Genomic DNA, 72,089 nt, shown 5'->3' with positions numbered 1-72,089 from the left:
CAGTGTTTCCTAGTTGTTATCTTCCTTTCACCCTGTGCTTCATGTTTTGATAAATATTCTGGTTGGTCCTGTAGAAGGAGGTGAATTTCTATCCGCCCTCCAATAGAAGAGAGGATGTCAATGTGGAATTGAGGCTTTCATTTTGATCATTTGTCTGATTTATGTTATGTGTTCTGACTGTTCTCTATTCAGAACCACATAGAGAAGACTAAGTTTGCGGTTGGTCACAGACAAACTGTACAGAGATAGACACATAAAGCCAGAAGAATGCAGTTGTTGGGATAGCATGTAATTAGTGAGGAAGTATGCGTAGTGCAGTGGTTCTCAACCTTCCTAATGCTGCGACCCTTTCAGACAGTTCTCATGTGTGCTCACTCACCAACCAAAAAATTATTTTCGTTACTACTTCATTACTGTAATTTTGCTACTGTTAGGAATTGGGTGACCCCTATGAAAGGGTCGTTGGGCCCCCAAAGGGGTCTCAACCAACAGGCTGCAAACCGCTGGTGTAGTGGGTGAAAGGATGAGACTGGTAGCTAGACCCCAATGGTAAACCTTAGGAGAACAAGACTCCTGTATCTAATCCCCATGTGAGGTCTCTCTTTCCCAGGACTGTCATCTTCATGCTTTCACATAATGGAATGCATGGTACCTTGCCGAACCAGAATCTATGGGATGTTTTAGGGCACTGTGGCAGTTGAGGTGGTGGCTGTGACTTCTCCTAGGAAGAATGGGCATTGCTGGATCCTTTTCAGAGGAAACTCTATAGACATATGATGATGGAATCGTTTAGAAAACTGGCCTCAGCAGCTGTGAATATTTTCATTAAAAAGGAAAATGTGTGTGTGTGTGTGTGTGTGTGTGTGTGTGGCATAGTCATTGATGCTACTGTAGTATGTTGGCTGAGTAATGGGGATACTTGTTACATAAACAAGTGTAGTAATTTCCTCTCAGCAGTGTGCATGTCATGCTTCCCCCATGAATATAAAGCTCTTAGTGTTATACTAACTTCTTACATCAAGTGTGACCATGAGTCTACTAAGTTCTTTACATGTTATAAATGTGAGTGTTGACGTTTGGTGCAGAGAATATGTGTGTGTTGTGCCTTGGAAGTGCTCTGTGTTTTTTACAAGCTTAGCAGGATACTTTTATTATAAGTAGATTTACACCCACCCAAAATCCACAGCCCTGGAGGAACAGGATTGGCTCGGTGTCAGGGAATTGTTGATCATCTTTTCAGACTTCCTAGTGATGTGCCTTTCTCCAAGAGCAGTTTGGCAGATACACCTTTTCGCCCTCAAAAGACACCAATGTGATGGGGACCTGCGTTAGGCTGGGTTGTCTAGAAAAATACAACTATAGACACTGACATGTGCATAAGAAAGTGCTTTATATCAAGAAGTAAACTTTTATCAAGAGAATCCAGCCCAGTTCAACTGAAGCCCATGGGTCCAATGCTAGCTGGAGCATCCATGGCTCAGTGTGTTCAAGTCCCCAAACTTCAGTTTTTGGGTGAACATCTATCCTTTCTGCTGTCCAGCTTAATATATGTGAGTGTATCATATACATATATGTGTGTCTATATATGTAAATCCATATATATTCACTAATATGTGCACAGAATATTCTTGTTTTCATTCATTAATTCATCAGTATATGAGGACCTTCAACACTACAGAAAACTACAGGACTCTAAATCCATGACTTTCATCACAAAGTGGCTGGTAACATTCCCTGTTTCAGGGTTCTGATCTGAATAATTTTGCAGTTCTTGTTCTGTAAGATAAATGCTGTAATTTTGATCATGCTGTATTTCTTAAATTAAAACATTGGGGACTTGTAAAACTCTTATCACAATCGACACATCCATCCATTGTGTCAAGCACATTTGTACATTTGTTGGCATAGTCATTCTCAAAACATTTTCTTTCTACTTGAGCCCTTGCTATCAGCTTCTCATTTTTATTCCCCTCTCTCCCTCATGAACCCTTGATAATTTGTAAATTATTATTATTTTTCATGTCTTACACTGACAGATGTCTTCCTTCACACACTTCTGTTTTCCATCGCTCTGGGAGGGGGTTATATGTAGATCATTGTGATCAGTTTCCTTTCTCCCACCATTTTCCCTTTACCCTCCTGATTAGCAATTAATGGTTAGTGAGTTTGTACCAAAAGTTATTACTGTGTGTTGAAATGTAGCCTATGGCGTTTTAATATTTATTAGTTATTTATGGCTTATCATTTATATTTCATGGATGTGATAACTAAATTATGATTAGAGGAATTTTTATTTCTTTTTGGAAGCCTCTTCTTTAAAAAAGGTTAATCTCATTGCTGTTGTTAGAACATACAGTCAGTTTTTAATATCATTGGTAAAAGTGGACATTTATGTTTGTCCTTTTTCTGAGGTGGGGTGATGTATTTTCTCTCTCCTCTAAGTGTGACATTTTGACTTTTTCTGTTTTAGGATGTATATTACCTTATGAACATACTGAACTATATCTGTTTTATGTTAGATTTGTAGAATTTTTTTCTTAGCATTAAAAGCCTTTGACTTTGTTTAGTATGTGTGATAGTCTGGGTACTTTAGAGAAACAAATCCACAGAAACTCATGAATAAAAGAGAGTTTTATATAAAGGTAAGTGCCCATCAAGAAAACATCCAAACCTAGTGCTGCCCAAGCCCACAAGTCCAATATTAACCCATGTGTCCAATACCAATCCACAAATTCCTCCACCACCTCACAAAACAGACACAGTGATGCCAACTGCAGGAGGAAAGCTGAATCATTGCATGCGTAAACATCTCAGTACTAGCAGGGGTCTCCACACGACTGCTCCAGCACCCAGGGCTGCATCGGGGTAATCCGTTTGGCTCCTCCTCAGGGATAACTTGTAGGAAGTGAGCCTTGCTAGCTGAAGCAGGGAACTGGCTAAGGCACCTGCACCCTGGTCCCACCATCAGAAAGCAAGAAACCCGAGAACTAGAAAGGTGAGGCTCACCAAGCCATTTATCCTTCTGCCCTTCAATTAACCCCACACGTGTTTATCGGCCAGGTTGGCCCAATTAACTAACTCAGTATGTTTTATGCTTCCATTTTGATTATTAATTCTTTTTTACATTAATTGGTATATTGCAGTGCTTATTTTCTTATGGTAAGTCAACTGTAGGACAGATTTCAATTAATCATCATATGTAATTATTTTAATGTGTTGCCTGACTCAATTAGCAATATTTTTGGTGAACATTTTCATGTTCTTGAAAATCCATTATCAATATTGCTCTACAGTTTTCTTGAAGTATCATTATCTCGCCTTGTTAACAGGTTATTACTGGTCTCAGAAAATGTGAGTAAGTGTACTCTCATAACCATTGTTATGTTTTACCCAATAACTTGAACTTGGACAAGAAACATAAAGTGTTTATTCATACTATGTGAATACTCTGGTGTCTAGTTGCTAGAGTCTTCAACTTTAATCTTACAGTTACCCTTTGGAATTTAAGTTTGATTCAGTTGTTTATAGCCCTTTTGAGCACCCTGAAACCCACTCAACTCTCAGATCACTTGCTCTGACTAGATCCTCTAGATCCTTGCAGCTGACTCCTCGGTGTAGAGTGATAAAAGATTTACACTAAACTTGACAAATAGTCACTCACACCTGAGACTATGGATGGGACATCTTAGAACCCAGGCCAATAAGCTCTTTCCTACAGTGTGTGTTGTTTGCCATCGTTCAACATTACCAAGAAAGCTTGGAATCCAGAATCTAGGCCAAGATGACACAATGGTTGCTCAGTCATCTCTTTCCTGGATCCATCTTGTTCTTTTAAGCTTCTGCCCTCACCTTTGCTCTTGGCATCACCTATCTACCTACCCCTTGACATTCCTTGACTGTAGGCTGCAGTCTTTCCCAAAGGCTTTAAAATTAGACATCTGTAAACACAAGTGCTTAAGAGAGTAGTAAATAAGGTTCCCCTGACTTGTTTTCTTATTTAGAAGATCTCTGTCTTGGTCAAGGTACCTCTAGGATGTCCTATTGGTGTCCCTCTGTCTCTTGTCCACCTCTAAAACAAGTTTCTCTACTTACCTCACTATTGTGCATAAATGGGCTACCCAATCATAGGGATTTCTTCACACACAATAGATATATTGTAAAGAGTACCCAGGATGTAAGGGGATTAGAGCAGGTTAAACTTGGATTACACTTGGCTGGAGTGGCATATATGAGCATGATTCAGCTTGATCACTTTAGCAAAATATGTCAAGGGTTATGGTCTGAGGTGCAGTAGAGGCTGGTAAAGAACGTTCTTCATAAAATAATTCCTTTCTTCAGTTAGATTGCTGGTGAAAAGAAGATATTTACCTTCAATGGAGCTTGAGAATTTTGAGGCCTTAAATACTTCCACTTTATTCTAAAAATAAATATTGTATATATAGGATGTGGATCCAAAGTTGATAATGATATTTGAGAAATTAGTAAAATTGCTCTGTAAAGATAGATTGGGCTCTTGATAAATGCAAACACCCTCAGACTGGAGCAGGACTTTGATCCCGAGAGTTGAGGGTGGTCACTATTTAGCACAAGAAGTGCAGGCTAACAACCTGACATGCCTTTCTTAGCATTGCCTCCTCTTCTGTTTCAGAACAAAGATTTGCCACAGAGAAATATGGACCAGTCTAAAGAGCTAGAAATCTGTTACTACTGTCTTGCACTTTGAAGCATCACAAGGAAGGATTTCAACATCTGACTGGCTTGTGAACCAAAACCATTCACCTGACACCAAACAGGTTGAGCAACTCTGGAGTTCCTAGGGGCGTCGCTAGGTGGAGGAAATTGAGGGGAAGCAGAAGGGATCCGAGCTTCCTGGGGTCTGAACCCAGGAAAAAGCCAGCGTACAAGGGCCCAGGCTGCCCCAATGATCAGCGTCCAAGTTCTTTGTGCATCTCGCTGAATGATGGAATGCACTGGTTACGTAACCGTTTAATAATTGTATTAGAACTTAAATTGTGAGCACTCTGATTTTCAAAAGGCTGGTGGCATAGTGGATACAGATTGGACAGCTAACTGCAAGGTCAGTGGTTCAGAATTACAAGTCACCCCTGGAGAGATAGACAGGGTTTCTAATCTTATAAAGAGTTATAGTCTTGGAAACGCACAAAGTGGTGTTCCACCTTCTTTTAAAGGTTGCTATAATCAGAATTCATTTGGTGGCAGTGAGCTGGGTTTTAGGTTTGCGTTGCTGATGACAGTGACAACTGTCCACTTGTTGCATCCCCACTTTGATTAAGCCTCCATTAAATTCTTGCTGATCATTAACCCAGAATGTAGATCATCTTCCCCTTGGGGAGAATGCCTTAGAAAATAGATTGCCTCCACTCCTCTCCATGCAGCCCCTTCCAAGGGCCTGCCTAGATGTATCCTTGATGGAGCTCACCTTACTGAGGACAGCACAGGGGCCATTGTCATGAGTCTGGCCTTGACTGCCTCAGTTTGAACGCCCTGGGCCAGTATTGTAATGTTTTCTTTCTAATAATGTGCAGGTCCAAATTATCCCATTCCTGCTGATACAGTCCCACCTGTATCTGTGATGTATTGATCTGCCACCAATCGTGATCTGTGTTCTGTGCCCTATTATCCAGGGTCCCGACTGAATCCTCAATTGCATTTTTACCTCCTGCTACTGGCCTCCCTTATCCATACGATATATGGGTCTTTTATTGTTTAATAAATCTCCTCCTTAATTTATATTTGACAAAAGGGTTACTTTTTTACTCTAACACACAATTTAGGATCAGAATGACTCAAGGAACAGTTCTTTGGGACAGCATCTTGACAGCCATCCCTGCAGGTGAGGTCAGGTTCTGCAACCCCCTGTCTTCTGTCCTAAATGTGCAAACGTTACAAAGGTCTCTTAGTTCTGCAGATAAATGCTCACTCTGCACCTTAGCCTCACACCAAACACACTCAGCTCTGTGTAGGGTGGCAAATCTAGTTCCCCAGATAAGTAATCATATGTACCTCACTTTTCCTACTAATCTTCTGCCCAAAGGCACTCAACTTTCTTGTCCTGTGGCCTGGGAATTGCACTGCTCTGTCTCAGTCTCTTGGTTCTGCTGCCACCATGTCTGTGTTGCTGCTTCTCCCCATCACTTTCTCTCTTGTGTCACAGCTCTCTGTCTTTGGGATCGAAGAGTTTCAATGCAAAAATCTGGGATCCATAGGCCCCTACTCCTGGGTCTTCTTTTTTGATGGTAGTGAGATTCCAATTTCTCTCTCTGAAATGACTCAATTAGTCCTAACACGATTTCCAATTTGACTAATCCTCAGGTTTGGTTTCAGACAGTTAATTTTCGTAACCAAAAGGCACAAAGTTACCAATTTATTGTTGGGCAAGCTGCCCAATCCTCTTAAACAAACAAATAAACAAAAAACCAAACTCACTGCCATCAAGTTAACACTGAGCCATAGCGAGCCTGTATGACAGGGTAGAATAGCCCCGGTGGGTTTCCAAGACTGTAACTCTGTAGCAGAGTAGAAAGCCATGTCACTCGTGGGAGAAGGAAGCTCCATCCTGCTTTCGAGGAGAAATTGGTGGTTTCAAACTGCTGACATTACAGTTACAGTCCAGCAGTCACCACTATGATGGGCTTCTTTCCTCGTTCACATTGTCGGGCGACAAACCCACACAAGTAATTTGGGAGAAGTTAAGGGGACATAGCTAGAAAGACTGTATACTTGTATAGGCCAACTCTCTAACTCAGTGATAATCAACCTTCCTAATGCTGCGAGCCTTTAATATAGTTCCTCATGTTGTGGTGAACCTCCAATCATAAAATTTCTTTCTTTGCTACTTTGTAACAGTAATTTTGCTACTATTATGGATCAGGCAACCCCTGTGAAAGGGTCATTCTACCCCCAGAGGGGTCTCGAACCATAGATTGAGAACCATGATCTAACTGCATTAGGTAATAGCAAATAATACTACATTAACAGCATTATCTGTATTGGGATGCAAAAGTGCACTATAGCTGCTAGTTTACCTTCTTCCAGATGCTATATTTCTTCATAGCCGGGCACCATCAGCTTTCTTCACCACATTTGGTTGTTCACCCTCTTTGTCTTCAATGGTTGTGTCCGGAACGTGAGCATCATAGAATGCCAGTTTAATAGAAGAAAGTATTCTTGCATTGAGGAAGTACTTGAGTGGAGGCTCAATGTACTTCTGCTACCTTAATACTAACAGTATAAATTTATGCATATAGATCTATTTTCCAATCCTAATGTATAAATATATTTGCATATGTACATGCCTTTATCCAGACCTCTATAAATTCTTTTTGCTTCCCAGCTCTTTTCTCTATTTCCTTTGACTTCCCTCCTGTCTCACTATTATGCTCAGTCCCTACCAGGGTTTCAGCAATTCCTCTTAGTTACATTACCCTTGATCATGGCCTTCCAAGCCCCACTGACCACCGAATTGGATCGCTTGTTGTTCCCTTGTCCCTGGGTTTATTAACATTACTACCTTTCCCCCAACCTCCTCCTCTGCCATGTTCCTACGGAACTGTTGGTCCCATTGTTTTGTCCTCCAATTGTTCATCCAGCATATCTTATTTAGACAGACCTGCAGAGATAATAACATGCACAAAACAAGACAAAGCACAACCAAGCAACAGTATACAACAAAACAACAACAAACCAATGACAAAAACACAACAAGAAAGAAAAGCTTCTAGTTGGTTCAAGGATTGTTTGGCCTTTAGCAGTGTTTTGCAGTGCAGTCTGTTGGGGCACCACGTCCTGGCCCCAAATTGCACTTTCAGCATTCCCTGGGGACCTTATTGCTCCATCCCCTTGCTGTTGTGTTGCACCCCCTTAATGTTTTGCCTCGATGTGGCGGGATCTGATCAGGTGCAATTCCCACACTGTGTCTCCGATGTTGTCCCCTGTAGGGCTATGGGTTAGTGAGGGACGTCATGTCTCATAATGGGGCCAGCCATGTGAACCCCTCTGTCCACTGGCTGCTCTAATTGGGAACATCGACCTCCTGGCCTGGTGGGCCATGATGTGCTCCACTCTCTCCTCCTTCCCCTTCATTTGCTCCCATGTGGTCCAATCAGATATGTCCCTCTTCCAGAGTTGTAGATTCAGTGCCGTCATTTGAAATAAATGCTTCTGAGGGGAGGGGCAGGTGTCCAATTATTAGTTGGTGTTGGGACTGACCCCACAGGCCTCTCCACTGGTTCCCTACTCCATGCTGACATGTTGCATTCACATCTTGGAGCACCGGGTTGAAGTCTGGTCCCTCTTTCCCTATGGAGACACAAACAATACCCTCCCCTGGGTGGTTTAGTGCCCAGTGCCCCACTACCCTTTTCTTTTTTATTATTTTATCCTTTCCCCACCTCCTTTTTACTTGTCTCCCATGTGTATCTCTGTATTTGGTCTGGTCCCTGCCATATTACCTTGTCCTCACCCCAGGAATGTTTGTATACCGTAGCTTTTCCCTTTGTCCCTTTTATCCGTTGTTTTATTTAAAGCTTACCTCAGCAGCCTTTGAAGTCTTTCTATCTTTAAGTCAATGCTATCTTGAGGTCTGTTTTCTCTTTTTTGCCCTCTGGGTGAGGTTGTTCTATGTGGTTGTCTCTTATGTATGCTTGGTGAGTGTTGCTCTTCTGCCCATACTGGGTCGGCAAGGATCTTTTGTAGGGCTGGGTTTGTTCTAACGTATTCTTTGAGTTTTTTCCTTGTCTGGGAAGACTCTTACTTCTCCATCTCTCTTGATCGATAATTTGGCTGGGTAGTATATTCTTGGGTTTGCATTGTTTTCCTTCAACTTTTGGAATATCTTTCGACTCTCTCCTTTTCTTCATAGTTTCTGCTGATAGGTCTGAGCATATTTTTATTTGGGAACCTTTATATGAGATTGCTTCTTTTTCCCTAGCTGCTCTCATGATTTTCTCCTTTTCCTCAAAGTTGGATAATTTACCTATTTTGTGCCTTGGTGACTTCTTTTTGGGATTTAGTCTAGCTGGTGTTCTTTCAGCCTCCAGAATGGTTGCCTGGTTTTCACTCATTATGCAGGGGAAGCTTTCCTCCAAGAATTCTCTCACTATTGTTTCAGATGACTTCTTTGTTGTGTCTTCCTCTGGTAAGGCAATGATTCTAATATTAGTCCGCATCATACCATCTAGACATAGCTCTTAAGTTTTCTTCAGCTTCTCTGATGATCTTATTAGATTTTTGTTCGTGTTTGTTAAAGTCTGCTTGGCTGTCCTCCAAGTCACTGATGGGGATCTCTGATACCTCCAGTCGCTTCGCAAGGTCCATCAGGCTGTTATTGGTTTTGTTATCTACTCCCTAAGCTCCTGTATTTCCCTTTGGTTTATGGCTTTTACCTCTTCTATCATTTTATCTATTTTCTGTATTGTTTCCCTCATATCCTGTATGACTCCAAGAAGCATTCTGAAATTCCTTTCTGTGGCAGCTCCATGATTGCTTCTTCTATGCATGTCATTATGTTTAGGACATCTTCTGCCATTGCCATTTGTTTCTCCCATTTTTTTGTTGAGGTCGTTGGGGATGATGGCTGTTTGCGTTGTGTTGTTTTAGAGGAGCCAGGTACCATTTTCCAGGGAGTCAGAGGGCACTGGCTCTCCGTGAGAGACTTGTAGGTGTGCGTCTTCAAACTGCCTGTAGCTTATTTCACTATGGAATTAGCCTACCACTTTATCCTCCTGTGCCTTCCGTATCAGGGGAGTGACCCAGACAGCTGGTGGGTTGCCTGCTTTGGTGTTAAGAAGGTTGGGCAGAAGTTACTGCAGCAGCTTGGAGCACTGAGGATTTTTGGCCGAGCTACCTTAGGACCCCAGGCACACAGGCAGGAAATCCCAATTAAGAAGTAGAGCAGAGTATCCCCTGGTGGCGGTGTACAGGGCCTTCCCCCACCCTGTGCTAGCTACTCAGGGTGGAACTCACATAGCTGGGGTGTTGCAGGTGTAAATGCCCTAGGGTAAGGTGAGTGGTCTGGAGGTTAGCAGTAGTGTATGAGAGATCAAGAAAGGGACAAAGAGGAGAAAAAAAAACAGTTAAAAGGCAAGCCCTCTGGGCCTGTGGGGAGTGGGGAGGGGAGATATAGTGAAGAGATGGAAACAAAGCAACCATGTATCTGAGTTGCAGTCCCAGCCAGTGGAGCTACATGGGTTTAGTCCCTGCTCAGAGCAGGCAGCATCAATCCATGGCTGTGTTGAGAAAAGGCCCCTGGGCAGACCTCCAAGTCTGCCAGAGAGGAGCCACTAGGGTCCAGGCCCTGCCCCAAGGTGGGTGGTAGCAAACTGTGGCTGTTTTGAGACCAATCCGCCCTACAGGATCCAAATGGTTCCAGGCTCCAGCAGAGACAGTGGCAGGGTCAAAGTCAAGCCCCAATCGGCCTACACAGAGGTAAGTCAAAAGCCCCCAGCCCCTCAAAACCCTGTGAGTCTGTGCCTACTTGTTATGATGCTCCTCCTGTGCTCCAGCAGTGTTGAATTTCCCTCTAAGCAACTCTCCTGGGCTGAATTCTGCAGAGTCCCTCCGGTCAATCTTTAGTTTATAATGGCTCTTTATATAGCCCATTTAACACATTTCCAAATGCTTTAATTAACATAAAGTTAATTAAAGCTTTAATTAACATAAAGTTTCATTGACTTGTCATTCTCCTTGAGAGTCACACAGTTAGAAATGGATATTTTTGTATGCTGTGAGGTAGGGATACATTTTTGTTTCTTTTTTTGACGTTTTTATTTGATTACCCAATCTCTATTTGTTGTAAAGTCATCTTTTATTCACATGTCTGAAAAATTATGAGTTTTATATTTTGTTGCTCATGGTAGAAGCATGCTTCCCATCACTCAATAAGGGCACCGTTAACAGTACTGAGAACTTTGTGTGTTAAGAAGAGGGAAAGAACAGTAACAGCATCTGGACCTACAGGTTATGTGTTACTCACACTGTATTCTCCCATTAGCCTGAAGATGGTGCATCACCAGCAGCTTAGAGGAAGGTGGAATAAGTGCCTGGTTTTATTACTTTTGGAATGTCCTCATTAGAGATTGAAATTTGTAGCATCATTAGAAGTGATCCAGATAAGACAAACAGAACATCCCAGTTGCCATCAGTGTCCTAAGGACCAAAGAAAATGACCAAGGCTCAGGTGATTCTGATGTGTTTTATCCTTTTCTGTTTTTCTTATTGGAATTGAAGAAGCCTGTATAATACTGATTCAGTTCATTGTCAAAGTGGAGATTTGAAATAGTAGAAGTTAGAGATAAACTTTGACTCTGACTTCAACATTTTGCTGGAGAAGATGAGGATATGTTGATCATAGGATTAACACTGAACTATTGACATTCAACATAATACGTAACTGAGGATGCTTTGGATGACATCTTCCAACTCATAATTCATTCTTCTATGGCCAGCTTCTGAGAATCATTGAAATTATATGCTATGCACAGTTTTTAAGGAGAAATAAAATCACTTCTTTAGGAGAGTTTACTATTCCATCTGATTTTTGTCTGATTAAGTTTCTTTAATGCTTCTTTCTGAAGGTGATGTGTTACGTACTCTCCCAAACAGCAACATTCTCCTTAATGCATCTTAAATGGGCCTTGTAGCAATAGTGGTTTAAAAATAGTTGACAGCATCTCACCTCCTCTAACTATGGATGCAGGAGAGAGCATTAACCATCAATGATGCAGAGCTTAAGCATACCTGTATGAGGCAGTGCTTAAACATACCTGTACCCTCCAGTTTTCCAGTTATGACACCAGTATCTTTGCCACAGCCCGCTCCTACTCAGCTCATTAATTTTATGCAGTAGCCATGGACTAATTATAGTCCAGAGTCACAGGTACAAGTTTTATTCGGTAACAGTGTAATTTGGTATCAGAATCAATAGGCTACACATTGGCATTCATATTAAAGGACCATGTAGGCACATTTGTTCTTCTTCAGGGAAGGCCTGTTTTCCCTGTCCCCTTTCATACATTTTTCCTTCTAAACATAGGCTCATTTCTTAGTTCTATCTTTATAGGCTCCTCTCAACTCCTTTGGGATATCCTCTTCTTCAGAGTGCCTGCCTGTCCCACTATCTTGGCTGAAAACCCCTTTCTGGACCTGTCACCATTGGCTCTGTCACTGTGTCCTTTCTGACATGGTCATAATCTCCATTGGTGCAGCAAAGGACCCATGAATAGTACAGTGCATTGTGCAGGAGCAGCAGGAGACCAGTCCCTATGAGGTAGAGGTTCAAGATGGTTTCTCTCAACTCCCACAGGGAGAACTTTGGTCGGTATTAGAAACAAGGTTTAGTGGAATTTTTCAGGGGTATGGTTAAAATTGGCTGGCCGAGTTGATTCAACTGGCAGGCCTCACATCCATAGTAGGTTCTGGGCATTCAGGGATGACCAAAAAGTATGAGTGATGGTCCCCTTTCCCAAGTTGGTGATGCGGGCTTCAGACCAAGGGTAGGCTTTTACTTTTCCCGTGGCCCCCACTATTTTTGTCCGTTCCTTTGAAAGGGGGCCTTGGGGTCGGAGAAAAACTGAGTGAGTAGCCCCGGTGTCTACGAGAAAATTTACTGGTTGGTCCCCCAGTTTTAAGGTTACTTGGGCGTCCTTTCTTGGCCGGGGGCTTCTCTGGGCAGTCTTTTTTCCAATGCCCATCTTTTTACAATAGGCACATTGGTCCTTCCCAAGCGGCTTATGGGGGCCTCGTGCTGGCGGATGTTTGGAATTTTGTGGAGGCCTGTCACTGGCAAGCAATACCCGGGCCATCTTCTGGGCAAGCGTGCGGGTGGCTTCCACAGGGTCCTCTCTGTTGTCAAAAACCTTCTGAGCTATGGCAAATAATTAAGACAAAGCCTTTTCTTTGAACCCTTCTAATTTCTGGAGTTTCTTTCTAATATCTGGGGCAGACTGGGCTACAAATTGAACTGCTAGGGCGGCCTGGCTTGCCGGGGCAGTGGGGTCAATGGGGGTATAAGTCCGATAGGCTTTACACAGCCTTTCTAGAAACGCTGTTGGGCTCTCTGTAGGTCCTTGCCTGGTCTCAACTATCTTTGAAAGATTGATGGGCTTTTTGCCCGCCCCCTTGACCCCCTTTTGTAGGATACGACGGTAGTGATTGAGAGCCCGTTCCCCGGCAGAGGTGTTGGAATCCCATTCGGGACGGGTGGAGTCATGCGGCCTCAATGAGGGCTGGGTCAGTGACGGGTTCTCCGTCCTCGTCTAAAACATTTTTCTTAGATTCCATTTTAATTCTTTCTTACTCTTCAGCAGTGAACAGGGTGTTTAAGAGCTGCTGGCAATCATCCCAGGTGGGCTGATGGGTGTAAAAAACAGACTCTAGGAGAACACTCATGGCTTGGAGGGTCCTCACTGAAGGGTGGGGGGTTGATTTTTCCAATTATAAAGGTCAGAAGTGGTAAAAGGGACGTAGACTCTTAAATTTTGCCCGCGGCTGTCAACTTCCCCAACCTCGCGTAGTGGAAGTTGGGCAGCTGGAGGGTTGTCGCCAAAAGGGGATCATGACAGGGTATAGGGAGGCCTAAGGGGATCGGGTTGGGTGGAGTCGGGGGAAACGGCTCTGGTGGTGGTGGCTGGTGTAGGGGTTCCCGGTGTAGCCGGTCTTGGATCGGCATATGGGGGAGGTCTGTCTCAGCGGGCAACAGGGGGATTCTTTGGGGGTGAGGGCAAGACTGGTTTGGAGGCCCGCCCTCGTCCCGGCAGTTTTCCGGCCAGAAGGACTGGCCTTCGCAGGTGGGAGTCTAAGCGGTTTGCTGGGTCCGGTGGGCACCCACAAGGTTTTAAATACTTAGGGTTATCATAAATGATATCGATCCAAGTATCAATATAGGGAATTTGATCTGGGTAACCCGGAGTGCCATAGCAAATCCGCTGGACTGATGAAGCTTGGAGGGGATTAAAAGAGCCCTCCGGGGACCAGTCCACTCCAAAAGTGGGCCACTCAGATTCACAGAATTTTCTCAAATTAAAAACATTTACAGAAACACTATATCTGTCCCCTCGACACCTGAAATCAGAAAAAATTTTTAACAAACATTTAAGCCGGGTGGGCGAGCCGTCCACTAAACATTCGCGGGTATTGTCGGAACCCTTAGAATTTCCCTGGCCCATAATTAAGCTTAAAGAGAAGAATAATACAGACAATCCTAATAACAAAAATGACAAGCTTCCAGTCAGACAAACATACAAACTTCCTATCAGCATTCGTGGCCGGCCACATTCACTCTCACTTCAAAATTTGGGATTTCCCATAAACCAGGACCTCCACAGTCATCACTGTTGTGGTCATACTCTGGGGCCGCAAGGGCATCCCGTCACCCATAAGTCTCACTGTGGAGAGCTCCTAACCAGGAATCAGGAATGAAAACAGGCCTTACTTACCGGTGAGCTGCCTGTTACTGTTACAGGGCACAGTGTCACAAATAGTACAGTTCATTTTGACGGAGCAGCAGTAGACCAGTCCCTGTGAGGTAGAGGTTCAAGATGGTCCATGATTTGCTCTGCAGCATGTCAAAAACTAAGGGTGAGCTGCCTGTTACTGTTACAGGGCACAGTGTCACAAATAGTACAGTTCATTTTGAAGGAGCAGCAGTAGACCAGTCCCTGTGAGGTAAAGGTTCAAGATGGTCCATGATTTGCTCTGCAGCATCTCAAAAAACTAAATAGTCACAAAGTAAATAAATCCCTCTTCAAGATGTGGAAGAAGGTGTGTCCCAAATCTATATACAGATCAGATATCAGTCTGGAGGGTTCTCCTCATTAATGTGTTTGCAAAGGCTGATGAACCATATCATCAGGTCAGACAACAGTCCACTGCCTCACAAAGTGAAATTGTTGAATCTGGTCAGCTAATAGGTTGCAGGGAGTGAGGAATCCAAATGGGAAGGTGAGACAGCAAGCTGCTGGCTCATGGAGTGGAGGAAGATCTCAAGTCAGGTCACACAGGCAGTTTGTAGTTACCATTCAAGAAAATGACTCATAAATTTTTGGAAGCTGGCAAATCCCTATTCCATGAGCTCATTCTGAACTCTGGCTCAGTAGCCAGGCACAGAAATGATTCATCTAGTATGGTAGCTCCTTTAAGACTGCTCCTTAATGGAGAACTATTGTTGGGGGAGCACATTATTTGGCCTGGGGAATGTGTATATGAAAACATTAATTTCTAGAACAAAGGAGATCTTTCTGAAAATAGGGCTAGTTTTCCATCCCCATGGTTGCCAATGTCAAAATAAGGTCAAATACACTTTCTACCAAGTTCTCAGTTTACTGCACATTAAGAAATGTACAGTTTTCATTACTGTTATGCTTTCTTTAGTGTAAGATTTTTTTTTTAATCTTCAAATGAAAAATACATCATTAAATACACTCCCCTTACTACAGGAATCACTGACATTCAATGATGTGGCTGTAAAGTTCACCCGGGAGGAATGGCAGCTCCTGAACCCTGCTCAGAAGACCCTATACCAGGATGTGATGTTGGAGAACTATCGCAACCTGGTTTCCATTGGTGAGGAGAATTCTCAAGTCATTGACCTTGTCACTGGCTTTTCCTATCTTATGTGTTAAAATCTTTGCAGTGTCTGTGGTGTTCCCAAGGAGGTAGATTCTCATTGTATTCTCTGGGCCTGAGTTAATGGATAAGGTCTTCTATCCTTGAGAGAACACCCTTTATTTTGTTCCTTTGAATATGAGTTTCCTAGAAACACAACATTCTTCAGGCTTTACAACCTTTAGGCTAATTTTGGTGTGTCTAATATTCTGTAATTTCTTGTAAACCTGTTATCTGGTTGACACTGAGAAACTTTCATTTCCAACAATGAGAACTTTGGTCAGTATTAGAAACAAGCTGTAGTGGAATTTTTCAGAGGTATGGTTAAAATACCTTAAGGGGAATTGACTGGCAGAGTTGATTCAACTGGCAGAAGGCCTCACATCCATGGTAGGTATTGGAAAATGCATAAAAGTGTGTGCTTCTTTGAACGTGAGAGGTCACTTTTCTATAAGTTGAGAGAAGAACTTCTGTAGCTCTTATGAGATTAGATTTCCATTTATTTGATTTATACTATTGTATGTTTGCTTCTATAATTTTCTTTCTTTAAGAGTCTCAAATCCATCTTGCACTTTACTATGAAAGTCCATCTTGCAAACTTCTCTCCAGAGAACTCTGAATTTGTAACTGTCCTCTGAATACAGCACATTCCTCCCCTACTGAGTAAGAACGGATTGCCCTTTGTAGTATGCAGCACCATCTTGGCTCTTGAGCTCCCACTGTAAATGGGTTTCCTTTGTGCTTCCTTAGCTTCCCCTAAAGGTTTTGATGTCCATTTTCTCATTTGTTCTCTTATCCCTTTAAAGTTTTCTTCATTCTGGTGAAATAAGTTCTTTCTGTTTTCTAATAGAGATGGTCAAACTGTCTTCTCTGTTAGAATTCTTTAATGGACGTATTTCTTTATATTTTACTCCTTTTGGTGAACCACATTTATTACTTCTGTTATTTTCAGGTATCTAAAATCATCTTTCTAACAAGAAAAGTCTTATCAGCTTAGGATATATTTTACCATTGTACCTCCAATTTTTTTCTACTTGTAAGATTTTTAAAAATTTGTCTGTTTCTCTAATAATTTTGTAAGTGCAAAGGGCATTTTTAATATCCTGCATTCATGGTTTTTTTTTATTAAATGCATGTCTGCTATATATTCCTTACTATACAGTATGCCTCCCTTAGGCCCACCCCTTCTTAACAGGTCCGATGCCTGAAAAATGACCTTTGCTGCTTTTAAAGAGAAGTTTGGCTGTATGCTCCAACAGATATTTTTTGTTGTTATTCATATAATGCACAGTATATTCAATATTGTCCTCTCATTTTCTGTCTATTCAACATTGCTCTCTCTTGTTTTCTGTCTTTTGAGTAGTCTTTGTTTCTATATGTGTGATGCTGTCCTTGGTGACATCCCTCAACTCACCTTGTTTCAGTCATTAGTCTTCAGACATCAGTCTTGCCTTCTTTTGACAAATGAGCTTCTCCATCATTTCATTCAATAGATGTGGTTGATTTGATTTTTGTTTGTTCCATTCAGAAAGATCCATGTGTTCAGTTTCCATTTCTGTTGTTTAATGAGGAATTTGCTATGAATTCATCATTGGTCTCAAAATTTTATCAGTAAACTTATGTGTCGTTTCTGTCAGTAAGGCCACATTTTCCAATTACTAATACCGTTCCCAAATTTTACAATCATCAGTGTACATGATTGTATGGTTGATCAATGTCAGCCTGCAAAAGTTATGTGACATTTTCTATATATACATATACATTTATATAGGTATATATATTTAATTTTATTGGGAGCCCTTAAAGACATCACAAAATTCTGCAGTTCTGTCACATCCAGCAGTGCTGTACACTTACTACCACAGTTTCAAAACATTTTCTTTTTGAATTCTTTGATATTAGCTCCGCTTTATCCCCACTTTCCCCCACCCTCAATTTATTTATTGTGGAAAACAGAACCTGGATCAAAGTGTAAGCAGCCTTATCCCTATATCCTGACCACAGGGCTTGGACACCCAGTACTAATGTTAGAAAAAAACCTCCACAGCCCCAAGTGTAAAGCTAGAGCTGGTAATGCACAATCTCCAGATAGAGCTTTCACTATAACTGCCCTCCAGTAAGACGCTAGTATACAGCCCCTACCGGCGCCTTTCTTCTTGCTACTCAGCTAAAAGATGCCTAGTTTTAAAAGCAATCAGGTTCCCTTTGTCGCTATCACTCAAGGAATCAACTGTCCGTTTGTCTCTTAAATGCCCTCTGGATAGGTTCTAAGGGATGGTTGTGTAATTGAAGGGCAGATATAGAAAGGCTTTGTATTATTTCACCAATTTATATAGTCTCAGGGCATGCAGCTACCTCCTACACACACACACACACACACACACACACACACACACACACACACAGACACCTACCTATATAACAAGGTAGGCAGTATCTTTACCCTGCAGGTCCCTGAACTAATTTGAGTGAGCAGCTTAAGACCAGTGCTGAGGCTGAGGGCAGGTGAAGGGGAGAAACTGGCCTCTGAGCAGGGAGAACAATAACAACATTTCTGTTCTTGTAGTTAAAGCTGGTGGCAGACAATAATGATGCTTGTATGAGGCATCATTAAGGTAGCACGATAATGAGAGGATATTGTGAGGATGATTTTTAATTAGGAGAATGTGACTGGGACTCTTCTCTAACTTACAAATGTGAATGCCTCCCTCCAACCAGATACCGGGCCTTGCAATCTTCTTTAATTCTGAGAATAAAGAATCGGTCTGCATCCACTCCCTTCTTGGTCTTCAGTTTCCCACAGCCTGATACTTATCAAGAAGTGTTCTAAAAGAGTTCAACAGACGCCCACATTTCCACTTGTTCGTTCTGTTGTGCCTGTGCCTTTTGGAGGCTTGCACACCTGGGTACTATATGAAATCACTGTTAAATGACCTCGCTATCTTATTCCATCATCAGAGATGAAGCCACTCTACCCTGTTTTGCTGTCTGCTTTATCTTCCTTAATTGCACACGCTATTCCTACGAGCCATTTTGACTGTGGGGCTGTATCCCATGCTTTATGTTTGCTTAAACAGTTGGTGCACAAATGTAATAACACTTGTAGTAACTGGTCTTACTTGCAGGCATATGAGTATTAAGCATCCACTGACAGAATGGTACTTCAGGGAAGATCTTGCAGTGTACTTTTTGATGATGAATATGATGCCAGTCTTCTTTAATTTGTCAGCCTCAACCTTATAAACCCCTTGATTATCTGATTAAAAATAGCCAACTCCAGTCTATTTAGTTGAATAACTCATACATTATCAATTTTTAAACACTGCATTTTGTTTTGACAACTTGAATTTTTTTTCTTGATACAATTTCATATATTCCAACTTCCAATTTTTAGAGGATGTTTGTAGCTATTTTTTTTTCTCATTTTCAGTCAAGGCATGTCAACCACTGAGGGTCCCCAGAGCTCCCCTCCATCCACATCATTACCGTTGACTGTAATTTGAGGATTTAGTACTTCTTCGGTGTTATCCCATTGTCATGAAATCTGAAGGGTTCATGTTCCAGAAGTAGATACATCACCAAGTCTTCCTCCCAGCCCCTATTTCTGGAGATTCCACTAATCCCTGTGCACCATGGGTGATCCTGATTGTATTTGAAATACTGGGTGGCAGTGCTTCTGGCATCACAGAAACATGCAAGCCACCACAAGATAACACTGAAAGATGAGTGGTGTGAGCTAGAATACAGGCTTCACAAACATAAAGAATATTTCTGTACCATAATCCCTTTCATTTATACCTGTGAAAATTGTTTTCTCCCAAGTTGAACATTCTGCATTTTTCACATTCTCAACTTTATGTAGTACTCAGTTGTCTTTCAGTAAAGATTGATGGAGTGAATATATCTGACCTCTACCAACTGGAATTATCAAGCCTTAGCACCCCTGCAGTCTATTGGTCTCTGTGTCTTCCTTGTATTACATTTGTTGAACATTTTCAAGTACCTCTTTAAGCAAATACCAAATCCGTGTTAATTCATCACTTTCATATCCAACCTGATTTCTACAATAACTTTTTATCATTTGGATTGTTACAACATTGTATTTCTTCCAGGCGGCAATAAACATTAATCATAGCGTTTTATTTATATTCATATAACGGATGTCACTCAAGATGAACTTTGTTTCAATGAATATTTTTAAGATGTCCATTGTAAAGATGTTGAAAAGAGTCAATGTTCTTTCCTTTTATAGAAATCCAGAAAGATGATGATCATTTGCTTGAGCACTTGCAATGTGAAAGACGCATGGACAGAACGGAATGGTGCTATAAATGTAATACATTGGAAAGTATTGTTTCTCAGCACAAAAACAATTTTCTTCCAAAGGAAAAGTATGAGATGTTTGGCTTACATGAAAAAATCGTAAGATCAGATTTAATCATTCTGGAATCAAATCAGAACAGAAGGAACAAAATACAGAAGTCAGTTGTGCTCAGTGAAGATGAGATAACTTTTCTCCACATTGAACAAGAGCAATTTTGTACTGAAATGAAATTCCCTGAGTGTGAACCACCCAGGCTCATGAAGTCACAATGCATTCAGCATCAGGAGTCTGATGAAATTGAGAGACCACACACAGGAGATAAAAGTGGGACAGCCTTCACTGAGGACTCTGTGCTCTATGAGCAGCAGATTATTGATGTACTAGATAAGACCTATGAATGCAGTCAGTGTGGGCAAAAATTCAAGAAAGTGTTCAAACTCAATGCACATTATCAAAGAAGTCATGAAGGACAAAAGCTAGGAAAATCCTTGCAACGTGGAAAAAGTTTTCACCGTGTATCATACCTCAAGGGACATCAGGAACCTCATGTGTTAGGAATGTCCTGTGTATGCAGTCAATGTGGGAAAGGCTTCACCAGGAAGAGTAAGTTTACTGTTCATCAGCAAACTCATACTGGAGAGAAACCCCACGTATGTGGTGAATGTGGAAAAGCTTTTATCAGGAAGAGTAAGCTTACTGTTCATCAGCAAACTCATACTGGAGAGAAACCCCATGTATGTGGTGAATGTGGAAAAACTTTTAGCCGGAAGAAAAAGCTTACTGTTCATCAGCGAACTCATACTGGAGAGAAATCCCACGTATGTGGTCAATGTGGAAAAGCCTTTCTCAGGAAGGATGGTCTCACTGTTCATCAGTGAACTCATACTGGAGAGAAACCCCATGTATGTAGTGAATGTGGCAAAGCCTTTATCAAGAAGACTGCTCTCACTGTTCATCTGCGAACTCATACTGGCGATAAACCCCATATATGTAGTGAATATGGCAAAAGCTTCATTCATAAAGGAAATCTCAAAACTCATCTACAAATCCACAGGAGAAAAACCCTATGTATGTGGTGAGTGTGTTAAAGCTTTCAGCCAGATGTGATGCCTTACAGCACACCCGAGATTTCACAAAGGAAAAAAGCCCTTTGCATGAATTAAATGTGGAAAATTCTTATATGTGGAAGTCTGAGTTCATTAAATATGAGAAAATTCCCCACAAGAAAAACTTTCATTGGAGTTAGTGTAACAAAGGTTTCAAAACAGAGGAAGAGGTGTTAGAGTTTGGCCTGGGCAGAGCATAGGAACAGAGAGTTGTGACTTATGGGGACCCATGTTCGGCACTGCTGACATGACCCACGTTTGTGGGGAGAGGATCTTCCAAACTTCTACAGGGTACATGGGTACCTCATTGCTCTTCCAGCTTTCAGTGGCAAGAGAGTTGAACCTGGTGTTTCCGGATCACAGCTATACCAAGCAGTAGAATGCCCACCCTGATTCCACTTGAGCCTTCCCCACCTGCATGCTCTTTGATTTATCGGAACAATTAATCCAGAAGATGAATGGACCACAACAAACCTCAGCCTCCACAACCCTGAAACCAAAGAACTAGATGGTGTTCAGCTTCCACTACTAATTACTCTGAAAGGAATCACAAAAGAGGGTCCCTGAGTCGAGTGGGAGAAGAAAGTGGAAAAAACCAAAATCATAAAATAGATCAGGTTTACTGGTCTGAAGGAGACTTGGAATCCGCCGATTATGGCCTTTAGTGGCCATTCACTCTTGGACCTGTACTCCTCTGCTTCAGCCAAGCAATATACAGGCTTGGAGGGGAAGAATAACATGCACTCCCTGGAAGATCACTGTACAAAATCAAAGGAACAGCAGTTGCTTATGGATCAAAACTGTGGAACAAGAAGGAACAGGAAAGAAAGATGAATAATATAAAAACTAAGGGAGGGTGAAAGTGGGAAGAAGGCCGATATATCTCGGGGAACACAGTCAATGTATGAATTGTTGAATTGAAAACCAATTTACTCTGTAATGTTTCAAATAATAAAAAATGAAGAGTTCATGCCTCATCAATGATTTTATGTAGGACAGTTACCATGTAGCTGTAATATAACAAACTTTAACAAACTTTAACAAACTTTAACCTGTGTTCCTAAATTTTCTTGACATAAACACACAAAATTGACAAGCCTTAAATTCAGTCAAGATGGGAAACTCCACAGGAAGTTATGTGGCATCACATACCAGTGATCTCATGCAGAAGGAAAGTTCTGGCAATATAGTGACTTTGCATATACCCTCTTTCGTTTCTCTCAGCATGTCAGTAAACTACATTAGGATTTTAACCAATGTAGTTCAATTTGGCTGGCCTGTAGCTTGAAAGGAGTCATGTGACAATAGAGGATTTGTACAGCAGAGAAACCATATGAATAGAGAATGTGGCAGTTCATAGGCCTTCAGTGACTGGCAGTGCCTCCAGTATCCAATTACATTTTCTTTTATGTTCCCCAAATTCCATTGGATAAACTGATGCACTAATTGGACAGAAAAGGACTGAACAAAATGTCTGTACTTACATTGTATGACTGTAATGTAAATCCTGCAGGAAATCATGAATACAGAAACTGGGAAAGCCCGATAGACTCATCCTGTGTGCATATGTACATTGATATCAAGACCAATGTCTGATTTACATTTGATCTCTCTTTTGACCCATGTTAACTACGTTAACTGGAGAAATACTGTGACCATAGAGCTGGAATGTGAATGGCCTTGCTCTCATGCAGAATTCTTTGGAAGGTGGATTATTTCCGATGCAGTTAAGTTAAAATATATCCCTTTATCCTTTGAGATTCATTTTGACCCATTTTAAATCTATTGTATTTTTTTAATATTCCTCTTTTGGATTGAGGTTTATCTCTGTTTAAACTTTGTTGTTGCTTTTTAAAATATATTTATCTGTCTATGAATTCCAGGATGCCTAATCGTGATATTACTGGATCATATGATTTTTCAAATTCTGTTTGTTTTTAAGTAGTGCCACGCTGATTTCTTCAGTGGCTGTATGTGTTTATAAGGACACCAGCAGTATGTATGAATCCCAATCCCTCCAGATTCTCTCCAGCATTTGTTGTTTTGATTCTTTGGTTTGGGATGGCATTATAGGGGTTAAGTGCTAGCTCATTGTGGTTTGAATTTGCATCTTCCTGAAGGCTGGTGATCATGAGCATTTAAAAAATATATTTGTTAACCATTTGTACTTCATTTTTGGTGAACTGTCTGGTCATACGTTCCCATTTTTTGATTGGGTCTTGTTATTTTCTTATTGAGATGTTATAGAGTTCTTTATATTTTTGTATTTGACCCTTTGTCTGATATGTCATTGGTAAAAATCATTTCCTAATCCATGGGCTCTCATTTCTCTCTTTTCATGCAGTCCTCTGATGTGCATAAGTGGTGTAATTTCATTGTGCCCAAATTTGGAGTCTTTATTCTAGCCGGTGGCTTTTGGGGTGATTCAATTCTCTCCAAAATGACTCAAGACCCAATGATATTCAGGCGGGTTTATGAGAACAAAAACCAAAGCTGGTTTGGCTATCAGGAGGGATTGAGAATTTTACATTTCTTTTGGTGGGTGTATTGCACAGGGTTCTCTAGAGAGACAAACCAGATTGCTAGTAATTATATATAAATATATTATAAAGATAGGTATACAATTCAAGAAATAAACTGTTAAATAATATACAGATAGATAATACAAGAAATTAACAGTTAAGTTATAAAGTAGTGAGACACTAGCAGTCCTTCAAGTTTTTTGAGAGCTGCCAGTTACTAGTCCCCTTCTGTAGATAGAACTGGGCATATCCCCAGGCAGCAAACTGCAGGGCAGATCCCCAACTGTCATCAACTGTCAGTCCCCAGCTCCAGAGATGAACATTCCAATCATGTGGGCTTAAAGGGACCTCAACTTACAGCGACACAGTCCACATGCTAGGCATCCCACAGGTAGTGTACCCCTTTAAACTGAGGCACAGACCAAGCAAGCCATTTATCCCTCTGCCCTTCAGTTAATCCTACTTGTGTTTATCGGCCAGGCTGGCACAATAAACTATAGCAATCCACCCCTTGCCAGCCTGGCACCTGTACGCAATTCTTTACCAATACATACTTATATAATTTCCAGATATTAATGAAATCACACTTATACTTATCATCAATCATCTATCATACATATAGATGAAAACACACTGAGTCAAATTATATCTGATATAACATACTTGAACAAAGGAAGTATATGCAATAATCACATACAAAGAAAATACATTGACAATTACAAGCCTTGCTTTTGCAATTGATAACGTCATAATTGATAGGTAGAACTGCCTTCTACTGCTACCCATTCTGTATTACCTTTGCCCTCAGCAAGCACCTCAGCTGGCTGTGGTTTTTGGCCTGGCGGGGTGACCCAGACCTTCATTCCTGAGGGGTCTGGGTCATTATAAGTCCTGTTAAGATTGGGTTGCTGCAACTTACCATTTACTTTAATAACAGGGCACGGTAACACTAAGAGTCGGCCTATGGGATCTCCTGGATTCCAGACAATCTTTTTTACCTCTATTATGTAGTACCAGTCCAATCACACCACTTAGTACGGTGACACTCTTCCTGACCTGTTGATCCAAAGGCATGAGAAGTCCAAAGTGCTCAGGGGGCATTCTCAGCTGCCAGTTCAGTGGAATCCGTGCTGTGTTTCCAGGTGGAGAGTTCCTTTCTTCGGGACCAGGACCTCCAGACCTGAGGAACACAGGGTTGCTGGAACAGGAAGCAAAAATGCTGCAAGGGGATCACTAGGAGTAATAGTGAGTGGTGCCACTCCAGCTTCCACCCCTTGGTTCCTGGATCCATGAATTCTGGCTATTGGAGAGACACCACCATATATTGGCCGCTGGTTTAGAGCATATACAGCTTCCTGGAGAACATTGCCCCAGCCCCGCAAGTTATTGCCACTTAGTTGGAGCCATAATTGTGTCTTTAGGAGTCCATTCCATCGTTCTCTCAAGCCGGCAGCTTCAGGATGATGAGGAACATGATACGACCAGTGGATTCCATGGGAATGGGCCCATTGACACACTGCATTTGCTGTAAAGTGAGTTACTTGATCTGAAGCAATGCTATGTGGGATGCCATGCCGGTGGATGAAGCATTCTGTAAGTCCACGAATATTAGTTTTGGCAGAAGCATCACATGCAGGGAAGGCAAATCCATATCCAGAGTAGGTGTCTATTCCAGTAAGAACAAAACGCTGTCCCCTCCTTGATGGAAGTGGTCCTATGTAGTCAACCTGCCACCAAGTTGCTGGTTTATCTCCCCGAGGAATTGTCCCATATCTTTGACTTAATGTTGGTTTCTGTTGCTGGCAAATGGGACACGTGGCAGTGGCCAAGTCAGCCTTGGTGAGTGGAAGTCTATGTTGCTGCACAAAAGCATAACCTCCATCCTTGCCACCATGTCCACTTTGTTCAAGTGCCCATTGGGCGAAAATAGGCGTGGCAGAAGAAAGAGGAGGGCCAGTCTCCACAGCGCATGTCATCTTATCCACTTGATTATTAAAGTCCTCCACTTCAGAAGTAATCCTTTGGTGAGAGTTCACGTGAGATACAATCAACTTTACTTTCTTGGCACATTCAGAGAGGTCTATCCACATACCTCTTCCCCACACCTCCTTGTCACCAATTTTCCAATCATGGTCCTTCCAATTCCCTGACCATCCAGCCAAGCCATTAGCCACAGCCCATGAATCGGTATATAATCTCACAGCTGGCCATTTTTCCTTATATGCAAACTGAACGCCCAGGTGCACTGCTCGAAGTTCTGCCCATTGGGAAGATTTCCCTTCACCACTGTCCTTTAGCAAGATCCCAGAAAGGGGCTGCAGTGCTGCTGCTGTCCACTTACGAGTGGCACCTGCATATCGTGCAGAGTCATCCGTAAACCAAGCATGATTTTTTTGGTCTTCACTTAAAGTATGTTAAGGAACTCCCCAGGAGGCCATAGGTGCAGACTGGGAGAAAGGAGGCAATGTGACAGGAGTGGAGACTGTTGGCATTTGGGCCACTTCTTCATGCAGCTTACTTGTTCCTTCAGGTTCTGCTTTGGCCCGATCTTGTATATACCACTTCCATTTAACAATGGAGTGTTGCTACACACGTCCAACTTTATGATTACGTGGGTCAGACAATACCCAGTTCATGATAGGTAATTCAGGCCTCATGGTAACTTGGTGGCCCATGGTGAGGCGTTCAGTCTCCACCAAGGCCCAGTAACAGGCCAACAGCTGTTTTTCAAAGGGGGAGTAGTTGTTTGCAGAGGATGGCAAGACTTTACTCCAAAATCCCAATGGTCTACGCTGCGATTCACCAATACAAGTCTGCCAAAGACTCCACACTGCATCTTTATCTACAACTGACACCTCTAGCACCATTGGGTCAGCTGTATCATATGGTCCCAGTGGCAAAGCAGTTTGCATGGCAGCCTGAATTTGTTGAAGAGCCTTTTCTTGTTCTTGGCCCCACTCAAAAATGGAGGCTTTTCGTGCCACTTGATAAACAGGTCGAAGTAGAACACCCAAGTGAGGAATATGTTGCCTCCAAAATCCGAAGAGGCCCACTAGGCGTTGTGCCTCTTTTTAAGTCGTTGGGGGAGCTAAATGTAATAGCTTATCCTTCACTTTAGTAGGAATATCTCAACATGCCCCACACCACTGGACTCCTAGAAATTTTACTAATGTGGAGGGTACCTGAATCTTTGTTGGGTTAATTTCCCAACCCCTTGTACGCAGATATTGTACTAATGAATCTAGAGTCTTTGATACATCCTCCTTAGTGGGTCCAGTCAGCATAATGTCATCAATATAATGGACCAGTGTGATATTTTGTGGAATAGACAGGTGATCAAGGTCCCTTTGGACTAAATTATGGCACAGGGCAGAAGAGTTGATGTACCCTTGGGAGAGAGTTGTGAAAGTATATTGTTGCCCCTACCAGGTGAAGGCAAACTGCTTCTGGTGGTCCTTTGAGACTGGTATGGAGAAGAAGGCATTATCCAGATCAATAGCTGCATACCATGTACCAGGAAAAGTATTAATTTGCTCAAGCTATGTAATCACATCTGGGACAGCAGCTGCATTTGGAGTCACCACCTAGTTAAGTTTACGATAATCCACTGTCATTCTCCAGGATCCATCTGTCTTCTTTGTAGGCCAAATTGGTGAATTTAATGGGGATGTAGTAGGAATCACCACCCCTGCATCTTTCAAGTCTTTGATGGTGGCACTAATCTCTGCAATCCCTCCAGGAATGCGGTACTGCTTTTGGTTTACTATTTTCCGAGGTAATGGCAATTCTATTGGTGTCCACTTGGCCTTTCCTACCATGATAGCCCTTATTCCACATTTTAGGGATCTGATATGGGGGTTCTGCCAGTTACTAAGTATGTCTATTCCAATAATGCATTCTGGAACTGGGGAAATAACCACAGGATGGGTCCGGGGGCCCACTGGACCCACAGTGAGGCGTACTTGAGCTAAAACTCCATTGATAACTTGACCTCCATAAGCCCCCACTCTGATTGGTGGGCCTTTGAAACATTTTGGGTCTCCTGGAATTAGTGTCAGTTCTGAGACGGTGTCTAGTAATCCCCGAAAAGTTTGATTATTTCCTTTCCCCCAATGAACAGTCACTCTTGTGAAAGGCTGCAGGTCCCTTTGTGGAAGGCTAGAAGAAAGACTAACAGTATAAACCTTCAGTGATGTAGCAGGATTCTCCTTACAAGGGACCTGGCCTCCCCTTCATTCAAGGGGTTGTGGGTCTGTAAACTGGCTCAGGTCTGGGAATTGATTGAGTGATCGTGACTGTCTATCCTGCTGTTCACCTGATCTACCATTCTTTTGCCTGTACAGATCACGTAAATATTTAGTATACTTCCCATCTATTTCATTCCTAGGGACACCGTGGCTAAGTAGCCAACGCCATAATTCCACACAAGACAGGTTGCTTTGATTATTATTGAAAACTTGTTGTCTATTATAACCACGCCCACCCTGTCTCTGTTGATTCAGTGCTGACACCTGCGCTCTACCATCACGGGGACCAATCAGCCCCATTGTGGGCAAATGTCAGAGTTCGCTTAGGGCAGTGCCCACTGTTAATCCTGGTGCACATAGAATAGCAATTAAAGGAGTCTTAAGAGATGCTGGGGCCCACTTCACAAACTTGTTCCTTATGGTTGTGGTAAAGGGTATGTCTTCAGGACACTACCTTTTTGGATCTATGGGAATATCTTGATAGATCCATTCCAACATACCAATTTCTCTAAGCTTTTGGATGCCTTCCTCTACAGTGTACCAAGGTAGGTCAGGTACTTCAAGTTGGTCTAATCTAGGCCATCTGGCAGTCCATGCTTAATTGAACCAACCAAATAAAGACGTAGATCCTTTTTTAGCCTGTCTCGCAGAGACATTGAAAGAAGAGTCTGTGCTTAGGGGTCCCATATCCAGAAACTCAGACCGGTCTAATATTACATTTCATGCACCAGTATCCCACACCCTTAGTAACCATTCCCAGGGGTATTCCCCAGGCTTTTGCTCGTACGTATTTGAGAACTCGAGCAGGTCTTTATGTGTGTAGCGCACTTCTTCTTGGATAATCCTCTCAACCTCACCTTTAGGAGGTTTCTGAGACTTAATTTTAGTGACAGGTCTAGCAGAAATTATGGGTGGTGAGGGTGTTTCCTGGGTGCTCTCAGCAATGTCTTGCGAGGCATCTTCCTCAGGTAATGCTACTGATGCAGCCCCACCTGGCATATCAACTTGAATAGTTTGGGTAATCTGCTCAGGTGTTTCTAAGGGCTCAATATCCTCTTCTTCTGCATCATCAGCTCATATGTTCCCATCCCATGTTTCAGGGTCCCAACTTTTCCCAATTAATGCTCTTACTTTGGTTTCAGACACTACTCCACATCTGCAATTCAGCTGCCGTTGTAATTCAGCCACTCGTATAATGAGACTCTGGACCTGGTTCTCAGCAATGTCAGCTCTTTTACTAGAGGAGAGAAGGCTCTCCTTTGTAGCACAGACGGAAGTTTTCAAGTCTGTTAGTCTGCACATGGGGTGTGCTTTTGAGGCTTTGATATCATCCCTCTCCTTAATAACACTTTCCATTGTATGAAGGACCAGCCAACCAGCTTCCCTATACTTGTCATTATCACAAAACTCCTGGAAAATATCAAATATACGATTGCCTAGAGCATCTCCTTTATCCAGCACGTCATCTACTTTAGGTGCTACTTTAGGTATTATCTTTGCTATTTCACACCATGGATTAGTACGGGTAGTAGACGTATCCCCGTCAAGACTAAATAGGTTGGAAAGCCAATTTAAGAAATTCATATTTATTGTTTATTTCTCTAGAAGCACTCCTGGTACCAAAATGTATTGAACAGGGTTCTCTAGAGAGACAAACCAGATTGCTAGTAATTATATATAAATATATTTATAAAGATAGGTATACAAGTCAAGAAATAAACTGTTAAATAATATACAGATAGATAATACAAGAAATTAACAGTTAAGTTATAAAATAGTGAGACACTACCAGTCCTTCAAGTTTTTTGAGAGCTGCCAGTTACTAGTCCCCTTCTGTAGATAGAACTGGGCATATACCCAGGCAGCAAACTGCAGGGCAGATCCCCAACTGTCATCAACTGTCAGTCCCCAGCTCCAGAGATGAACATTCCAATCATGTGGGCTTAAAGGGACCTCAACTTACAGCGACACAGTCCACATGCTAGGCATCCCACAGGTAGTGTACCCCTTTAAACTGAGGCACAGACCAAGCAAGCCATTTATCCCTCTGCCCTTCAGTTAATCCTACTGTGTTTATCAGCCAGGCTGGCACAATAAACTATAGCAGTGGGTAAGCAGGGGAGTGTTGGGGGTTCCACGTTCCTTTCAGCAAGCAGTTTACAGAAGCTAAGATAAGCATTAATCTTTTTAACTTTTTGAGGCAGGGTGGAATGGGGTATGGGACACAGGGCACATACTGAGAACTGGATGATATTGACATTTGGGTAATGATACACTGCAATGTGGGAAACGTAGGTTTAGAGGAGAAAGAGGTTACATACTTTAGTGAGGAAAGAGGCCTGGACAGCATTTTCAAAATTCTTTAACAGGGGCACAAGAGTCAAGAGAAGTTCTTAAAGCACTGCACTGCGAACCAAATGGCTGGTGATTCAAACTCACCCAGATGCCTTGGAAGTCAGGCTTAGTGAATGAGTTCTCACAGGTCTCAGCCTTTAAAATAGAAATGCAGTTTCTACTCTTTGCACAACGTGACACAGTGAATCAGAATCACCCCCATGGAATCTAAAACAGTACTTGGTTGGTTTTGGTTTGTTTAATAGCTATAAGCATATAGAAACCCTGGATGCACAGTGGTAGGACATTGACCGCCTGAAAGCCAGCTTCCAGGAAGAATGATAAAAGGGTCTGCTTCCCAAAAATTTACAATCCAGACCCTAAAATGCCCCTGTGAGTTCAAATTGACTCGGTGACTGTGCTTATGGCCTAATTGTGTGAGTTGAGTCAAAGGACAGCAAACAAATTGTCAACGTCATTCCCTCTGTCCCGGGATGCTGGCATTTTCCGGATGTGGGTTTTCACTGTTTCTTACATAGTCATAGGTGGAAGTGTCCTCAGACTGCAGTCTGATAATCTGAAGATGTCCTGTGCTGACTGAAATAACCATGGAGAAGACCTTTCCTTCTGTAAAGTCCTCAAGGAGATGCATTGATACAGTGAGTGCAATGCTAGCCTCAAACACAGCAGGTCTTGTTTTGATGATGCTGCGTCATTGCTAGGGGTCCTGTAGTCAGTTCTGATTCCCTGTGAACCCGCATACAATAGTCACAAACACTGCTTGGACTTAGATCAGTCATCCTCAAGGTGCACTAAACATCCCAATATTCTGAAATGTGGGAATGATGGTAGAAAATATGATTCAAAGGAAAATACAATCCAATTGGCTGCAGTTGTTTTCTGTTAATTGGCAAACAAGAATAAAACTTAGTAGTTTAAAATTCTAAATGCTTTGTTATTGTTTTGTTTTTCTGACTGTATGACTAAGAGATGGCATGGAGGAGAAGATCCCCTTCCAGATCTTATCTAGTGCGTGATTGAAAAGCTCAACAGATGAATGGAGCCTTTCTTCCAAGATGGCTTTGCCTTAAGTCTGCCATGCTGTCCTGGCTGTAAGATAGGAATACATACAGGGTTGAGGGCCAGGGCCTTGACCTACAACTTGGATCTCTCTTTTGGACCGAGATTCTGCCCAACATGGTCCCTGAGTGTCTCCTGAAAGTCATGAGATAAAGAAAGTGAAAGCTATATAAAAAATGATTGATTTTCATTTAAATTAAAATGACATAAAATTATTTAGGTTAATATGGTCTACAACAGTGGTTCTCAACTTGTGGGTCACAACCCATTTGGGGGTTGGACGACCCTTTCACAAGGTTCTCCCGATTCATAACAGTAGCAAACTAACAGTTATGATGTAGGAAGAAAAACATGAACTGTGCTAAAAGTTTGCGGCATTAGGCAGGTTGAGAACCACTGCTCTAAGCGATCTATAATTATAATGCAATTCTGAACAAGATTCCAGCATCCATCTTTAAGGACATGGAAATTACTCATCAAGTTTTAAAAAAAACAGGCAAATAGACCCAGGATAAACAAGGTCCGAACAAGCATTAAAGGACCCACGGGCCTTTGAGTCTGCTGTGATCCACTGCATCTCCCTGCCACTGACCCGATGGGACACCCAGCACCATCAGGGGGAGGAAGAGAAAGGAGGCAGACATTTCTGTATCAAAGGCTCCCTAACTCAGATGGCTCTGGATTTCCGATTGCAGCACGGTGATGGTCTCATTAAGTAAGAAACCACAACAGGCATTTGCCAAGGAGTGTTCCTGGCTGTTATAAGAGGTGGGGGACTATCAACAGTGTGCTAATGCACAGGCACCACAGCTCCACAACAAAGTGTCTCTAGAGCTGGTTGTTGAAACAAGTTGGATGACAGAGATGGGAGTGATGTGACCCACAAGTATGCCTTGAATTAGTAAGCTCCTTAGATTCCAATATGTGCAATTAGGAAATTATGAGTTCCAGTGCAGGGTTATGGTTTGATTTGAACATATGCATCCACTAATTCATGCACTAATTTATTCTTCGTGGGATCTGAGAGTTATGAACACACCAAACATTCTTCTGCACTGAGGGAAAACCAATAAGGCAAGCAACCGAGTTAAGAAATGAACAAGCTTTTCCTCCAAAAACAAACCCACTGTGATGGCATCTCTTCTGTGTCATGGGAACCCTAGAAGACTGATGAGAACTGCTCATTAGGCTTTCTCTAACTGTAATTATTTACAGGAATAAAAGTCATCTTACTCAGGGAACTATTGACTGGTTTGAATCCCTTACCTTATGGTGAGCAACCAAATCTAATCCCACAGCACCACCATAGCTCTTTATATCTCTGCACCAACAAGCCCATATCACAGGGTTTTCTAAATGTTACTTTTAGAAGTCAAGTCATAATTTTTAATATTATTATTAATATGAATAAGGAAGGCCATAAAAATGATGACCTTTGACTTATGTTGTAAAAGAATGATGAAAGTACCGTGGGACAACCTTTCAATAAAAGAAATATGTTTGAGTGAAATACAGCCAGAGTTCCTTAGAATCAAGGACAGTGAGACTGTTTCATGCAACGTTATCATGATCCCAGTCCCTTGAGAAAGACATCCTCCATGATAAAGTAGGGGATCAATGAAGAAGCTACATCATGAGATGGATTGACACGGTGGCTGTAACAATGGGCTCAGGAGGCATTATTTTGTTCTGTTGCACATTGAATCACTTAGAATTGGAATGGACTTTGGCATTAACATAAAAACCAAATCAAAGCACACAAGATTCTTCTCAGGTTGAATCACAATGCCGGGGGAACGGGGAGATGTTTTATGTGGGAAATACACCTAACAAAGGGAAATTTGTAAAAGAATACACTGTCTTGATCATTGCCCATATGTTGAAGCTCACTGTGTCTTGGCTAATTGGTGGTGGAAAATGTCTTGTCAACATTTATAGAACTTTGTTTGGGTTCAGGATGGTGGTTCTTTGCTCCAAGGTTGTTTGGGTTCAGGATGGTGGTTAGACACTCCATGAAAGAGAAGAACTGGCTGAAAAGGATTTTCTTTTCCATAATACTCATGGGAGAAAGTAATCATTGTCTTCAACAAACTGAATCAATTTTAACAAATTGAATGGCCACCCTTTTGGCTAAAAGGTGAGCATTTAATCATTGTGCCACATAATTTTGTGGTCCAGGTTCATCTAAGTATAACTTACATACATCGACCTTTATTTTTGCAGATGGATGTGTATCTTCATGTTGCCCCATGTTTAGACATGATATAGATTTCTTCAATGTCAGCACTATTGCTATTTTCTGCTCCTGAGTGTTTATTGTGTGGTGCTGCCTTACGCATTTTATGATTTCAGAAGCACCTCAGACACTCTCTGTCATGCCAGAAACAGCTGCCGCAGTTGTGAAAACTAAGAGTGACTCCAATTACAAACCCTGTAAGAAATATCAAAGAAGAATTGATGCATGTGGGTTATGGTGTTAGGGAATACCATTAAATAAATCATGGGTGGTCTGAAGGACAAGCAGGTCTGTTTTCATATAAACACATCTTGAATTTTTTAAAAATCTTTTTATTGGAGGCTCGTACAACTCTTAATACAATCCATACATACATACATTGTCTGAAGCACATTTGTACATTTGTTGCCATCCTCAAAAGATTTGCTTTCTACTTGAGCCCTTATTATCAGCTCCTGATTTTTCCCCTCCATCACCGCTCCCCTTGCCATCATGAACCCTTGATAATTTATTACATTATTATTTTGTCATATCTTACACTGTCCGATGTCTCCCCACCCATTTTTCTGTTGTCCAACATCTTGAATATTTCTTGTAGCGTTCGAGTAAGACTTCATTGCACTTATTTGGTCATGTCATCTTGAGGAACTAGTCCCCGGAGAATGGTCTTGTGCTTGGTAAAGTAAAATGTCAATGAAAATGAGAGACTTTCAATGAGAAGGCTGCAATGATCAGTCCAAACAGGGGAATGATTGTTAGGATAGGGCACACCTGGGTAGCATTTCATCTGTTCTACATAGGATCTCTGAGTTGAAGCCAACTCAAGCGTACCTAATAATATCAACACATGCAATATTATCCAGGTCACTGTAAGTTAAAATTATTACATAAATACACATGGGTGAGCATGTATGAATACATCTGATTGTTTAGAGAAAACTTGGGGCTCATAAGAGATTTTTCCTGCATTAAGGTTTCTTTAAGGATCCCTCTTGAGTAAAGTAGTTATGCTTTGGGCAGAGATCTGCACGTAAACAGTTTAAAATAACCAGATGTTTCATGGAAGAGAGGGTTTTTTACTCCTGTAAACAGGTATAGTCTCAGAAACTCACAATGGCATCACTGTGAGTTGGCATAGACTCTGTGGTAGTGTTTTGGGATGTCTCTGGCTTTGACAACAAATAATTCTAGTTAGTACAGTCAATTGCAGACATATCAAGACACATAAGTGTGAACTCTGTTATATACATGGTCAAAGATAGACAAAGCCCATCCCAATGAAAAGGCACTTTCAGATACATGAAGATTCCCCAGAGTATATACATGACAATCCCAAGAGATGTGCTGAAATCATGGGGGGGAAAACGTAGCTTCTGAGAGGAAAGCGTCCCTGACTCCTCTCTCATGCATGTCCTGGAACCATGGCCTGTTGCAGGGAGGTTTGTGTCTGGGCTCACACTGACTTACCATCACTGTGTCTCTAGCACACTACACGGCTGTGTTCTCAGGATTCACAGAGCTCAGTTTTAAATAACTTGGCTCTTGGAAAAGCCCTTTGTTGATGCTGACTCGTGACTGGGGAGATGGATTGTAGTATGTTTTCCCAGCATGTTATTACCTCAACTCACCCCACGCCCTTTCCTGGAGCCTGGCAATCCAGTGCACATAACAGGTAAACAGTATCCAGAGACAGCACAGGTGAGAGACAAGGTCTGTGAGGGCTTCACCCGTCCAGGGCCTGACTCTTGTAGCTGCACCTGAGCCAGGACACCTGGGGATGAAGAGAAACAGAGAGTCATGTGCTCAGATGCTGCGTCCCCAGACTTCATGTATGAATCCCTGAAGCACTCACCTCCCAGAGTTTCCACCAGAAAAAAACCCACACATGCTTCATGTTCATGTGGATAAGATTTAGGACACCCCAAAATGCTCTCCAGAGTAATGAGGATTTTGAATTTAAGTATACGCGTGCTGTGGCTTCATGTGGCTGCCATCGAGGTATTTGCATGTTGGAGGTGCATTTGTACATCAAGGTGAACAGGATAAAGCAAGGCCCCTGGGTCTGCTCCTCCCACTGAAAGAATGCTGCTGGCAGCACCTTTAGGGTAACTCAGATTTCTTCTGCAGTCTTCACTTTATCTGCTGCAGAGTTCTCTGAATTCACACAAGAGTACAGTCTGTTCTGGGAGCTATATGCAGCCACAGAGCGAGGGCATTTTTATTCCCAGTGATAAGTAGAGACAGATATCAACAGAGAGAGGGAAACAGAGAGACAGAAAGGAGGATAAATGACTATGTAAAGATAGTTAATGAAAATAACCACCACACACCAGGGCCATGTCCCTTCTGATTCATGACACCGACGGGTAACCATGTCTTTACTTAAATTTAATGCCATATGTCTTCATAGAATTTTAACTCATGTGATGGTATTTTCAACTGCTTCATATGCTTGTGAAAGTTGAGCATTGAATAAAGAAGAGTAAAGACTCATTGCATGTGAACTGAGGTGCTATTGAGGAAGACTGGAATTACCATGGACTCTCAAAGGAACCAACCATGTGGACGCAGAGTAAAGGTTAACTGATGAACCACCAGCAGCAGAAGCTCCTCAGGAGAAAGACTGGACTTTCTATTCCTGTAAACCGTTAGTCTTGGAAACCCACAGGGCGGTCACTATGAGTCAGCACTGACTTAATGCTAGTTGTTTTGGTTTGGCCAAAAGAACAAACAAATCTTTCTTGTAGTAGTTTATCCAGAATATTCCTTAGAAACAAGGATGATGGTACTTCATCTCACATTTTTTGAACATGGTATCAAGAGAGCCCAGTACTTGGAAAAGGGTATCATACTTGGCGAAGTACAGGGCAGTCAAATAGAGTAAGGCCCATGAGGAGATGGAATGACAATAGCTTCAATAATGGGCTCAGAGTTATGAACCATAATGAAGATGACTCAATATTGTATGTTGGTTTGTTCTTTTGCGTATAGGGTTGTTATGAGTTGGAAATGAATGAACCGACCTAACCAAAAAAAATAAAATAAAAAGCACACACTTAAGAGTGAAAGGGGTGGAGGTTAGCCTGTCAATCAGGTAGGAGCTTGGTGACCTCTTTGTAGGCGATAAGGAGACAAATAGATCACTGGTGGTGGGACCTACCCCTCCCCCCCTGGTTAGACATCGCTTTTGACAAGCCACATGGAGAAAGGCTGATGGAGCCAGAGCCCTGGGAGTTGTAGGAGCCATGTGGAGACCCCTGTCAGTGCTGAGGTGCTTCTACTGCCAATGGATTCACAAGATGTTTTACCCATTGGCCTGTGATCTTCCTGCACCCTTCATTACTTGCCTGTGTGAGTGTAAAAAGGAATTTATGGACTAGTATTGTACATCTGGCCTAGTATTGGGCTTATGGACTTGATCTGGACTGGGCTCGGATGTTTCTTAATATTCAATTGCTCTTGTATATAAAGCTTTTTTTCTTATACACATATGAGTGTCTACGAATTTGTTTCTCTAGTCTACCCAGACTAACAAATATGCTGAAACCAATATCTATTGATACTTATATCCTGGAAAACTTATGGTTACACAAATTCATACAAAGTTCTCACACAGGATATTCATACAAGGATTGTATATGAATGAGACAAATAAGAATTGGAGATTGAGAATATTGAAGCACATGATGACCTCCCTTTCATGGTTCTGCATTTTACTAGTTAAACTAACTGAATACAAGCTCAGTGTATATACTACCAGGATCATCACCTACTTGTGTTCTCCTAAAGGCAGGCTGGCAGTTATTCACAAGGCGTTTGAAGGGGCTGAGCTTGGAAATCATCCCAGATTTGTGGTCTCTGGATTAACAGACTAAATAAAATGTGGTCTTCGGTGATGTCTTCAAAAGTACCACAAAGCTGTATGTAAAGATGGATATAAAAAACAATGAGCATGCTAAGTGATATGTTACTGAATGAAGAGATAGAAAGGGAAGTTAGTGGTGTACCTCTTAAAATAAGTAATAATAATATCTTCAAAGAGACCTGTTGCAGAAGCAGGACATCCAGAATTTTCATTGGAAATTAAGAGACGGGTTTTAAAAAAAATCATTTTATAAGGGGCTTGTACAATTCTTATCACAAACCTATCATGGATAATGGAACAATAGTAGTACCGTGAGCTAACTGGTGGGTCAGTACTTTGAAAGTATCAGTCATTTCACTGGAGGAAGACAAAGTTTATATGTCCATACATAGTTACAGTGCAAGAAACCTCCGGGGCAGTTTTACCCACAACTTTAAAACTACTCTGTGTTGGAATCCTTTCTATGGCAATGAGTTTGTACCTTTTGTTTTTGGTCTCTTGTAAGAAGTACAGGACAAATGCTATTAAAAAGCAAAGATGATGACGTATCATCCTCAATACATGGGACATGTTATGAATGGGATCCTCTGAAGAAAGAGAAACAATTGTTTATTTGTTTTTTAAAGTTCAAGAAAAATAAACCATCTTCAGTGGCTTGTTTTTTAATAATAGCACAATAATTATGTTAATTATGTAAGGCAAGGTAAAGATACTGCAAGCCTAGGAAGGATTTCATTTGTTGTATAAAGGGACATTACCAGTGAGGAATGTTTCTGCAGGGCTTTTTATCAACATAAATAAATATAAAGAATAGGAATTCCAATTTATTGACCAACTGGACACATTTCAATCAGACTCATTCTTTTGATGAAGCCATGAGAGGATACGTCCAACAGTGTAAGAGTCAAATCTGCCATCTTTAAAAATCTAAAGAAAATATGTCACTGCCTGACGGAATAAAGAAAACTGTAGTAAAGAAGCAATGGTGACTCTGGATGAGCTAAGAATTCATGTACTCTGGTAGACCTTTATATCTGGACTCTATTCAGGAAGTTTACTGCACATTTCAAAAACCAAGGCCCAGTCTGGTATGCTGATACCTTATATAACAAGCCTCAAGGTACATAAGGAAGACCATCACAGTTGTCCAGTGCTTGGAACCACATATGCATTTGATAGCAATAGACTGCTTCAGAAAGCTCCATCCCTTGTCCCTCGCCCATCACACTTTTACCTTATAATCTAACCTCAGGTTTCCAGTGATTCCTATCTGACCTTACTCTGTATAATGCAAATGCCCTAGGTTTCTGTCGTACTCACCATTTTGTAGTACAGCTTCAGGAATAAAAATCAATGCACTCTCTAAATAACCAGCAGAGACACGAGGAAATTTGGAGTTAGGTTAATGGATTTGGTTCACAACCATTCAGAAGTTCAAATCCTTGTGATGCTTAAGTGTGCAAGACAGCAGTCCCAGGTTTCTGGCTCCCTAGACTGGACTGTATTTTGGTATGTGTTGCCAATCTGCAACCTGAAACAGAAGAGGAGTGATCATTTAGGTATGTCAGGGTGTTGGCCTGCACTTCTTGCCGTAAGGAGTGACCACCCCGCGCCCTGAGCTGAAGATTAGGTATTTGTTTTAAAGACAGAGCTCAAGCTAGATTAATAAAGTCCATTCTTCTCTTTGTCAGGTTCTCTTCTTCATGTAATAGAAGCAGGTATTTCCTAGTCTCAGAGGATGAATGGATTCCAGGTGTTCCTGAAAGGCAATTATGACTCTGGATTACTGTAGAGCCTTGGGAGTTCAATGCTTCAGTTGAGTGTTGGCCTAGGTTTTGAATGGTTGACTTCGAAGAGGAACCCATGCACCATAATTCGTTATCAAAATAGGTGAATTTTCAGGAAGAATGTATGTTTTCAAGCCAAGTCAATAAACTCAATGCTACAATATTCTTATGCTAGTTTTATTGCTATAAAAACATTTACAATGTACTTTAAAAATTTACAGAATTATGAGGTGTGATCAATGCTTTCGGTGCTGATACTATCTGTGTAACTTTCTAGCAACAATGTCTTCCCCTTCACATTTAATTTTTAGTAATCCTTTTCCCTGATTATCGGACTATAACAACCACATCTCACCCATAGTTTTGAACTTCTAGGGAGAGATAGAAAGCTAGTATCTTGGCATGCACTTGTGAAACCTGCTCCACCTGGAGCCTGGAGGGGTAGGAACACAAAATGAATGTGATGGGAAGAGGCTAAGCTGTGATAAAGTAGGGAGACATTAGCCTGAAGTGGCTAGTCGGATATACTAGTTTGATGTCATTGGCATTGCCCTTTTCAACCCCTAGTGAGTTTCTTAGTCAGGGAGTTGTGAAGTGGCAGTTACTTGACAGGGGTGTGTATTTGTGCCCCTATAAAACTAGTAATGCAAGTCAGCCTACTAGAAAAATACACAATTTATTTTTGACTCTGGCATGCACACTCATCATAAATATCTGGACTATAAGGCTCACCAATCCCCTAAGTCTTAAATCCAGGTTTCAATCGCAGAGCTCTGAAGCAGGCTGGTTAAAGAACAAGGTTGGACCTACTTGATCAACATTTTTAAAAAATAATTTTATTAGGGGCTCATAAAACTCTTATCACAATCTGTACATACATCCATTGTGTAAAGCACATTTGTACATTCATTGCCCTCATCATTCTCAAAAAATTTGCTCTCCACCCAAGCCCCTGGCATCAGGTCCTCATTTTTCCCCTTTCTCCCCACTCCCCCCTCCCTCATGAACTCTTGATAATTTATAAATTATTATTTTGTCATATCTTCCTCTGTCCCACGTCTCCCTTCATCCACTTTTCTGTTGTCTGTCCCCGAGGGAAGAGATCACATGTAGATCCTTGAAATTGGTTCACCCTTTCCAACCCACCCTCCCTGTGCCCTCCCAGTATTGCCAATCATACCACTGGTCCTGAGATGATCATCCGCACTGTATTCCCGGTGTTTCCAGTTCCCACCTGTACCAGTGTACATCCTCTGGTCTTGTCCCATCCCGCAAGACATCAACAACGTGGGTACCTGAAAGAGGGACTGGGAATGAAGATGGGATAGGGCACGGAGAGATGGAGGCAAGACAGGAATCTGATCAAGCCTCATTTATTGAGCTGAGAGCAGAGGTTTAAATAGCCAGTGAAGGGCTGGCACCATTACGTCACATGTAAAATAAGGTACAGCTGAGGTAGCTAATAGTCGTGCATCTCTAAATAAGGAAGAAATGGCGGGCAACCGATCAAACAGTAAGTATGCTAATGAAGCATACCTTACGCCTGGGGGGAGATGCCACCAGTCATGTATTGACCAATGAACATAGCAGCTGCTACTGAAAGAGCACCAATCCTAGCAAGGGTCAAGGCAGCCACACTCTGGCGGGAAAGGAACAAAGGGCAGTAAAATCTCAGGGCAGTTTGTATGGCAGGAAACTGAGAGTAAATTCATAAAGGTCGTATATGGCTTAAATCCAGGGTGGGGATATGCAGTTCCCTACATGGTCTAGGTAGACTTGCAAGCCCTTTTGTAGGCCACTGGACATCCCCTTACAGAAGGGTCTTGGGGAGGAGATGAGCCAGGCAGGGTGCGATGTAGCAACGATGAAAAATACAACTTTCCTCTAGTTCCTAAATGCTTCCATCCCCCTGCCCCCACTGTCATGATCTGAATCCTACCTTGATCAACATGATTAATCTAAGTTTGAGTAATTTTAACTCCTTCCAGAAAAGGTTAGTTTATGAACCCTGCCCCACAAAAATAACACCCCAAATGGTGATAGTAACAATCAAGAGATCAACAGCTACATTGCATTGGATGTATCAGTAGAACAACACCTTTTTTTTTTTTTTTTGAACAACACCTCTTTACAGCGCTGGAAAGATGTTACCTTGAGGAAGAAAGCTAATGATGCCTGACTGTCAAAAGATATAGCATCTGGGGACGTAAAGGCTTGAAGATAAACAAGTAGCCATCTAGCTGAAAAGCATCAAAGCTCACATAGAAAAAGTATACCAGCCCGTCTGACCATGAGGTGTAAAAGGGACCAGTTATCAGACATCAAAGAACTAAAAATCCTATCAGTGGGTTCACACCTTTCTGATATGATCAATGAAGAGAAACATGTGCATAAGCAAATGTGAAGAAAGCTGATCTTGCCCGGCTATCGAAAGATATAGCATCTGTGGTCTTAAAGGCTCAAAGATAGACAAGAGGCCACCTAGTTCAGAAGCAACAAAGCCCACATGGAAGAAACACATCAGCCTGTGTGACCACAAGCTCTCGAAGGATCAGGTATCATGCATCAAGGAACAAAAAAATCATATCATTGTAAATGTGGATGAGTGCAGAGGGGACTCTCAAAGCTCATCAGTAGCCAACCGGACACCCCCTTACTGAAGGGTTGTGGGGAGGAGATGAGCCAGTCAGGATGCAGGGTAGCAACGATGAAACATATAACTTTCCTCTAGTTCTTAAATGCTTCCCTCCACCCCCTATCATGATTTACCTTACAAATCTGTCTAGGCCAATTCTACCTAACAAATCTGGCTAGACACAAAGATGTGCATTGGTACAGATAGCAACTGGAAACACAGGAAATCCAGGACAGATGACTCATTCAGGACCAGTGGTGAGAGTGGCAATGCCTGGAGGGTAGAGGGAATGTGAGGTAGAAAGTGGCAAATGATTACAAGAATCTACGAATAGCCTCCTCCCTGGGGGATGAACAGCAAAGAAGAGAGCAGTGGGAGACACAGGACAGTCTAACATATGACAAAATAATAATTTATGAATTATGAAGGGTTCATGAGGTAGAGGGGAGTAGGGAGGGAGGGGAGAAATGAGCAGCCAATATTAAGGGCTCAAGTAGAAAGCAAGTGTTTTGAGAATGATGATGGCAACAAATGTACATATGTGCCTGACACAATGGATGTATGTATGGATTGTGATAAGAATTATTGTAGGAGCCCCCAATAAAATCATTTTTTTAAAAAGGTATTACCTTGAGGGTTGGGTTCACCTGACCAAAACATGCTATGGCCAATGGCTTCCTCTGCATGTGAAAGATGGGCACTGAATTAGGCAGGCAGAAGAATAATCAATGTGGTTGAGTTGTAGTTCTGGCCAAGAATACCCCAAGTACCAGGGAAAGCCATAGTGCAAGCAAGTGTGTCTTGGCAGAAGTAATATCAGAGAAGTAATATCAGAGGACTGCTTAGCGGTAAAGATGGTGAAAGTTCATATAATATACTTTGGACAAGTTATCAAGAGAACAGTCCCTGGAGTAGGACATTAAGTTGGGGAAAGTAGAGGGGCAGTGAAAAATAGGAATCCCTCTATTGAATGGACTAACAACGTGACTGCAACAATGGGTTCATCCTAAATTGTGAGGTTGGCACAGGAGAGTGCTGTGCTTTGTTCTGTTGTACACTCGGGCCCTGTGAGATGGAACTGACTCCATGACAGCTAATATGACACCATCCCCAGAAACCACAAATAAATGCCCAAGACATGCCCAAAGACATGCTAGTATGCTAGTTATGTTTACAAAGTTATTATTTCTCTTATTAAAAGAGGGAAGAGGTTTCTTTAGTTGAAAAAAGGAACAAACAAGGTGACAACAAAATCAGTGAGGACTTCCTACCCCTCATTATACGATTCTTTTGGCGGTGAGCTGAAGGCACTTCTCTAAGCTCCACACGGGATGCCATACGGCAGAGTGTTTTCATGAATGTGGGCTCTAGTGTAAGGACAGCACACCGGCATCGGTTGTGACATTTTGTCTTTCAAAGGAAGTGTAAATCATACAGGCCTCTACATTAAGGGGTCAGATGGGAGATCAAAGGATCCTGCAGAACAAGAGACTAATGATAGCTGAGTGGGTTTTAGGCTGCTTAGAAGGTCTATGTGCAATTGAATCAAAATAAAATTTCATGAGACCCTTCCAGCCTAATTGTAAGACAAATAAAAATTAAAGATTCTGGCATCTAGAGAGCAGATTATTCACATAGGATGAATAAACATTTTTTCCCCTGTTTTTTGTTTGTTTGTTTGTTTAAGTTCAAGTTATTGGGTTCACACATAACAATAGTTTTGGAAGAACACTCACTAATACTTTCTAGGAGACGAGAAATAACCTGTTATCAAAGTCCCTGTTGGCCTCATCTGAGACCTCAGGCTGCTCCTGCTGCCAAAGGTGGATAGACTGGCATCAGGTGAGGCTTAGTCATCTTTCTCGCCACCACTTGAGAGATCGACCAGAAGTCCCACTCGGACAACCGGCTGGAGATGCTCCGATGTGTACATGAGCCGTGGGCACATCCATTAGGAGCCATGACCCCTTCTGCTGGGAATGAGTGGAGACTTATTTTTCTCATCGCTACTTGGGAGGTCAACTGGAAGGTCCTGTTAGGGCAGCAATAGATCACAGGGAGGGAGCTTCCCTGCTCCATAGGAAACCCTGACCAGAAGCAGGTTGTCTACCAATGTTCTAGCACCAGGATCACCACTAACATGAGGTGTGTGACAGACGGGTGAGGGGGCTGCCACCGTTTTGGTCCCAGCGCACAGTGGGGACTCGCATCCACAGACAGCCACAGCCCAGGCCAGCAGGGTTGGAGGTTATCCAAGCCCAATGGAGGCTCCCTGGCGGTGTCCTATCCTTCCTGCAGTTTAAGAGTCTTCCTGTCTTAATCCCAGAGAAGGCAGCTTCGCCCCATTGGCTCCTCATCTAAGCACAAACACCCAATGGAAACCTGCGGTTCCTCTCTTTCTGAGCAGGGTTACCATGGTAACAACACATCCCTATTAGGGTAAAACTAATCTGTCTCAAGAAGGTCTAAACTCAGCTCAGGTTCCCCATTAGAGGGTGAATCATCCAGTGCTTGGTGAATTCTGCTTCACAGCAATAGAAAGAGCTGACATCAAAGGAACAAAACGTGATGTCACTATGAATGCTTGGCCACCACACGCCAGTTGTCCCTGTGATAACTTTTCTGACACCTCCTGCTTAAAAACCAAAGGTCAGAAGGATCATTAGGCCCCGCTTTCATGGTCTGTATTCATACTGAAAATTAAGACTAAGCGAACTTTTGCCCTTCTGCTCCACAAGAGTTTCTGTCCTCCCTGAGCTCGCCTTAGGACACCTGCGTTACCTTTTCCAGGTGTACTGTCCCAGTCAAACAACCCACCTGACCCCACTAAGGCCCTGCCAGCCCGAGGAAAGGCCCCAAGGAGGCTGCAGCTATGGCTCAAAGGAAGCACAGTAAGAAATGCCAGCGAAGGAGTGAGGCGACCTACTCTGTATATGTGCACAAGGTGCTCAAGTAGGTCCACACGGACTCCAGCATCTCGTTCAGGGTCATGGGCATCATGAACTCGTTGACCAATGACACCTTCGTGCAAATCACCCACCAGGCATCTCAACTACATATTCCAAACTGCTGGACCATCACGGCCTGGGACATCCAGACGGCTGTGCGCCTGCTTCTACCTGGACAGCTGGCCAAGCGCGCCGTGACCGAGGGCACCAAGGCCATTGCCCACTACACCAGCTCCAAGTAAATTGTCCTTCAGCCTCACAACGTTCAAAACCCAAGGGCCCGTTTCAGGGCCACTTCCGTTATCGTCCCAGAGAAAGAAGTCAAACATGTTGGCACTACCTAGTGTTTGGTTTGATTGTTTCGCTTTGGTTTTTGACTCATGCATAGTTTATTTAGTTCGATGGTTTTCATGATGGAGACCTTTTCTTTTTGAATACCTTTTGGGGCACTTAATGCTCATATCCCACAATTCAACCATTCAAACATCTCAAGAAGAACTGTACAATTAGTACAACAATCAATTTCACAACACTGTCTTTTTTCCCACCATGATTAAATCGCCTTTAAAATGACTTCGGTCATCACCATTAGTTCTAGTGCTCAGTTCCCTCCTTCCTCCATTCGTTGCTCCCCAAAGTCCCTTCCTTTCCCCAAGTCAGACACCACCCACCCCAACCCCAACTGGATATCCCCTACAAACCCTCACATCATTTCTTATCTGTAGGCATCCACTCCTGTGCTTCACAAACTGTGAGACCCAACAGAAACGATAACGAACAGAAACAAATTTTAGGGGGAAGGAAAAACAAAACATAGTAATATATAGATAAAAATATAAACATAAAGAAATAAGCCCACCATCAATATTTTAAAGCCAGGGAGGACGTTTCTGTCACGGACCAGCAAGAGATCTTGCACCTACAACAGACTCAGGTTGGGTCCACAGGGAGGTCAGCAGAACAAGACCCCGGGGCTCACCTTTGAGCTGAGGAGGCGGAGGAGTCTCGGGGAGGAGTAGTCACTGTGTGGAAGGAAACAAGGGAGGGGGGTTAGGAGACCCGCAAAGAGAATCAGGGAACCCTGAAGCCCCAAACCCCAGCCTGGATCCCCTTTCTCCAACAGGGACTCCCACCATGAACCCCAAATCAATCCGAAAGCAGGGAAATAGGACAGCCTCGGAGTCACCCGCCCACCTCTCACCAAGAGAAGTGCTGGCAGGGTTCCTGGTGGAGAGAAAGGGCGCTTGCACCCTAGTCAGCAGGACTGCTATGTGCAGCAGGGGCACCCTAAAATAGCCTCTGCCCACTCGCACTTCCCGAGCCCAGAGCCTCCCACCTGGGAGCGCCGGCAACAAGATTCTCAGGCTGTGGGAGCTTCTCTGGCACCAGGAGCAGAGCATGGACAGTAGGAGCCTTGCTATGAACTGGAGTTGGTAATAAGACACCGCCACTTCCGGCCCTTTCTGGGTGTGATCTGGGGTGGGAGGAGCTGGTGGGGTCAGGGAGGAGTAGGGTCTCTGCTTTCACTTCCTCTCAAGGCAGCTTTTGTCCCGCCCATTTCTGGGGCTTCACCAACACAGGTGCCTGGTGGGGGTGGGCGGGGCCTGGCGCGCCTGGGGCGGGGCTCGGGGAGGAACCAGGAAGAGGCGGTCCACGCCTAAGGGCCCACAGCTGTGGCTGAGACTGCAGCTGCAAAGACTCAGTCCACAGACTGCAGCCCACACCAGGCCCAGTGAGCCCTGGACGTGAGCTGAGCTCAGGCAGGATGTCAGCCTCTGGGGTGGCGTGGAGCAGCAGGAGAAAAACCGAGAAAAAACCTGCTGCTTGGGAAGAAGCGAAATTGTTGGCGGGCTCCATGGCGGTCATGAATGACATGCGAAGACGCAGAACTTTGTGTGATGTGACTCTCATGGATCAGGAAAGAGAGATCCCTACTCATCGTGTGGTCCTGGCTGCATCCAGCCCAGTGTTTAATGTTATGTTCACAACTGACACGCTGGAATCAAAGTCCTTTGATGTAGAACTCAAAGACTCCGACCTGACATTATTGAGCACCTGGTGGAATATGCTTACACTGCTAGGATCTCTGTGAATAGCAACAACGTGCAGTCTCTGTTGGATGCCGCAAACCAGTAACAGATTCAGCCTGTGAAGAACATGTGTGTTGATTTTTTGAAAGGGCAAGTGGATGCTTCAAACTGTCTCGGTCTAAGCATTCTAGCAGCGCGTCTAGACTGTCCTGAGTTGAAAGCCACCGCAGACGCCTTTATTCACCAGCATTTCACTGACGTTTCCAAAACTGAGGAGTTTCTCCAACTGGATGCTCAGCGAGTAACACGTCTGCTCAACCAGGACCCCTGACCGTGAGCGCAGAAGAGCAGGTTTATGATGCTGCCGTCAGGGGCCTGAGACACGATGCGCCGAATCGCCAGCCTTTTATGGTGGATGTCCTCGCTAACGTCAGATTTCTTCTCATCTCCAAGAATTTCTGATGTAAAACCGTCCGAGTTGAACCCCTCATTCAAGACAACCCTGAGTGCCTTAAGATGGTGATGAGTGGAATGAGAGAGCATCTACTGTCTCCTGTGGATCGGAAAGAAGTGGCAAATGGAACAAGGCCTCGAAGACCACAGTCTTGTAGATACTTTAACCCAAAGTTAGAAAAAGGTGCATATTCTAAACGATCCTGCCGTGAGAATATAACTGCAGAAATCTCATTTGATGCGTGTTTTGCTCTTTAAAATGAGCTGTGTTGACAACTATTTTGTATATTTAACCACACATTTTTGGTCTTCAAGTAGAACAGTTTAAATAACGAAGGAATTGATCCCTCATTTTCCAAAACGTCTCATTCAATAAAGTATGTTATTCCCTAAAGCCAGCATTATTAGAATTCCATCACAATATGTATTCAGAATTTATATTAAATGCGCCAACCCCTCCCTTATTTTTGTTATAAAACTTTGTCTTGGAAATATTTTGGCATTTACTAGGACCTATCTATATATTTTACATAATAATTATTTCTAATATAATGATTGCAGAGGCAGCTTTTGTTAGAAATCATTTATCTTGCCTGAACCAAAGTGAACATTAGCTTATAGTCTGATGTAAGTAAACTACTTATTATACAGGATTGTTTAGTAATTATTTTTAAATTCTTGTACTTGGCATTTTTGAGAAATGTTGGAATGACATTAGCTATTAATCAATGAGACCCACCCATAGGTGGCCTATACCTGCCAGGAATGGTGGCTTATTATTATTATTAAATTGATCTTCAGAGAACATTTTCAGTAGTAACATGTAATTATCGAGAATTAAGCCAATCTACTTTTTTTTGAGCTAATAAACTTATACACTATTATCTCTATATATTCCTTGTATATAAATGATGACAGGAGGAAAGTGTGTATTAATTTGCGGATGAAAAATGACAGAATAGAAAATCTTAATCTTTTTTCTGAATATTGCCAGGAAATGACCTCTTGGCTCTCTATTTTAAAGGTAAATCACACCATTCTGAGGAGGCCAGGGAAGAGAGAACTTTTAATCTATGAGAGTAGGATAATTGAGTTTCAAATAGTTCACTGAGAAATGTAATTAAAAAGTAAAAAGCTTTCCTTTTTTTTTTCACAACTTTTGGAAGACTATGATCCTGAGGGAAGGAGAAGGCGGGTATGTTGCGCAGAAATTATATTAACTGGTGTGGATTTCAAGGCAGGTTCAGCATTGCCATTGGTGTTCTAATTGGAAAATTCTCCTCTAGAGATGATAGACTATTTCTTGTGCTCCTCATTTTAAGTGGGAATTCCTCTTTTGGTTTGATATCTCTGCATAATGTAGGCGATGGGTTCCGTGGTCCTTTGTGCACACTGTAGTTTCAGAAAATGGCAAGCCAGTCTTAGGCCTGGCACACTCTTGATAGATGTTTATGTAGAAGACCTAGTTTTTAAATTTATTTTCCCTCTTACCATATGTACAGATGTTTGGGATATATTTCTTCTATTGATTACATTGGGTTGGGTATTTCTCAACCTACTGACATTCACATATGAGACAACTTCCAATTCTGTTTAAGACCCATGCCTTTATCCTTTTCTGGGAATTTTATTACATACCCTGAAGTCATTTAAGACTCTTGTCTACACTTTCTATTTATTATGCATTCTATAATGAATGTTGGATTTAGAGTGTGAACATGGCAATGGTACTTTCATTTTCATATTCTAACTAGGACCAACAATTCTGTTTTTTCAATAGAATGTTCGCTTATAAACTTTTATAATTAATAGTGTGATAGACAAGACAGTTTTCATGTGTTGAAATATATTATGTGGTTCATTTTGCATAAGCATGAATATAAATGAAAGAAAGGTGTAATACTAAAAAAAAGAAATGAAAATAATGAAGTCATCTTTATGAACATCACAGAAAGCATGTTCTCCCTTTATTTCCCGCTTAATAGAGGTTAATTTCCTGTTAATAGAGGTTACTGCTCTCAACCCAGATTAGGTGGGTGATAGGATTGAGATGGAAAAACCCTTGCTTACAGTTAAACCTTTTACATGCCAATTAAACGTTTTTGTAAACTGTGTTTCTCTACATATTTGTAAGTGATGAGGTAGCAATCCTTGGTGACACAAAGTTCAAGATCGTGGATGCTGTTTGAAAGGTGAGCAGGTACCACCCACCAGCTGGTCCCTTGCACAATAAAACTGACAATCTGTGTCCAAAAAGATTACAGTTTAGAGATCCGTATGGGGCAGTTTCAGTCTCTATACAGGGTGACCTTTAGTCAAAATGGACGGTATGTATACAAAACAACACGTCATTCTCAAATATGATGCCGTCTGGATTCTCCCTATAAGATATTAACCACATGTTTCTTCCTGGTGCTCCTAATCTGAATACTGTCAGACTTATGATGATAAAGTAATATTTCCTTATATTTCAAAGATTGTATTGCTTGATTGTGAATGTTTTCTTAATAATTTACATACTTTTGTATTATTCAATTGGTTGTTTTTCAATTTTTCTTATGTTACGTTTGTGTGCTGGTTTTTATGTGAAAAGAGGAAGTAAGCAAACTACGCCCATTAAAATAATATTTTGGTATACGTTATTTTAACTGAGTAAGAAAATATAAGTTCATGGAAGATATAGCTGACTATTTATGAAAACACACTCATTCCATAAGTAGTAATAGTGAAGATGATATAGTAAAATGTGTAAGACTCCCCCCACACCCACCCCAGTGAGTCAGTGAAACATCACTATACATCATCACAGACACAGAGGAATGGCCCCTTGATTGGTCAGTATTAGTCCATGAGAAGCTGATTTTGTCAGATCTCATCTATGAAGTCAGTGAAATTATAGGGGTCGAGTAAAAGTGGATACATCTGTACCAGTCATGAGCAGCTGTCCAGCCACATCATGAGATCATGAGATGTATCTACCACTTGCCATCAGGATTCCAGACCACATTTGAGATGATCAGCGAAGCTATCCTGGTGTGTGGCTCTGCCATGTTCTCCAGGTTTCCTCTTATTTATACCTGATGCAGACCAGAAATGCATTCATGAATGTGAATTATGTGCATGTACAAGTGCCCTATAGTGTTGAAAGGTGAAGCCATCACCCATATACAGCAGTAAGCAAGGACATTGCCACTTAGGTTGTACCTAAACCACTAACACCAAAGTGCATGCATCAAGGAGTGACTGTGGAGTGTAATTTTCCTATTGGCAGCTGCCCTGGGTAAGATAAGACACGGATGAGGCTGGATAGAAGACTGTGGCAGCTCCAGAGCCCTCACCTGGTTTACTTCCTCACAGGTGCGCATGCCCAGATGCAGTTAGTGCAGGCTGAGGCCGAGGTGCAGAAGCCAGGAGTAGGTGAAGGTGTCCTGCAGGACTTCCGGATACACCTTCTCCAGCTACGGTATGAATCGGGTGTGATAAGCACCAGGAAAAGGCCTTTAGTGGATGGGCTGGATCAACACCCACCCTGGGAAGTCAACATATGTCCGGGGCTTTGCACAGGGCTAGAAGACATCTCCTCGAATGCGTCATTGAGCACAGCTTATCTACAGATTGGCAGCCTGAACTCCGAGGACACTGCCACCTCTTCCTGTGTGAGACACACACTGTAGAAATCCACATCCTGAGAGTGTCAGGTCACCTGAGGGGAAGGCAGCTGTACTCGCTGAGGCAGGGACTCGGAATGTTTAGTTGAATCTTCTCTTTATTTACCAGTTATGAAGCTAGAGATGAAAATCAAAGAAAAAAACTTGCTGTGAAATTATCATTATAATAATGTGAAATTAAATCAGCCCCTCAAGGGAGGAGGTTAAGAAATACCTTGGTATGTAGCCTTACCTTAGCTCTCTGTGTAAATACTTCCGTCTCTGTACTGAGAACTATGCAGACTCCATGAAGGTTCGATTAACCACCTCCAGAGACAATGACAAAAACATAGTTTATTGGCAAATAGAAGGTTGGAAAATGGAAGGCAAGACCATCGAGTATACTCTGTGAGAAAAGAGGGAGGGGGGCGAGTGTCACAAACTCCCTGCTGGGAGAGACCTGGGCTGCAGGGGGCGCTCAGAAGCTACAGATCACAGGACACACCTCAGGAGTAGGTGCAGATGCATGGTTTCAGGGCTGGTTTCTTTTTTTTTTTTTTAATTTTAACAATTTATTCGGGGCTCATACAATTCTTATCACAGTTCATAGATATACATACATTAATTGTATAAAGCACATCTGTACAGTCTTTGCCCTAATCATTTTTTTCTCCTCTTTTCTTTTTTTACATTTTATTAGGGACTCATAGAACTCTTACCACAATCCATACATATACATACATCAATTGTATAAAGCACATCCATACATCCCCTGCCCCAATCATTCTCAAGGCATTTGCTCTCCACTTAAGCCCCTTGCATCAGGTCCTCTTTTTTTTCCCCTCCCTCCCCTTCCCCCCCTCCCTCATGTGCCCTTGGTAATTTATACCTCGTTATTTTGTAATATCTTGCCCTATCCGGAGTCTCCCTTCCCCCCTTCTCTGCTGTCCCTCTCCCAGGGAAGAGGTCACATGTGGATCCTTGTAATCAGTTCCCCCTTTCCAACCCACTCACCCTCCACTCTCCCAGCATCGTCCCTCACACCCTTGGTCCTGAAGGTATCATCCACCCTGGATTCCCTGTACCTCCAGCCCTCATATGTACCAGTGTACAGCCTCTGTCCTATCCAGGCCTGCAAGGTAGAATTCGGATCATGGTAGTTGGGGGGAGGAAGCATCCAGGATCTGGGGGAAAGCTGTGTTCTTCATCGGTACTACCTCACACCCTAATTAACCCATCTCCTCTCCTAAAAGCCTCTATGAGGGGATCTCCATTGGCCGACACTTGGGCCTTGGGTCTCCACTCTGCACTTCCCCCTTCATTTAATATGGTATATATATACATATACATATACATATATACACATACATATATACATATACACATATATACACATACATACACACACTTATATCTTTTTTTTTTTGCATGATGCCTTATACCTGGTCCCTTGGCACCTCGTGATCGCACTGGCCGGTGTGCTTCCTCCATGTGGGCTTTTTTGCTTCTGAGCTTGATGGCCGCTTGTTCACCTTCAAGCCTTTAAGACCCCAGACACTATCTCTTTTGATAGCCAGGCACCATCAGCTTTCTTCACCACATTTGCTTATGCACCCATTTGTCTTTAGCGATCCTATCATGGAGGTGTGCAGTCAATGATATGATTTTTTGTTCTTTGATGCCTGGTAACTGATCCCTTTGGGACCACTCGATCACACATGCTGGTGTGTTCTTCCATGTGGACTTTGTTGCTTCTGAGCTAGATGGCCGCTTGTTTATCTTCAAGCCTTTAAGACCCCAGTCACTATCTCTTTTGATAGCCGGGCACCATCAGCTTTCTTCACCACATTTACTTGTTCACCCACTTTGGCTCCAGCCATTGTGTCGGGAGAGTGAGCATCATAGAGTTCCAATTTAATAAAAGAAGGTATTCATGCATTGAGGGAGTGTTTGAGTAGAGGCCCAAGGTCCTTCCGCCACCTTAATACTTGACCTATAAATATAGACATATAGATCTATTTCCCCATCCTCCTATATATATTTGCATGTACATGTCTTTGTCTAGACCTCCATGACAGGACTGGTTTCTTGTTGTGGTCTGGGGATGCTTGTCCATTGCACTGTTTGAATTTATCAATTTTTATGACAAAGGAATGCAAGATTAATGTATAAGAAATATGTAAAATCAGACCTATTTCATGTAGGATGCATAATAATGGAATTGAAATCTCAGCAGCAGAAAGTGGGGAGGAAGGAGCAAATAAAATATAATTTTAATTATTAGTGTTATACCTCACTTGTTTGTATGTTATAGTTTACAGCAAATGCATTTTTCAAGTACTGATTAATAATAGTTGTATTGGTTGGATTTCCTTGAAGGTGGATATTATCTTATCACAGACAGTACTGTATTTCATGATGGGTTTAGCAAGATCCTTTCTGACAATGAATGCCATCCCCTTCAATTCATTGTGTTGTTCCCGGCATAGTAAATCTTATTATTTCCTGATCAAATTGCAATACCATTTAAGTCCATTTAAGCTCACTAATGCCTAGGGTACCAAGCAAACTTCAAGCATCCCATTTCATCTTTGGCCCCTTCCAATTTCCCTAAATTTACAGTATGCAAATAATCAGTTTTGAGCATTAGAAGACTTTTGCAGCTGTTTCTCTTTCCTTGAGTCATGCCCCATCAGCAAATGAAGATCCTGACGGCTCCACTCCCAGAGTCCTTATGGCCGACTCCCCTACAAGAAACCAGCTCCATTTCAGTCACATTTAGAGTACCCTCGAACCCGAGGGGCTCATACTCTGGAAGCAGCTTCAACGATTTCCTAATTCCTTTCCTTAGGCTGTTAGTATTCAACAATGCTTCAAAGGTATGCATACGATTTTCAAAGCTTCTTCCACTGAAGAAGGTTGTGGGGTCCTTCTGCATTGTCTATTCTTAGTCTGGAAGCTTTGATGGAATCTGCTCATTTTGGGTATCCCTGCTGGCATTTGATATAATAGTGACATATCTTCCAGCATCACAGCAATGCACAAGCCACCACAGTATGATGAACTAACAGACAGGTGGTGAGAATATAACATTATTCCTTCAAAATACACCATACAAATTCTGGCTAAACCTTATGGGAACAGATCTGTTGTATAAGTTGGTTGAAAACCAGCTGAAAAAAATGTATTAAGAACTTTTGCAGTCTATCAAATGATCCTAACTGTGTTGAGAAAACTCAGCAGTTCCATCTGATGTCAGTGTTTTGAAAGCTCCCTCTACAGCTAATAAGCTCTCTTGAGTCTCTGAGACCAAGGAGATGAAATTTATACATAACAATGAATTCTATCTAACTAGTTTGACATATTTAAAATAAAAAAAAATTGCCTGGGTTTACTTACAAGGCCTTAAAATCTCCATTATTAAAACAGAAGGGGGAGATGAAGAGAACCATTTGGTCTTTTTAACTAAAAGTTTTCCCCCTACTAAAAGTTTCTAACAAATTAGGGCACATAAACACATTTTCACGTCTGTAGAAGAAACTGATCCTGAGAAGCCCTGGAAAGATGACACTCACGTTTGGGTTCTGGGTCGCTAATCTCCTGTAGGAAGGGCTATTCAAATTTGCTTTGGCAGAAGGAAGCAGATGGATTCCTCTTAGGAGGGTGCAACCATGTGTGGAGAAAAATTAACAACATGAAAACGATGAAGGAATCACGCAGTCTAAAGAATGATTCTGTTTCCAGGTTGCTAACATACCAAAGGGAGGGGCTATATGTTGGTGTTTTCACAGGCAAAGGGGATAAGTGGATTTCTCTTCAGCCAGTTGGGCCCAGAAGAGAAAGGATGGCTGATGGTGTTACCTGAGAGTTGAGAAAACGGCCCAGAGACCCCAGCCCTGTTGCTGATGTTATCAAAACATCACGAAGACCTCAGAGGTTCCTGAGAATGGCAATTGCTGCCTGCTGAGACTTACAATCATCTCTATTGTTGCTGATGCTACAAAACACTCTAGGAGTCTATCACTCCTGAACAGTTTATGCAAAAGGGACTGGACTATTACACAGACTGTTCATTTGCTAAAAGATCAAGATTATGGACTTTCAACATTAACTAATGGTTAATATGGACCAGAACATTAACATTTTTGTGTAACCTTTTCTTTGTAGAATGTAACCTTACTTAATTGGGCTTTAATTAGAAAACATTTGCAGGGTTAAACGGAAACTTTTCTTTAGATATGATTCACCTAAAATGGGCAGTTTTCAATACATTTAAAATGGGCTAAAGTTATCCCCTAGTTCTAAGGAAATTAAACAATCGGCAGATGGTTTAGGGAGGCTTGACCTACCTGCCTGGATCCAAAACATTTTGCATAGTTTAAGTCCTAGTTTAATGCTTATTGCAATTTTATTCTTGCAATCACATGCTGCTTCTCTAGAAAACTAAATTATATGAAAGAAACTCGTGTAGATTCTTATATCTGCATGATTTTATACATAAAACACAATTCTATTTGTAAAGAAAAGGGGGAATTATGGGAAACAGAATGGGAGGAGATTGCATGGGGATGAATCCTTTATTCTCATATCTTAAGAAGTCTGTCAGGCTGGGTTTCTGTGGTGGAGGGAGGCCTTCATTCTTGTGAGTTGCAGATCTCAATCATATTGTCATAATCAATATTGTTCCATACTAAACCTTCCCATAGTAGGGCTGCATAAAGTCACCTCTTACAACACATGGCTGATTGCTATCTAGCCGGCACCTTTAACTATAGGAGCAGACCTGTGCTATTGCCCGCTAGGCTCTGAAGGCACTCACTCTCCCCTACCAGTCCCAAACACTAGTGCTAGGTTACTCCTCCAATGTGCTTTAGGATCAGTGCACAGCCCACCTTTTTATGTATGTGGTGAACTATAACTAGGGGGACGGAGCTTGCATTCCCTGAGAATATAAGCTGTTGTTGGAAATAAAGTCTCTTTCTCTGCATGGACCTGAGACCTGAAGTCACGACAGTGGGATTGAGCCCCTGCATGCTTTATCTTGGCTGATGTCTCTTTAATTTATACCTCAATCACAAAACCACTCCCTTGGATCCATTCAGTTGTGGAGGTTAGTATCCTCCAAATCCCTTGCTCCCCACAACTTTCATAAGGTTAAATTATGGAAGAACCTTAGATATTGGGCCATAATATCTCTATTTTTTTAATCTGACCTCCTTCTCTATAATGCAAATAAGCTAGGTCTCTCTAGTACTCACCATTTTTTCATTCCAGCTTCTTGAGGTCAAATCAAAGCACTCTATAAATAAAAGAAGCAGAGTCACTAGCAAGTTTGGAGTCAGGTGAATGAATTTGGTCCACACACAAATAATAAGTTGAAATCATCCCTTGTGATTAATAGATGGACAAGACAATAGTCCCAGGTTTCTAGCTCCTGAGACCTGACTACATTTTGTGTAGCAAATCTGTGATCTGAAGTAGAAAAGGAGATAGTGTTGAATAAGTCATGTCGGGTTCTTGACCTGAACTTCTTGCCATAACTAGTAACCATGCTGTCCCCTGGCTCCATTGGGTGGCAGCCCAGTGTTCACTACTACTCCACCAGGGTTAAAGAGTTCACTGAATTTAATGAGAGAAATAAGATTGACATAGAATGATTTCAACAGTCAACTTAAAACATCATGAATTATCTTCAAAAAAACAAATTAAGCAATGCAAAAAAACAATTCATAAAACACATTAAGAGAAACAGAAAATACAATAGCCATCCTGACCAAAACCCAAAGCTGACCCTTGGAAAAACCAGTATATGTACCCAGAAAATTAGCTATGAAAGATGTTTGTGTAACTCTGTGTGTTAGACATAAACCTGAAAGTGGTGAAAGTTCTCAAACATTGTGATACCATTGGAGATAATTGAATCTTAAGTACATAGTATGTAGAAATAATGACTAGCAAATTTTAAACTCAATCTTAAGTGTTATAGGCATTCCCATCTAGTTTCAGATCTCACATTTTACCCCCTGCTATACCAGCAAAAGGGAAAGAAAAAAAAAATTGGGGCCAAACAAAACAAGAAAGAAGTTGTGAAATCTATGTTATTTTCTAATTTGCGTCTAATTCCTACATTATACAAGCTTTAGAGTCCTGTTAGGAATAAACACACGCACATCCATATACACTCTCACACACGCACAATTCTCTTTATAAAGTTTAAGGATAGCTTAAGGAGGCCTGGGTGAGGTGAAGGTCAATGATTCACAGCTTCATATCTAACACAGAACCAAGCAGTCCAAACTTAACCTACATCACATAATTGAAAAATATATAAACCTAATTTTACTAAGAACAGCAAGGAAATCTTATAACAGCATAAAGACCCCATAGAATACAGCAGCACTGCACCAGAGCCTTATCTTCAAGGCTGTGACCTTTATGGAACCTGACTGTGCCATCCATCACTAGGCGTATCTTTCTCCTGCAATTCCTTAATCCAGCAAACAGCTGGTGGACTTGAACCAATGACTATTATCTTGCATCTAAGATCTTATTGGTTGCATTTCCTGATTCCATATGTAAGAGAAGAAGCAGAAAATTGAAACAGAAAACCAAGCATGTCCATGTCACAAGCAATCTGCATCACTGGATGCATTTATCCTCAGTAGGCGAACGGTAGAGAAAGTCAAATTAAAATCTAATATGACTTGCATTCAGAGACAAAGTATATTTCACTGAACTCAAACTAAAGCTTTTCTTAGAGAATACACACACAAAAATAAACCTGGTTTCCAATATGAAATGATATTGTTGTACTGTTTTATGATTTGAAGGAAAAAAATCTCAAGGGACTGGTATTGAAATGTACTAGACTATAATTTCAGTCCTTGGAGGACAGTAGGCTTGGTAAATCCCAAGTTCAGAAAAAAATAGAGGAAGACATTCATTGAGATGGAATGACATGGTAACTATAGCAACCAGCTACCAAGTAACTATTGTGAGGATGACCATGAATTGGACAGTGTTTTTTTTTTTCCATTTTGACGTAGGCCAACTATGAGTCAGACTATGAGGGTGAGTATGAGTCAGAACTGATTCCAGGGCCGTTAACAATGGGTCAAAGGCATTTTAGGATCCATAAATATAATTTAATTCATGAATCATACATGTCAATGAAATATTCTCAACATAGGAATGCAAATCTCCCAACACAATTCTTATAGGGTTAGGTTCACCCTGATTCTGCCATGATATTCCTGTTACAATCTTCCATTTATTACCAAATCACCTCCATCCACTTACTAATTGATGTGATCTTATGCCACACCTAGCCACCTTCTCATAGGCATCAGGAACAATAAGCTAAGAATTTGGCAAAAGACAAACAAAACTAAATACAAACCCCAAATTCTTTAGAACAATGATTTAAATGGGTAAAAGTGTTATAAAGCCCAAAGATATAAAAACATCACAATGTGTCATTTTCTCTGGGAATTAATGTAAATTTTATAGTAATTCTTTGTATATGAAGTCCTTAAAAGAGACAAATAGTTAATATAATCTGCAACTAACAAGAGTTTTCATCAGTGAGAGACAGGCCTGGTGACCTCCTTTAGGAAAATCAAACTTTGAAAACCCTATGAGGCTCGGTTCTTCTCTGACAAAAAGAGTCTCCCTGCGTTAAAACCAACGAATATCAAGCGCTCTGTTAAAACCCTTCAAACTTATGCTATGAAAGCAACTGTCACTCACTAGGCAAAGTTACAGTGAACTAAATCTACTTCTGTGCACCAAGCAACATCTTGATTCCACAGGGAACTTTTCAATCCCAGAGAGTGTTTCCTGCTAACCACCAATGAAGCGCCACACTTTTAGGCTTCACGTTTCATATGCTGACAGTATTCTAAGCCCATCAACACCCATGTAGTAGGATGCATTGTTTCATAGAACCTGACTATGTTTCCAGTGCCACCAGCCTTGAAATAGAACATCTTGCTAGGTTAAGCAGAAGACCCAAAGCAGGTGCATCCACACAGTGGCTGCAAAAATGGGCTCAAGCATGACCATTGCGAAGATGGAGCAAGAACTTATAGCATATCTGTGTGTCTTAAAGGAGGGTCAATATTACCCAGAACCAACTTGAGAGCCTCTAGTAACACCAAAGCAAGGGATCATGACCACCAACACCCACAAAAAAAATCATATTCTTTTTTGGAAGACACCAGAAATATCACAGGATAGGTATGAGAAAAGGTCCAGGAAATGCCAAGAGTGCAGTCCTACCTATGTCCGACAGAATGGTCATGCCCTGAAAATAACTTACTGGGGGAAGGAGGAGAAAAGAGAAGGGGTGATACCAAGGTGTCAAGTAGATGGATGATGTATTGAAAATGACGATGGCAACATATGTACAAGTTTGATTTATGGATTGTTATAAAATCTGTAAGATATACAGATATATAATATCTATAAGAGAGCCCATTAAAGGATTTTTTTAAGAAAAAGAACTTACTGGGAACAGCAGTTGGCAGGTTCCAAATTCTTGAATCAGAAATCCATGGATTCACTGCTCTAGAACTGGCACCCAGGAAAGGCAACCCTACTGCAGGACCTAAAGTGATTAGAATCCAGATATAAAAAACTAGCTGGACACAGCCTGAATTCACTCACTGTCAGTTACATTATGGGGCAAATTTATCAGGTTTGCCATGGGGTGTGTTACGTAACCATTACATTGTGTTTTTTTTTTTTAATACAAATTTCACTGGGCCTTGGAAAAATAACTCTCGTTCTAAATCTATTCCTGTAAATGCGGAAGATAGAAGAAGACTCAATGCCTTTGAATTGTGGTGGCAGGCAAGAATTTGAAAGTACCATAAACTACCAATAGAACAACCAATTTCCTGAAAGAAGGAAGACCTGAATGCCCTCAGAGAGAAGCAGAGTCAACATGGACATGTTGTCAGAAGAGAAGAGTCCCTGGAGAGCACAGCATCTGTGGTAGAGTGAAGGACCTGTGAAAAAATGAAAAGCCCACAACAAGACAGACCGCACACACAACAAGATGGATGGACACAGTGGCTGCAACAATGGAATCAAACAAAACAACAACTGTTAGACTGGCACAGGACTGGGCAGCATTATGTCTTGCTATATCTGGGGTTACTGTGCATCAGAAACCACTCAATGGAAACTAGTAACAACACAAAAGTGCATCAGGGACCAAGCACAAAACTGTAAAGTGTGGACAGCTAGTTTAGAGCCAAATTTCATGATTCCAGAAATTAGGCTGCATATAGTGAATTGGATATTTGAAGACCAAATGAACAAGTTGAATGATTACATCAATGGCTTTACAGCACTGATTAGTGTAAACAGTTCCTTGAGCAGGATTGACATGGTAACTGCAGCAATCACCTCCAACATCACAATTGTGAGGGTGGCCATGGATTGTACAGTATTCCCTCCATTTTGACATAGATTAGCTGTGAGTCATTCCTGAGGGTAAGTATGAGCCAGGAACAATTCCATAGCCCTTAACAACAGCCTAAAACTTCCAGTCAAAGACAGACATTTTAGGATCCATAAGTAGAATTAATGATTTATGCATCAAAAAGAAATAGTCTCACCAGAGGAATTCAAATCTCCCCAATCAGACCTACCCAGATTCCAATCTGAAAATTCTATCACAGTCTCTTATTTAGGTCTATGTTATATCCACCCAACTTCTAATTGATCCACTCTGATGCCCCACCTAGTAATCATCTCAGAATTATCAGTAGAAGCAAAATACTGCAATGCCTTTTCCCCCTAAAACCTTAGAGAATTTTACTAGAAAATGAAACAAAACGAATATGAATGCAAACCCAAAAATCTTAAAAGGAAGAATTTAATTAGAAATTTTTTAAAACCTTCAACATAAAAATATCACCGTGTGTCATTTTTCTTCTTGAGTAAAGTTAAATAACTTCTTTAAACTTAGAACTCCTAATCAAGCACACAGATAAAGTATTTAGCAGCTAAGTTAGAAGATAGTTGGTTTCTCTTCAGAGACAATTTAAGAGACAATCCTATTGACTCATTTTTGAAAAACTAACCTTTGAAAACATGATTAGGCACGGCTATTCTCTAAAATACACAGGCCACCATAAATTAAAAACAACAGAATATCAAATGTTATGTAAATACTCTTGAAACTGAGAATAGGAAGACAACTGTCTTTCACAAGCAAAAGATGTCCTGTGAGATTGTCACTAGAACAACCAGGGACAGCGAGATGAAAGGCCAGGACTCCACCATGACTTTCACTGTCTCTGTATCTCTGGGCAAGAGTTGCCATGAACAACGGTGGGAAAATTTCTATGGTGAGCCATTCCAGAGAGGCCATGGGTGAAGCCTCATTTTGCAACTAACTCGATGGCAAACTCCAAAATACTGGGTGGGTCACTGAGGTCATTCTGAGGAATCTACTCCAAAAGGTAACCTGAACTCTGAATGGTAAGTTGTATGCTCAGACCTCAGGAGAGCCCAGGCCTCCACAATCTTGGCCCTAGACCCCTTTCTCACTGGAAGGCATGGAGTCAATACTGTCTCATAGAGAACCTATAGGAAAGGGGAGAACTTCTCCTTAGAGTTTCCAAAACTGTCCTCTGTACTCAGGTGGAAAACCCAGTTTTTCTCACATCCTGCTACCCTGTATCAGAAATACTTAGGAAATATTTCAGTCACACCACTCACCATTTCAATTCACAGCTGTAGAGGCTGGCAATGCTCAGATATCAGTCTGGACCCTTCTCTTGACTCAAGTAGGTCAAGTGCTCTATGAATCCAAGATGGGAAGGTCAGATGGTAGGCTGCTTCCTCATAGGCTGTGCAGATGGATGAATGCAAGCTATATATGAAATATGGCACGATGCTCTCTCACATCTGGAGATCCACACATCTGGGAAGTGCCCAGACCTGGCCAAAAGCTGCAGATAGAATTGACTTGAATTTTTACTGGGGAAAAACCACACCCAACAGGATAACACTTCCCACTCCTTGGCTCCTGACAGCAAATCTCTTCATGGAAGTGATGACATTATATCAAACACTGTCTCCTAGGCTCATTCGTAATTCCTAAACTTCTGAGAATCCTGGCCCAGCCAAGTCAGCACAGAACCGCAGCCATTAAACATCACCCACTGTGCCACCGACCCAAGTGATTTCAATAACGAAAAACATGAAAGGGAAGGAGGATGAGCAATACCCTTCCAGAAATAGCTTTATCAAACTGGATCTCTTATACATTATAAAGTTTTGACATTTTGAATATTTATGATATCTATCTGGCTCTGGACTTAGTACAAATTTGCTGCCATTGTGTCTATTGTTACTCAGAGAAGTTTTATGGAGAAAAAAAAGAAAGAAAAAAGAGCCCGTTGGCTTTCAAAAATCCTCAAGCTCACTCCTATGCATTCAATTCTCAATGGCTCCTGCAGGATTCTGACACTGTAACTCTTACAGGAGGAGACAGCATTGTCTTTCGCCATGGGAACAGCGAGCTGTTTGGAACTGTAGACCTCGGGGAACACAGCCCAACTCTTAACCATTATGCCACCATGGCTCCGTTGGTCTTATGATATTTGTGAGAGATTTATTGTGCCGACCTGGTCAAAACACACAGGTGGGATTAACTGAAGGGCAGTTTAATTTAATGGCAGCGAGATAGATGGCTTGGCAAGCCTCACCTGTCTTGTCTCTTGTTCTTTGATGGCCGGACTAGTGTGTAGCTGTTTTAGCTAGTTCTCTGCCTCAGCTGGCAAGACTCACTTCCTGAGAGACATCCCTGAGGAGAAGCCACATGGACCTACCCTGATGCAGTCCTGGGTCCTGGAGAAGCCACGTTGAGACCCCTACCAGCACTGAGATGCTTACACCACTGATTCTGCTTTCCTCCTGCATTCAGTCATTGTGTGTTTTGTGAGATTGAGGAGAACTTTGTAGATTGGTGTCGGACATATGGACTAATGTTGGACTTATGGCTTGAACAGACTAGGTTGGGATGCTTTCTTAATATACGCTTACCCTTTATATAAAACTCGCTCTTGTACATAAATGATTTTCTGTGGATTTGTTTCTCTGGGCTACCCAGACCAACACAGTGTGCTAGGGTACTACTATTCTATGTATATTGTGGTAATTATTTGGTTCCTGTGATTTTATGTTAAGGTCTTCCCCCACCCCAAATGATGCACAATGTACAAACAAAATCTTGTGGATAATCCAAAATAGTACACGTAAGGTCATCTGTTATCTCAAACACACATAAGTTGACTCTGACTCGGATGTGAAGATGGTGATACATAAACTGATGTCATTTGGGGAAGCCCTCAGGAAGAACAACATGACAAAATGGGTGGGGGAGAGAAAGATTGTGGGGTGCACAATATTCATAGCCTCCTCATAGAAACGCTATCTGACATTATATGTCATTGAATAATGTTTTAATGTATCAATGCAATTGACTTATAACCCACGGGCACAATTGACAATGATTTTCTATTTTGTTTCTTGGTAGTGGTCCCACCCCACCCGCAGATTTTGTGTGTATGTCATCCTTTCTTTTTGGTTTACTTTTCATTTTTCTCCCGATTTCTATTATTCTCCTGGTTGTTCTTATTTCCTCCTTGAGGTTATGTGCTTTTTGTCTTTTATCATTCCTGTTGGGTTTCCTGGGGGGTGAACAGCAGGAGGAGTGGAGGCCTGGAGATAAAAAAATGTTGCTCTGCTTTATGGGGCACTTGTGGGGCGGGGAGTACGAGAAGTGCGGTTATTTTGGGAGCAAACCCTCAATGTGGGAGGGATGGAGAATATGAACTGGTTGTGATTTTATATATATTCACACACACATGTATATATATACAAGGCTTTTAAATGGTGAGTGAAATATGGAAGTGTATGGTCTGTGACTATTATACCAAGAAAACTATTTTAAACGTTTTGGCCGCAATTTGTGAAACTGAAAGCCATGTGCAGGTTCTGTATTCAGAGATAAAGCAGCTGGCAGATGCCCTGTAGCCACAGGCTAAGTTCTACATATGCCTTGTTCTCAAAAGTTGGTCTTGGTAGGCTTGATGATGCTGGTTCCAATTGGAAACTTGTCAGTTGACCTCCCTCCAGGTCCGATCAGAATCTGTTCTAGGTGCAGGGATCTCTGGCTTGTTCTATCATTAAAAAATGTCTTCCCTGGCTTTCAATGGTGGTCCTCTTTATCGTTACTCAATTTCCCTATATTGGATTTCTTGTCTTTATTGTGCCTGTTGGGTTTCCCAGGTTGTGGAGTACGAAGAAGTTCATGCCTAGAGATAATAACTGATGCTACGGTTTGTAGGGATGTCTGGGTGGGGTTTCTGGTGGGTGGTGGAGGTGGAGAGGTTGAGGGCATTTGAGAATTAAAGACTGAAGGAGTGAGTGGACTGAGTATTAGAACCGAAGGTCATTCTAAAGGCGATTTAATTGTAGGTGTGTGCATGAGGAAGTTGGGGAGACAATGTTTGAAATGGATTGTGGTAACGATTGCACAACTCTGCTTGAGAAGATTGAACTATTGAATTGTGGGACTTGTGGAGTAAGTTCCCCAAAGGGCGTTGAAAAAGAAGGAAAGATGTCCATCACGAAAACGAATCTAACTAAATCAACTATGCATGAAAGTGTCCAAAACCAAAGCGAACCAACCCAGGAACCAAACAAAAAACCAGGTCGTGCCATAGTGTTTGAACGCTTTGTTTGGGATGAAAATGGCACGTGCCCTGCAAAGGATGTTTGTGTTTAGAGCACTGTGAGGCTAAAGGGCAATTTACTTGGAGCTGGGGTGCTGGGCTTGGAGCTGGGGTGCTAGGCGTCCGCGTTGGTGCCCTCGGTCACGGTGTGCGACCAGCTCTCCAGGCTGCAGCAGGCACACGGCAGTCTGGATGCCCCGGACCATGATGATCGGGCACATGCTGGAAAGTCCCAGGTGAAACACCTGGCACGCAATGTGCTCGAACGTGTGGTAGACCAATGAGACTGGGTGAACCTGATTGAGAACGTTGTGCACATACACAGGGGAGGTCTCCTTGTGGCTGCGCTGGCCTTTCTTGTGGTCCTTCCTCTGAGCCTTAGGCGCCGCCTCCTTGGTACTCTTCCCAAGGGCAGGCTCTCACTGAGCGGGTCCCGCATGCTGACAGTTAAGGACAATCGTGCTGTCAGTCACAGTACCGAAGAGTGGCAACGGATTTGTGAGTAGCTAGCTGAGAGGCTGGCCTTTATATCTCCTGTTTGCCAACAAATTGAGACCATCTTGTGGTGGACAAAGCCGGCCCAGCTTCACCGGAGGTGGAAGATGGAAAAGACCCTGGGCCGGGAACCTGCAGGGTGTGCTAGGGTCCTGCTTTATACTCTGGTGACTGTTTGGTTCCTGTGATTTTATATTAACGACTTTATTTTTCCCTTTTCTTTTTTCATAGTGCTGTTGAATGTAAAAACAATATCCTGTGGATAATACAAAGTAATACATGCAAGGAATTCATCTATTATCTCAAACACACTTACGTTAACTGTGATTTGGATTTGAGGATGGGGACACATAACCTGATGTCATTTTGGCAAGCCCTCAGGAAGAACAACACGATAAAAAGTGGGGGGAGGGGGGAGGGACAGAGAGAGAGAGAGAAAGAGAGAGAGAGAGAGAGAGAGAGAGAGAGAGAGAGAGAGAGAGAGAGAGAGAGAGATCGTGCAGTGTGTTGTGCACCACATAATACTCGGCATCCTCATATAAACCGTATGTGAAATTCTATGTCATTCAGGGATGATTGACAATGATTTTCCTTTATGTTTCTTGGTTGTGGCTACCCAGCCCCTGCCTTTTGTGTGGGTATCACTGTTTGTTTTCAGTTTACTCTTCCTTTCATTGCTCATTAATCTTGTCGTTGTTGTTCTTATTTTCTCCTTGATTTTTTTTTACAGTTAATATATGTTTATTGTTTGTATATCTCATTATCCTAGAATTAAAGTGTAATTCATATATTCATTGGTCAAACTTAGGTAATTCTTTTTTTATTTTATTAGGAGTTTATACAATTCTTATCACAATCCATACATATACATACATCAATTGTATAAAGCACATCTGCACATTCCTCCTTGATGTTTTGTGCTGTTTTTGTCTTTTATTGTCCCTGTTGGGTTTCCAGGTGTGTGAACCACAGGAGGAGTGGAGGCATCGAGATAAAAATGATGAAATGCTTTATGGGGCTCATGGGGTGTGGAACAATATGAGAGGTGAGGCGATTTTGGGAGCAAACCCTGAATGTGGTAGAGATGGAGCATGTGAACTGATTGTGAAGATGTATGTACATATATGTATACCTGTGTACAACACTTTTGAAAGGTGATTGAAGTATGGAAGTGTACGATTTGATACCAAAAATACTACATAAAAAGTTTTTGACCCAAATTGTGAACCCTAAAGCCATCTACAGTCTAATTTCAAACTTAAAAATCTAAAAGAAAATGATACGTTAGAAAAATAAAACCAGAAACCAGACTATTCAAAATTAGGAAGAGGTGACGCTGTTTGCCATGCGCCAGATGCGTGCAAATGCGTGCTTCATCTCTTTTGGACACCCTCCGTCCTGAAGCCAATCAGATCTTAAATACTTAATGAGGTGCTCCAGGGGAATCGTATATCTAAGCTGGAATTTGCTTTTCCTTCAGAGGCTTCATGGTCTCCAGGCGTCGCGGTTCAAACTGCTCTCTCTTCTCCGTTGGACCTGCTCCTCTGTCTGCAGCATGGCCTCGAAGGATGATCCTGCCCGTTCTCAGTGAACCAAAGACCGAAGAAAGAGGATTGTTTGGACCACTTCTCAATTGGACATCTTACTAGCTTCTTTTGCTCCAGACCCGATTCTAGGCATCACGGCCAGAGAAGAACTTGCCAGAGCCACCGGCGTGTCCGAGGACAGAATCTTCCTGTGGTTCAAAAACTGCAGAAGTCGACAGCTCAGGAGGAGCCGACTGAGCTCCGGGCCTGCTCCGGGAGAGCCGTGCCCGTGCCGCCTCGCACCACTTCTCGACGCAGGGCTCCGAAGGCAGACAGACGCAAGAGGACTGTTATCACCAAAGATCAAACCGCCCACCTGGTGCAAGCGTTTGAGAAGCAGCAATTCCCCAGCGTGACAGCCAGGCAAGAACTGGCATGACAGACAGACCTTGCAGAACCACGGATTTGCACGTGGTTCCAGAACCGAAGGACTCGGCACCCAGAGCACACCAGGGTGCCCCTGGATCCCCGCGGCCGATTCAGCTCCAGCTCTGTCTTCACATGTTGGATTCTGCAGCCAATGGAGCAAAGCACACCCATAGATGCCCAAAGGCCACCCTCCCTCAGCTTCGGTGGTGGCGCTGATGGAGACGGCAGCCAGGTAGCTTGTGTCCAGGGAGGCAAAGATTCTCTGGGCCAGTGGATACACCAGGGTCAAATGCCACAGGAGCCCACCCAGGCAGGAAGACCTCCGGAGACACAGAGACTCAACTGTAACAACTTCACCAGTGGAAGTCAGGATCACAGACAGCAGTGCACGGTTTCATCTACGGGGCAGTGACAAGGCCCCTCTTTGCAGGAGCATCCAAACCTATCAGCACTTCTTCCCAGGACCCCTCCTTTGCTTGCCCAAGCCTCTGGACAGAGCCCCAGGCTTTTGGACCAACTCCTGGACGACATGGTAATTCAGCAGAAGACTCAGCCATTGGTGAATCAGCAGGAAGCAGGCCTGGAATCTGAGCAGCCACTGCAATTCCCCATCAGCGAGGAGCTCTATCAGGAGTACCTAAAAGACTTTTAAATGACCCCGAAGGACCGAGAAACACACTAACCCCATCTAAAAAAAATTCATAATACCTTAAAACAACGGTTCTCAACCTGTGGGTTGCAACCCCTTTGGGGGTCGAACAACCCTTTCACAGGGCTCCTCTAAGAAGATTGGAAAGCACATATTTCTGATGGTCTTAGGAACCTAGACACTCCTCTGTCCGTATCCAGGCGGGTCCACCCACATCCAGATGCACCCACATACGAGTACCTGGCGTGAAACATTACCCATTCAAGCCCCTGTATAAAGTAAATCAGGACCAGGAACTCTATTTCTCTTTGGGTTATTTTCTGGAGGGGGATGCTGTATTCTGCCCCCTATGCTGTAACCAAGATAAGGAAAGGGAAAAACTGGATGATAAACTTTTTTAGAATCTTGCACAAAAGCACTCCAAATAATTATGGCAAGGCCAATCAAACAAGTTCAAATACATGTTGAGAGCTGGTTTGGGCAGCCAACTCCCACCGTCCAGCTTCTCTGAAGCCGGGCCAGGTGTCCTTGGACTCTGTCTTCGATGTCACATGGCAAGACTGGTCCCCTCACAAGTAGCCTCCAAGCAGTTGACTTTGATGCTTATGAAGTAGCAACCACATGCTTGCAAGTGCCTTAAGATTGGCCTTATTATGGTATGTGGTGGTGACGGCAGGGGGGGGGGATATCTTGGGGAATGTCTTTTACTTAGGAGAGTATGAGGAGGATGCAGTTCCAACCAGGAAAGTGAAGTTTCCCTCCAGGGGAGCCCCTGCTTCGCAGACTCCTTCACATATGAATGTTGAGAATTTGTTGACATATACTGTCTTCCAGGTTCTGTTTCCCATACTCTCGTGACAGTGAAAGTCCAAGATCCATTTCTGAGTCTCCATGTGAATGAAGTGGCTTCCACTGGAGTTTATAGTATGAGCACTAGGTTGACAGTGAAAGACCGAAATGCATTTTTTGAGTAGATTTGCCTGCAGGGGTCCTTTGTCTGACCACTGGATAGAGGAATTGACTCACAATGGGCCTTGCAAGGAAGATCCTTGTTGGGCCAGGAGGGGCGGATCTTTCTTCAGTGAGTGTAACCTGCTAAGTAGTGTGGCGTGTCCTCTCATTCAGCTACTGCTTTTAAGTGTGTATTTTCAGCATGTTCCTCCTACCACCGGATTTGGTTGTGTTTTGTTCCACCACCTCAGCAAGTGTGTCAGTCCATGGGTTTGCCTGTGCTGGCGCTCGACCTGTCTTTCTTTTTCGGGGACACACACACACAGCCACAGTCACCATTTGCATGTGCCAGACCAAGGCCACACAGGTATCTTTACATAAAATGATTAAATATAGACAGTCTGATTTTAAAATTAAAAATTTATAAATGATTAATTTCAGATGGGAAACCAGAACTCAGAACTATTCAAAAGTAGCATGTGGTGATCCGGTTTGCCAGAGAGGAGCCAGAGCTGGCCAACCTACATGCACTGCTCTGACAAGCAGGGTCATTACGGGCATACATGGAGACACACCTGAGAAAGTACCACACTGTTGACCCCACCCAGACAACTGGTCAACTGACCCCCGAAGTGTTTGGTGAAAACAACACTACACAAGCAGCTGTATGTGGTGTGCATGCTAGTACACAGACACACACACAGCACCCGCAAACACGCATGGCCCTTGAACAGGCCAGACACACCCCATATGCCAGTGTCTTGAAGTAAAATTATGAAACCACAGATAAAAGTCATTTTTTTCATAAAACATTTTGAAACAATAAGATTAGGAAAAGAAAACCGAAACCAACTCATAAGTACCCAAAAGTTTGCCAGAGAGGAGGAGGTAGAGTTGGTGGATCCACCTGTGGCCCAACTGATGGCACAGCTGGGCTCAGACCCCTCGGTGTCCAGACACATGTACACATCAGTGCATCTCAACAGGTTGCCAGAATGGGACTACTGGTCAACCTCCCACGTGACGGCGAAGATGACAAAGTCCCCACTCTGCTGTTCTACCCACCTTAGAGGCTAGCAGTGCCTGGGTTCCAGGGCAAGGCCAGCAGAAAGGGTAAAGCAAAGTCAAATGGATAAGTAGTCTTTAGACGATCCCATATCACTGGTCCAGGGTAGTAGACATTGTCTATCAGCATCTTGCAAGGAAGATCAGACCAGGTTGTCTTTCAGTGCTTTGTAAGGAACATCAGTAACATCTTCCAAGGACGATCAGAGCAGGTCTTCTATCAGCGAAGATGGTGTTTGGGTGGCAGTTGGGGGTGGTGGCAGAGATGGGGAGGGTGAGGAACTTTGGGGATTAAAGAATGAAGGTGGGAGGGGACTGAGACCTAGAACGGAAAGTCATATTAAGACGATTTAATGGTGTTTGGGTGTGTGAAAGACAATGTTGTGAAATGGATCATGATAATGATTGTACGAATCTTCTTGAGATGACAGATTATTGAATTGAGGGGCATGTGGATTAAGTGCGCCAAAATGCGTTCCAAAAATATGTCCATCACGTAAAATGACCAAACTTAATAAACCATGCATGATAGAGTAAAAAAGCAAGACAAACCAACCAAACACAAAGCAGAAAGGAGGTAATGCCAACGTTTTTGACTTCTTTCTTTGGGTTGAAAGCGGAGGTGACCCTGAAAATGGCCTTTTGGTTTTGAGCACTGTGAGGCTGAAGGCCAATTGACTTGGAGCTTGTGTAGTGAGTGACAGCCAGCGGTCTCTCTGCGGCCAGTGCAGGGATCGTGGTTTGTAAGCATCCCTCATTTGTGCTGCTAAAAGAACAGTGTTCCCTCCTCACCAGCAAAGATGACAAAATAGGGCTGTGTTATGGGGAGAATCTACGGGAAGGCAGGGAGTTAGTTTTGTCGTTGTCGTTTGTATTCGTTGTAATATGTTTAACAATCAGTTTGGGGAATGCTAGCATGTGTTCAGCCAAAGGTAGAAGGGGCAGGCTGTAGGACACCAGACCTGAAGAGTATGTTTTAACACAGAAGCCCTGGAAAGGCAGTTATTCAGAAAGGTCACCACATCCCAGGAGCCAGACTGACATAATTGATCCTAAACACATCTGGTTCAGTCCTGGACTCCAGGGAAGGACAGAAGAGTACACTTGGACTGCCTTCTTCCTCAACTTGCAATTCCTTTTGGGTTCATCTCAGATGTATTTTGCAATTGGGGGTAATACTCTTGAGTTTTGTTATGTGTCTTTCTGTTTGACAGTATACGAACCCAGAATTGATAAATGTATAGAGGCAGCAAGACAAACAAGGGTTTCTTGGAGCTACAGTGGGGCAGCGGGTGGGGTAAAAGGGAGCCGATATTAAAGAGTTCAAGAAAGAAGAGGATGTTTTCATACTGATTGTGGTAGCAATCATAAAATACTGCTTGATGTGATTGAACTGTAAATGATATGGTATCTGTGTTACTCTGGGTATACTAGAGAAACAAATTCTTAGACACTGGTGTCCTTGAGAAATAGCTTTATATACAAGTGCGATAGTTTATTGTGCCAGCCTGGCCGATAAACACAAGTAGGATTAACTGAAGGGCAGAGGGATAAATGGCTCAGTGAGCCTCACCTTGCTTGTTCTGTGCCTCAGTTTAAAGGGGTACACTACCTGTGGGATGCCTAGCCTGTGGACTGTGTTGCTGTAAGTTGAGGTCCCCTTAAGGCCACACAATTGGAATGTTCATCTCTGGAGCTGGGGACCTGCCTTGCTGTTTGCTGCCTGGATATATATAGCCCAGCTCTCTCTACAGAAGGGGACTGGCAACTGGCGGCTCTCAAGCCTTAAAGACTGCTAGTGTCTCACTGCTTTATAATTTAAATGTTAATTTCTTGTATTATCTATCTGTATATAATTTAACGGTTCATTTCTTGTATTATATATCTATCTTTATAAATATATTTATATATAATTACTAGCAATCTGGTTTGTCTCTTGGGAGAACCCTGTCTAACACAACAAGACATATCAAATATCAAGAAAACATCCCAGCCCAGTCCAGATCAAGTCCTTAAGTCCAATCTTAGACCATATGTCCGAAACCTACTTTTAAAGTCTTCTTCAGACTCACAAAACACATGCAATGATGCCAAATGCAGCAAGAGCACAGGCCAGTGGGTGGGAAGTCTTCTGGATCTGGTGGCATTGTAAGCATCTCAGCGCTGGCATGGGTCCACGTGGTTTCTCCAGCTGAGGGCACTCGCATAGTTCCATGTGTCTTGTCAGCTGCAATGTCTCCCAGGGAGTCAACAGAAAGAGACAGAGACAGACTCCTACATTCAAGGAGGAATGAAGGAGTTCCCAGAAACCTCAGGAGAAGGCCACGTCAACACAGAGGCCACAATGGCTATGATCTGATTAACTGGCTAGACTCCACCCCT

At 42.4% G+C, this 72,089-nt stretch overlaps 1 pseudogene; it reads left to right on the top strand.

Moving 5' to 3' along the window:
- Positions 1-46,470: 46,470 nt before the first annotated feature.
- Positions 46,471-47,446, top strand: LOC142442219 (kelch-like protein 7 pseudogene; annotated as a pseudogene).
- Positions 47,447-72,089: the final 24,643 nt, after the last annotated feature.

This window comes from Tenrec ecaudatus, chromosome 3 (genome assembly GCF_050624435.1).
Source record: "Tenrec ecaudatus isolate mTenEca1 chromosome 3, mTenEca1.hap1, whole genome shotgun sequence".
Taxonomy (NCBI): Eukaryota; Metazoa; Chordata; class Mammalia; order Afrosoricida; family Tenrecidae; genus Tenrec; species Tenrec ecaudatus.
Note: the sequence above shows the minus strand (reverse complement) of the source record. Positions and strands in the feature narration are given on the sequence as shown.